The 72,089-nt window shown below is 37.0% G+C and overlaps 4 protein-coding genes and 1 pseudogene across 5 annotated transcripts; 3 read left to right on the forward strand and 2 right to left on the reverse strand.

Moving 5' to 3' along the window:
- Nucleotides 1–3,618: 3,618 nt before the first annotated feature.
- LOC148920892 (uncharacterized) lies at nucleotides 3,619–4,325 on the reverse strand (annotated as a pseudogene).
- A 23,764-nt stretch (nucleotides 4,326–28,089) lies between these two features.
- On the reverse strand, nucleotides 28,090–30,322 carry LOC103343840 (DNA-directed RNA polymerases II and V subunit 8A-like). The gene is made up of 5 exons (XM_008247479.3): nucleotides 30,238–30,322; nucleotides 29,841–29,950; nucleotides 29,068–29,225; nucleotides 28,637–28,746; nucleotides 28,090–28,302 (listed from the first exon to the last, which is right to left on the reverse strand). Exons 2-5 carry the CDS (start codon nucleotides 29,911–29,913, stop codon nucleotides 28,188–28,190), a joined length of 456 nt encoding a protein of 151 aa, XP_008245701.2. The 5' UTR covers nucleotides 29,914–29,950; nucleotides 30,238–30,322; the 3' UTR covers nucleotides 28,090–28,187.
- Nucleotides 30,323–30,349: 27 nt separating this feature from the next.
- Nucleotides 30,350–37,082, forward strand: LOC103331756 (MICOS complex subunit). 2 transcript variants are annotated; one of them, XM_089052671.1, is made up of 12 exons: nucleotides 30,350–30,497; nucleotides 30,588–30,651; nucleotides 30,745–31,374; nucleotides 31,577–31,705; nucleotides 31,820–31,972; nucleotides 32,085–32,162; nucleotides 32,574–32,666; nucleotides 33,847–33,966; nucleotides 34,774–34,851; nucleotides 34,997–35,176; nucleotides 36,247–36,348; nucleotides 36,446–37,082. In XM_089052671.1, the coding sequence occupies exons 1-12, from the start codon at nucleotides 30,487–30,489 to the stop codon at nucleotides 36,677–36,679; spliced, it is 1,872 nt and encodes a 623-aa protein (XP_088908797.1). In that variant the 5' UTR covers nucleotides 30,350–30,486; the 3' UTR covers nucleotides 36,680–37,082. The 2 variants fall into 2 exon arrangements, with proteins under 2 accessions (XP_088908797.1, XP_088908801.1); XM_089052675.1 differs by having other exon boundaries at nucleotides 30,745–31,368.
- A 3,711-nt stretch (nucleotides 37,083–40,793) lies between these two features.
- On the forward strand, nucleotides 40,794–49,908 carry CSI1 (binding protein). The gene is given in 9 exon segments (XM_089046200.1): nucleotides 40,794–40,933; nucleotides 41,510–41,583; nucleotides 42,279–43,598; nucleotides 43,600–45,316; nucleotides 45,500–48,044; nucleotides 48,175–48,462; nucleotides 48,465–48,628; nucleotides 49,183–49,299; nucleotides 49,429–49,908. Coding segments are annotated over 8 exon segments (6,303 nt in total). The 5' UTR covers nucleotides 40,794–40,933; nucleotides 41,510–41,572; the 3' UTR covers nucleotides 49,570–49,908.
- Nucleotides 49,909–51,778: 1,870 nt separating this feature from the next.
- LOC103332651 (Eukaryotic aspartyl protease family protein) lies at nucleotides 51,779–56,369 on the forward strand. Its single transcript, XM_008235404.2, has 10 exons — nucleotides 51,779–52,223; nucleotides 52,324–52,462; nucleotides 52,864–53,105; nucleotides 53,205–53,432; nucleotides 53,552–53,690; nucleotides 53,773–53,843; nucleotides 53,951–54,050; nucleotides 55,359–55,419; nucleotides 55,511–55,582; nucleotides 55,885–56,369. Exons 1-10 carry the CDS (start codon nucleotides 51,901–51,903, stop codon nucleotides 56,118–56,120), a joined length of 1,611 nt encoding a protein of 536 aa, XP_008233626.2. The 5' UTR covers nucleotides 51,779–51,900; the 3' UTR covers nucleotides 56,121–56,369.
- The last annotated feature ends 15,720 nt before the right edge of the window (nucleotides 56,370–72,089 follow it).

A 72,089-nucleotide genomic window follows, 5' to 3' on the forward strand; every position in this document is an offset into this window, starting at 1 on the left:
ATAGACTACAACGTCGTCATTATAAATTACTGTGTCGTAATTAATGACACCATCTTTTTTCACGTCGTTTATTTTCAAAATATGACGTATAAATTCTGTAATACGGCTCTCATTTATTTGGAACCGACGTTATTTATCAAATTCAACGTCGTCTCTGTAAATATATGCTTCGAGTAATGACCCTGACATCTATTTCCACGTCATAATTCATAGAAAAATCGAAATGGAAAATTTATTTTACGACGGTTGTGGGAAATGTTGTGACGTAGTAGGTGTCAATAACGTCGTCTATTATGATTGTAAAGACGTCGTATTTATATTTGTCATATGTTTCCTTTTTAACGACGCTTTTTTGTTGGAGTTGGTCGTCTATTCTCATCCTCGATTGTTTTTTATGTCTTTTTGCAGCACAAAGACGTCGGTTTTTATTTTTGATGACGTTTTTTGTTTTAACAACGACGGTTATTCACCGTCATGGTTTTGTTATGGAAAAGATGTCGGTGGATTCCACGACCATTTGAAAACAGAATACACGACGGTGAATTCCCGTCGTGGTTTTCCTTTTGTAGTAGTGAACGCTTGGTCGGTCAAGGTGTTCGACCGTGATAGAGCGTCAATCGGTATCCAGCTAACCCTAGGCTGGCTAGTGTATTTGCATGCGCGTTCTCGCCGGGTACTTGTTGGATGGTGAAGGTAGGAAACGCCTTCAACAGCCTCCGGACTTTGTCAATGTACAAGATCATCCTTGGGTGCTTCGTCATGTATTCACCGACGCTTGATTCGCGATCAGCTGGGAATCTGAGTAGATGGCTAGCTTCTTAATTGCGAAGTTCCTTCGCCAAGCACAAAGCTAGCGAGCGGTGCCTCATATTCTCGCCTCGTTGTTCGAGGTCGAAGCCAAGCGTGATAACTTGCTCCAACAAGGTTCCATCCAGGGTGATGATGACGACACCCGCTCCAGCTCCTTTTTGGTTTGATGCTCCGTCTACCCGCAATTGCCACATGTCTCTAAGTTGGCTAGGTCCAGCGGAGGTCCCGTCTGCTCTTGAACTTTCCTTATTTTTGTTGACCAATTTCTCTTCTTCGGCTAATGGGGTGAACTCTACCACGAAGTCTGCTAAAGCCTGGGCTTTTATTGCAGCTTTTGGTTGGTAGAGGAGGTCATATTGGCTTAGCTCTATAGCTCACTTCATGAGTCGCTGAGAAGCGTTAGAGCTGTGAATGATTGATCTCAAAGTAAAGTCGGTCATGATGATGACTCGATGAGCTTGGTAGTAGGGTCGTAGCTTTCTCGCGGAAACTACAAGAGCGAAAATGAGTTTCTCCAATTTTGGGTAACGAGTCTCTGCATCGATGAGAGATTTTGACGTGTAGAATACGGATGTTGGGCTGACTCTTCTCGGATGAGAGCCGAAATGACACCGAGTTGGACCTTTGCCAGGTACACGAACAAGTCCTCACCAAGGACTAGCTTTGAAAGCAGGGGAGGTGAAATGAGATAAGTCTTCGGACTCTGGAAAGCTACTTCGCACTCCTCATCCCATTTGTCTCTTTGTCCTTTCTTCAAAGCTTTGAAGAATGGTTTGCACTTGTTCGGTTGATCTCGAGAGGAATCGGTTGAGGACCGTTGCTTTACCCGTCAGACTTTGTATGTCCTTCACTGTGGAAGGCGACTTCATCTCGAGAATGGCTTTGATTTGACGTGGGTGTGCCTCGATTCCTCGTTGTGTGACTAAGTATCCCAAGAATCGACCGGAGGATACACCAAACGTGCATTTACTTGGGTTCAACTTCATGCGACATCTTGGCGAAGCGGCTGAATGCCCGGTGAGGTTTTTGAGGTGATCTGCACGTTTTGGGGTCTTGACCAGCATGTCGTCCACGTATACCTCCATAGTTTTGCCGATTTGCTTCTTGAAGATTTTATTCACTAGCCTTTGGTATGTTGCTCGGCGTTCTTCAGCCCAAAGGGCATGACCTTGTAGCAGAGGTCCCTCTCTCGATGATGAAAGAAGCTTTCGCCTTATCATCCGTGTGCATCAAGATCTGGTTATAGCCGAGTAGGCGTCCATGAAGCGAGCTGATTGCCGAAGTGGAATTCACAAGTTGGTCGATTCTCGGCAATGGGAAGTTGTCTTTTGGGCATTCCTGAGTCCTTGCCTCTGCCAGCCTCCTAATGTCTCCAGCCATGCTTCAAGGCATAATCACGCCCTCCTTGCAGCTCCCTTCATCGACTAGAAGGCACGGACCAAGCTGCCAAAAGTCAGAGACACAAAAAATTCTTTCAGACTAATTACCTTGGATGTGCGGCAGAGGCAAGGACTCAGGAAGGTCGGGAAAATTCTCCAAAGTTTTCTCTCACTCACTAATGAAATCGGAAGATTGGAGTTTTGATGTGAAGAATAAATTGGGGGAGCCCTACATTTATAAGGATCAAAATTCTTTGACCTACAAGGAATCACCAAACCTTTCCAACTTGGGAGTTCATAAAATTGGCAAGTCAAACACCTCCTCTACTCAGGAGCCCAGGTCCGCGGAGGAAGTCCAGTTACAGCTGGACAACCCAACAGATAATTCACATCTCCTACATGCCACCACGCGCCATGCATAAGCTAGGGGGCATTTGTGGTAACCAAATTAAATCAAAACCCTAGGTCAAATGATTCATTCGATTTGGGGATTATTTGACCTAATTGGGAATTAATTAACCTAATTGGGAGTTACTCAATTTAATTGGGGATTACCCAATTAAATTGAACGTTACCTAATTGAGTTGAGAATTGATTTGATTAATTACCACAAATCCCAATTAAATGAGGAGTTACCTAATTAAATTATGATTTGATTTGATATCTACCACAATTAGGGATTTGATTTACCCTAATAAATTAAATCCCTAATTAATCAAATCAATTCCAAAAAAGGAGAGGAATAATTCCTTTCCAACTACAGAATTATTTCTCTGAAACCCTAGCCTCCGAGACCGCTATAAAAGGTTAGCCACACACAAGGGTTGAGGTACGTCTGAAATCCCTACTAAAACTCTGCATAAAATTCTTCTGAAACCCTAGCCACCTCCTTTCTTTCTCTCTTTTACATAAGGCTCCAGCCACCCAGTTTACACCATAAACACATCTCATATCCTATATTAGCTATTGTTTTCTATACGATTCAATTGAACTAATTTAAGCATCATAGGGCCTTTGGCCAACACCCGCCGGGTGTGGTCTTCTTATTGGTTCTATTTTGCAGGGAGAAGGAGGCGACGAAGAAGAAAGGGGAATCTTTCCAATAGAATATTCTCGTGGGGAAATTTGTAAGCTAGCTATCCTGTAATTGTGACAGAATGTCACTGTTCAACAAAGACAATTTCGATCAATATCAATTCAAAAGGCCGTTTGGATATATGATTATGGGAGCTAGGTTGGATATGCTACTATTTAAGGTACAGTTTTGATAATTTCGATCAATATCAATTCAAAGTCATCTATATTACTAAAAAAACAAACGTAACAGTAAATTAAAACAAATTAATCCAATCATTCCAACTATTGTTGAAGGTACTTGTAATTAAAAAATAATAATTAATAAAGATAACATGAAAATGAAAAATGTGTTCTATGCCCTTGGTGAAATAAACATCAACACCATTCCTTTTTTTCTCTCAATTGGAAATGTCTTCAACATGAGAAATTGTTTCTCATTTTCTATAAACCAAGTGCATGCCTTCAATTGTTCATCTGGACTAAGTTCTGGAATTGCATTAACTTCATTATATACTTCTAATGGATCAAGCTTTTGTGTGGTAGCATTGATAAGTTGTTCGAACGATGAAGCCATTTTAGCCACTGTATTCTCAAAAAATATCGGAGGGATTCACCACATAAATCCACTATATCATCCCAATTTGCAATTACTTTATATCAAAAAGTTCTAGCATCTTCATGAGACTATCAAGAAAAAAAAAAAAAGAGGATAAATAACTCTAAATTTACGACAAAAAATATTCTAGTCATGCAAAAAGGTGTAATTACATTGTAAATTACGTTCACATACTCATTCCAAACATTCTCTTCATCTATAGTGATCATCTTTTTTGTTGCATCCCAACTGAATCCACTCTGACTTAATATGTCACTGACTACAGCATAAAACCTTTTCCATGTCTTGACACGATTTTTAATGTTATCAGCACTTACTTCAATATTATATTGGGCAGACAATATGGCTGCAGCAGTGTTATAAGCAACTGATTTCCAACCACCATCTCCTTTATAACCCATCTAGCGTTCTTCTCTAAGTATCTCTGCTAATGAACGATCCATTTGTATGTTCCAACGTAAATAACATTTGTCATCTCCTTCATGTTCATTACCTTGCTTCTCTTTCCTTTTCCTTTGTTTTAGTTTGGTTGCTCTCTCTGCCATCTTATGTAATTAAAATAATTTCAACAACATTAATACACAACATTAACAAATTCATTCAAATTGCTAAAAATGTTAAAAATTCAATACATGAAGTAAACACTTATTCAAATTAAAACATCATAAGTTCACGAAAAGTTCAAATTGAAAAATCATGAAATTGTTGTGCCTCTTGCTTGATAATCATGAAACATCTACAATGCTAACGTGTCACGGAAAGTAGTCCACTGATCAGTAACTTGAACACTTGTAATCCTATTTGCATTACCCTCTAATGTAGAATGATTTGATATCTCATGATCCACATAAGCTAAAAACCTCAAATCTTGATCTTGTAACACAAGGTCATTATGTTGCTCGAGTCGAATAAAGTTATGCAACACAAAGCATGCATTTATAATCCTAATTTGGGTTTTGATGTCGAAAAATGAAGGGGTACGCAGTATACTCCATCGCTTTTTTAACAACCCAAATGACCTTTCAATTACATTCCTTGCAATTAAATGACGCAAATTAAATAATTGTTTGTAAGTTTCAGGCTGATTGTTTCCAGTCCATTCATTTAAGTGATATCTAGTTCCTCTGTACGGTGCCAAAAAACCTTGTCCATTAGCGTATCCCGCATCCACAAGATAATACTTATCTACAATAACAAAAAAGTTTTAAACAATAGTTAGTTATTTATACCTAAGTTTGTGCTTAATTAACAACTAGTATGATAAATTACCACTTGGGACTTGAAACGGATTATCCCTGGCTAAAGCATCTGGCAAAACACGAGCGTCAGAAGCAGAACCCTCTCATCCGGATATTACATAGATGAATTTTAGATCTGGATCACAAACTCCTAAAACATTGGTGGAAATATCTCTCTTTCTATTTCGATATCTTGGTCTCTCCTCAGCAGACACTGTTACTGGAATGTGAATTCCATCTAGTGCTCCTATACAATTCAAATGAAACGAAAAAAAAAAAAAAAAAAAACAAATACTCAATGTAATTACAAGAACATACTTTTCTTTAGTTATAGAATTACCTCAAACCACTTCCACTTGTCTCTTTCTGAACCACCTATAGCACATGGATGAAGTTTCAAGTAATCTTGACTTATTCTCATCATTGCATGCAACACACTATTAAATAGTCGACTAATTGTTTCTTTAGAGCGATAATAGTCAAAACCTATGGCCTTAAACTTCAAGTTGTGTGCCAGTATATTTAAGAAAATAGCCACAGACTCTTCAATTGAAACATTTCTTGTTAGAGTTAATCCATCCTTTCCATGCAAAATAGTGCATAAACTCTTAAATGCATTCTTGCTAACTCGTAATTGTTCAATACAGTCAACCTCCCTCCCATTATACAGACGATTCAAGTAACATCGTCTTTCTTGATCCCAATCACGTGAAGGCTCTTTGACAAGATAAGTTTCATTATACCATGCTACAACTATAGCAATGACAGATGTAATGGTACCAAGAATAATTGCCATTTTGTCCCTATTTTCTTCTTCATCACTATCACGCTTGCGACTTAAACGTGTAAAAAAGTTATCTACATCATCACTAGCCATACCTGTTTATATTTCCAAATATCTTATTATGTAGTCATATCAAACACGAACAAAAATTTCATCGTAGAAGTAATTAGTCATACTTGAGATATCAGTAGAATGAATTTAAAGAAAACAAGAAAGATAAATATGATTGGTGAGGGCTTCTACATATAACAGAAACTACAAGGTAGTATAATCCCTCAACCATAACAAACTCTAACGAATTTAGCTTAACCCGGAAAGCTCCTTCACACCCCATCACCTCTCTCCCAAATCAATTTTAGCTAAGGCGGAAATCTTCTCCAAGATGAGATGGAGCAGTACCTTAGCTAAAATTGATTCAAACAGACATGAATCCTAGCTCAAACTAATAATCAAACAGACATGGTTGTCTTGGAAACATGATTCAAACTAAAATTGAGCTAAGGTACTTAAACAGACATGAATCAATTTTAAACAGACATGAATCTTGGAGAAGATTCACATTTAGAGGATAATAAAGGTGACTTTGAAGAAACATATATGAAAACCAAGATTCAAACTTGAAGAAAATGAAAATGGAAAGGAGGTATTATTATGTCTATGAAAACAGAGCAAACCATGTCTGGTTGTAACAAATTGGCTACCCAACAAAAACAAACCAAAGAGCATTGGAAGACCCGTGGAAAAATAAAGATGAATAGTGCTTTGCAATGACAAAGCTACATTGACCATGTTTAAAAGCAGATAAAACTAGTGAAGCTTAATATTTTGTCTTATGCAATAAAATCCCATTTTGCAATAATACATACCTTTTTCCACTGGTTTGACAAACCACATAAACAAATTCTTAAACCCAAAACTTAGTCAAACAAACAGAAGAAGAGACCATAACAGAAACTACAAGAAATTATGCAGACTACAAGAAACAATAATTTCACAACAATAATCTATCCTTTATTGGAACAACACAGATTGAAAAGCAAGGATAAGTTGAGAGACTATACCTTTATTGGAGCAAACATAGTCTTAGATTGGAAGATGATAGATGGCAAAATCTGAAAACCACTCACTCTGTATCAGATAAAAAAAGATGATTAACTTCTATTTTTTTGGGTCGAAAAGAAACCAGAAGAGAGAGAATACAAACAGAGCCCAATCAAACCCATTAGATAAAGAATCAGATAACCAAAACAAAGTAGAGATAGATCAAACCCATTAAATTGAATACCCATCAATAATATCAACAAAAAAAAGTTAAAAATTGCAACTAGATTGAAAGCTTACCAGCGAAACTTGGAAAGATGGCCTTCTTCTCCCACTCTTGTTAGAAAACTGATATAGGTGTCTTTGTTGGCGCGCAGCAAATGGAATTTCCCCCGCTTTTGAGATTTGCACAATTCCACCAATTATGAAAGGATTTAAACTTGGAATTTTGGATTGGGAAATCCCTCCGTATTTGCCGCAAGTGATTTGCCAAATCCCTAGTAGATTTTGCCGAACGCATGGATTTCCCTTTTCCATCGGTGAAATCCCGATTTTTTTTCAAATCCCGTCTTTTTTTCCTTTTGCCAAACACACGGTTACAGTAATTAGTTAAAGAAAATTAAACATACCATAATTTTTTAGTTATAATAAGTTTCTACATTATTTTACACTTTATACATACTAGCCCCTTGGCACATGCGTGAGCATGTGCCAATTGGTTTTCTTTTTTATTTTTATAATTAAGAAAAAATAATATGGGTAGTTATATTCCATAAAAATATGATTTATTATATGATTTTGTTTTTAATTTTAATTTTCTAAATACGAAAAAATGTGAATTTACCATACTATCATCATTTAATTAATAATTTCAATTCTTAATGTTTGAATTAACCAAGGGCATTTTCTGGTATTTTGAATGTTTCACCATTCTCTGCCTTTTGCTTTATATATATAGATGAATAAGATATATAAGCTTGACAAAAAAAGATAAGATATATAAGTAACTTAGTACCGTATAGAAAAAATTCCTATAAAGTTCAAACTTAGTATCACATATAATGAACAATATTAAAACTTAATAGTGAATAATAGTACAACTCCATAATATATGAACCCAAAAAAAAAACAACAACTCCATATTACAATAATAAATAACATTAAATTGATTAAATTTATCCTAAGGAATATTAAAATAATAAGTAATATTAAATTTTGCTTGTAGAACTTTAAAGACGTTATAAATGTTAGACATTGTAGCTTATGATCACAAACTCGTCTTCAGTGTGTTGGATAATAAGGCTCAGCAAGAGGAAGGGAATGGAAGGGGTTTGAATCCCTTTATGTGTGTAAGCGCTTTCTCAACATTTTTCATTCTCGTCTACTTGCGCGTGAAGGAAATTATCGCCTTCGATATTATCGCAAAAACATAATATCGGCAAAAATGTATCGATAATATTGATATTTAAGTGCTTAGTCGCCATACATAATGTACATTTTCATATCACTTTCATACCTCAATTAGTTTGACCGTCATTTTTTTGTTAAATAATGACATGGCAACTCACCCATATTTTGCCATGTGGACTAAAATAATGAAAATATTTTTTTTTTAAACTTATAAATCTTTTCAAAAAAAAAAAATTCTCTCTCTCTCTCTCTCTCTCTTTTCTCAAAACCCAAACATAAAATAAATAAATAAAAGTTTTTAGGTTCAATGGTCTCTAAACTTTGACCTGATTCGCATTTTAGTCCCTTAATTTCCAAAATCCTAAAGAAAAAATATATCTCGCTATATCTCCTCCCATCCCACCTGCCTCTTCCCACACCCCCACCAAGTCACCCTAACCATCAACAAAGTCACCTGAACCACCACGCATGCTCTCACTCTCATCTCCCCCACCAAATCATTACAGTAAATTCGATGGCCAAGCCAGCACAAACCAACACTCTCACTCTAAACCTTGAAATCTCTCTCTCTCTCTCTCTCTCTCTCTCTCTCTCTCAAAATTCATTCCAATATGGATGCGTTAGGTTCAATTGAATTTGTTTCTTGAAATTGATGAAGTTTTCTAGTTGTGGGTTTGATTATTTTGTTTTGAGTGTGAGTGATGTGAGCAAGATTGGGGTATGGGTTTGGGATCGCACTAGTTTGGTTGTAAGAGTGAGGGGTTGGGAAGGTGGGTTTGGGTGGCGGAGTTGTCGATTCAGTTGCGCCAAAATCAATTCAGCTGCATCCTCAACTTGTGATACTCACAAGTTTATGAGCCGTTCGGTAGTACAACATATGTAGGTGTAAGGTCGATCCCACAAGGATTGATGATAGATTGATTCAATTTGATTCCCTACAAAAACTAGAAAACAAGAAAGAAAATAACATAAAACAAGAAAGAAAGAAAAGAAACTAACTCAAGCAAATAAGTTAACAAGTTCAATTCAGATTCTCAGATTGATTCTAACTAAAGTATAATTAAGTCATGGTGTCTTGTCCTAACCTTGTATTCATAATTCTCTAATTAGATCCTTGTTGTCGAACCTAAATAAGCATTAGAAATCCATTAAGCATAGAAGAATGTTTTAAACAACCAAACATGTATCTAATCCCTGTTGTAGAATGTTCGTACATACTCTTCCTATTCATAGTTCAATTCGAATTAAAGCATATGATGTCTACTCTTAATTCCAACCAAGATAGCTAACATACAAGTTTTAATGGTGATGAATCATTCGAACAAGCATATTAACTTATAAGCATAATGAATAAAAATAAGAACCGTAATTAAAACTTGGAAACTAATCAAACTTGAAAACTTAAAATAAGAAATGACATGATAATGAAAAAGAAAGTGCAACAATGAAAAAAAAAGTGCAACTAAGAAAAGAGAAAACCTCACTATTTATAGGCCTAAGAAAAGTGTTTGAGGAAGATAAGGGAGAAGTGCTCTAGAGAAGTGTTTGAGAGCTCCCCTCTTAGGGTGTGTTTGTAAGCTTGGAGAACCTCAATATTTATAGGCATAAGGGAAGTAAAAATCTGATTTGACTATTGCCTCTATCTACACACCCACTTCACCAACTTTACCTAACTTCCCCACCAAAAATAATTAGCTCATGCATATGTCATGCATGACAATGCATTGCAGTATGTTTGTAGGCTTGTTTTGGACTTGTTCCTCTATTGATAAAATTCTTCAAAAAATGTGGGTCTTGAATCTCTTTGTCTTATCTTTCCAACCATATGTAGTCCAGCTCAAGAAAAAATCAGAAACGCCTTGAAATATCATTTTTGGCACAATAACGCAGATGCTGCCGAATTTCACCTTAAGCTGCCAAAACTTGCATAACTTCCTCTATAAGACTCAGAATCATGAACCGTAAAATGCTCCAGAAACTAGACTTCCACATCTTTCCAATGATGTATGGATTATTATCTAGTTCTTCTTGAGCACGTACAAACCAATTCGTGAAGTTGACTAATCATGTAGACACAGTTTTGAGCTAACTTGACTCCAAAATGCATTAAATGAGTCCCAAAGCTTAATACAATACAACAAATACAAAAGAGATTAAAAGCACAAGTTTAACTCAAAAACATAACAAAATCATAAGCTCGAAGGGTAAAAATTATATGTAATTATGCATTGATAAGGTGGCTTTGTTGGTTGTTAGGTTGGCTAAGTGGATGGGTTGGCAGGGGTGTGGGAGGAGGCAGGTGAGTTGGGAGGATATAGAGCGAGATATATTTTTCTCTTTATTTTCTTTTTGGGTAATTCGAAGAGAGAGATAGAAAAGAAAAGGGGGGGGGTTAGGGGGTAGTAGAGAATATTTTTACTTTTAAATTTTTTTTGAAAGATTTATAAGTTTTTATTATTATATATATTTTAAAATTTTCATTATTTTAGTCCACGTGCAAATATTGATTGCCACATCATTATTTAAAACATGGCGGTCAAGCTAACAAATATATGAAAGTGATATGAAAATAAACGTTATGTGTGCGACTAAGACGAAAAAAACTTGATGCATCGAGGGTTGAAACTCGATAAACTTTAACATAGTACAATGAAAATTACCCTATTTTTTATGTTTGTATTTTTCTATGATGGAGTCTTTTTGGGCTCTTGACATGTTAGGACAAATAGTTGGTCACGCTGATAAAAACTGTCACGCCTCGTTCTAGAAATAAAGAATATTCTAGAATCAAGGTGCGTGAATTGAAATAAATAAATAAAAGACTGAAAAATTGGTTAAAATACATTACCATTATATTTATAAAAAAAAATTATAATAATCTTACAAGTGGACAAGATATAAATAAAAGTTTATCACTCTAAACTAATCCAACTTCTCTGGTTTCAACTCTGTCTTGTCCACTAATTGATCTGAAAAACAAAAGAGGTGAGGGATGAGCAAACCACCACTCAGTAAGTAGATTATGTAATATGTCAATCAAGCAATGTCATTTTATACACTCTAAAAAAATATAATAAAAAGATACACAATCCAAATTATATCACATCATTACTTCATATCTTAGTTATCCTTCACAAATTGTACCCAGTACGTGACCCCTATCGGCCTCATTGCCCTCTATCCCCGTCTGGTACATTTATCCTTCGGATACCCGTCACTAAAGTTTTCATGTTCCATGAATAATACATACTTCTCAAAAACCCCAAATAATATATATTGTGTGAAATATTGCACAAATTAAACATGCTTGTCTTGCAATATTTCATACTTATCATGATGAGTGAATTATGTAATATGTTCTAAAAGTTCTTATTTTGTGATAAATGTGAAAACCATGGGTTTATTATATATATATATATATATATCTCTCTCTCTCTAACACTACTTCATGGTAGAAATCTATCTTAAAGGATTGAAATGAATAATTGAAGTATGGAAGCATGATACTTATAGGAGAGGCTATGGATACACCCAAATAATATTTATATATACAATATTTTAAACCACCAAAAGATAAGATAGAAAAGTAAGGGAATAATATGACTTATCCCCCTTTGGCCAATGATATCACAACACCACCTCCAAAAGATAAGATAGAAAGATAAAGAAATAATGTGAGTCATCCACCCTTGACCAATGATATCACAACATCACTTGTTACTAGCATGCAAGGTGGCACGACAATGATGATTTGATTAAAACTAATTCTAAGTCTCTACACATGGAGAACAAGAATGGTGTCATCTTTCAACTAAGGGGATAACCTCATACTAGGCTTAAGATTTAATAACATATAAATCCTCACAATAAATATTTAAATAAGAAAATTTCATATTAATAAATAATTAATATGTAGTATCAATAATTATATATATATATATATTTTATAGGTTCTCACAAAAACAGTGTTCAATCCGATCCACCTTTTATGCTAAAATTCGAATATGCATTTTTTGTATTGATACATCAGATGTGTGGATGGCTAGATTTGATTGTTCTTATCCAATGGTTGTAATTAAGTGACTTGAAAACCTGCTAATGATGTTTTCTCAATATGAATCATGAGAGAGAGAGAGAGAGACATGTCTAAGGAGAAAGAAAAAAAACCCAGCCACGTGAGGTATCCTTCTTCGTCTTAACGCATTCACGTTGGTCACGCCATACCCAACGATGGGTCTTCCGCATCTCTCTTTCTCGGCAGTGTGATAAGAACTGGTTTAAGGAGGCGTGTGTACCATTATGGTCCTAATCGTCTTTTCGAGTTAGGCGACATCTTGTTTGGAGATTTTGTGATTGGTTGCCTAGGGTAGAGGCGGTTTATCGTCGTCATCATCATCACCACCTCTATATGAAAATCCATCATCGAAATGTTCTGCTCCCTTCAATGTTTCCTATTACAAAAGAACAAGATAAATGTTTATGATTGGGAGACGATATTCCAACAAGGTTATGGAATACACAATATATAAATAAAATAAAAAAACAACTCGCATTATCCTTTCGGAGTAGTGTAATCTCACTTGATGCTTGCATACATGTTGAAAAAACCAAATCATTCAACCTAACAATGAGCTCTAGTAGGTAGATAGCATCTTCCGCGGTTACCTACAATGCCTATACAATGCATAGAGTTCGAAGTGAAAATAAACTATGATCAAAATCATATTATGTTGTAAATTAAGCTACTTACATGCGTCACTTTCTTGGGTAACGGCAGGTCAGGGCTTTCTTGTCCCCAAGGGATCCATACTAACTTGCTTTCATTAGTATTCGTGAAGCTCAGTATCTTCACTAACCAAGCTTGAAGAAGAATGGTTCCAACTGTCACACCTTGCTTCTTTTCTTGTGAGATTGAGAGAAAATGTTTGAATAAAGTTTAAGTACATCTTGGGCAACGCATATAACAAAATGAAAGGGTCAATGCGTGCACCGTATCTTTCATGTCCGGATAGTTACTATACTTCACATATTGATCTTTGTATTTGGCGTAATTCGCGATGGCTTCAACCCATTTTTTTAGCAGATGAGCGATTTAGTGCCTCGTCTAAATCGTCGTTTTCGGTAAGCTCATAATGAGAAAGCATGGTCCTTGGTGAAAGCTTTGAGACATTGGGTTTGCTTGTCCACAAGATCTGAATTGTGACTTTTTCTCCCAAGTACCAAGAACATCTAGCTGGTCCTTGAAGCAGAATTCTTTGTCGTGTGACAGTCATACTCTTTGGCTCAATCAAGGAGCTTTGATTCATCCATCCCCCATGGATGCCAGACAACCTGCGAGTTACAATCTCAATTAGCATTGATAATAACCATTAATTGATAGAAAAGATCATGCAAAATAAATTGTCATCCACATGATCATTTGTCATATGCTGCATAGTGACTTGGAATTCTTGCAAATTGTGGTGTAAATCGCGCTTTGAAGTTGAGCCTAACCACCTCAATGCTCGGGACTATGTATTAGCATTGCCATTAGGCCTCAAAAGTGCAAAGGACTTGAGGTATTCACACGCCCATACCTATAAAAGAATAACAACTCAATTGTCATTAAGTTTTAAATAAAAAAAATAAAAAATGAAAATTATGGTCGTAACATTCAATTGCACTTACCTTCCAAGCCCTCCAATAACAATCGATACTCTCATTCTTACCCATATAATAGGCATCTATGAACCTATAGATGCATGGCAACCCCGCACACCCCAATTTTACTCCTGAATTTCATCAACTTTTTCAAGAAATGGCGTGTAGTGCAGGCTAACGAATTGGTTCTTATCATTTAAGAATGTTGAGCCAATCGAGCAAATGATGAAAATCCTTGTTTAGTCAACTTCATTTTCATTTGCACGCTCTTTATACCAATATGTTGTAGACAAATTATCATACATAATACTCCTCATATCAACCATTTGAGAAACTTGTTTCTCAAACCGTTTCTCTAACTAGTTCTTCTTTTTCTACATATTCATGTCATATTTTCAGGGCTTGCCGGACACGCAAAGCTCTGTGATGGCACTGAAGTCCATTGGAGTCATAGTCATCTTCCCAATGTCATCAAAGTGGAATGTATGCATCGTGTCCCACCATCATTCAACCAAAGCACAAGCAAAATTAAAATTTTATTTATGAAATTTGAATTTTTCCTTATTGAAATAATTCTGACTAACTACATCTACATTAACGGCTGATATTTAATATATAAAATTTTAAAAAGAAAAAAATGAATCCAACTGCTGAATTTAAAATACAACGACTAAAATGATTTCATTAATTAACCTAAATAAGATACAGCCCCAAAATTCATCATAAACTCTATTATTAAACCCTTATAATGCTAAAACAAGCTAACATTCATTCGAAGTAACATATCACATTTCAATTGATTGATGACAAGAACAAATGAATTCAACCAACAACCACCTTCATTGCTTGTATAATTGAACTTCATGCCAAATGTATCACACACATCATAGGAAGCAAGCAGTTACTTAGACCATCATATTGTACAAATATTCATTAGCATGCTTAATGAAAAAAGAATTAAATTAACCAATTATCTTCATGAAATGGTATGAAACTACCAACTAGCACATTTATAACTTATACAATTCAACTTCATTTTTGTAATGAGTGAGATGTCATATTATATAGGAGGTAATATATTATACTCCCTCTACATCACAACATGGTTCACAACAAATTGAATTGGTGTATGACAAAAAAAAAAAATTCAACCAAGCACCTGCTTCATCACTTGGTCAATTGTTTCAACCACCCTCACTCAAGTCCACAACATGTTGCTTAATCACCCTAGAAATATTTAATTGGAATTGTACAACATTAGATATTTGGTTTTGTTTATGAGAATTGAAATTAATTCAACCAACCACTACATAGAGCTTGTACAATTGCATCAACCAACATGGTGCTATTAAATTACCCCCTCACATGCACAAGTGATGCATGCAATTCCATCACACTTTCATCCTCACTTCAATTCTCTATCCACAAATCCATGCAAAAAAAGAATAAGATTGTTGTGAAGAAAATGTTTGGGGGCAAGGTACCTCGTGGTGTCGCACTCCTTATAATCAGTGAACCTAAGTGATAATGCTAAAACTATTATGCGTGGTTCGTCAAGTGATAAGATGAAAGTCATTAGACATGGGTTATCAAGTGAAAATTGCCTGAAATTGGTTCTCATGGTGTGTTCTATGTCGGAATTCACGTGATCCAGTTGAACTACCTCTACCAATGTCTGAACCGTACTTGTACTAGTTCCACAAGCCGATTACACAGAACAGCTATGAGGATCGAAATTCATTACATTGAATTTCAAGTGTAAGAAACCTACCACCAAACAAGTCATGTACATTAAATTCATTCACAAATGGAATGTTATGTAACTACAAACAAGTCATCTACATTGAATTCATTACCACAAATGGAATGTTATGCAATTACACTTCAACTACTTGTCATAAATAAAATGTCAACTGAAGGTTGATCATGTAATAAAAATTTCAACTACCAACTACTCCCACACTACAACACACACTACTTCATCAAATAATAAATAGGTACTTCAACACAGTACCCGTTCATCTCATCTTATTTGCTTCCCTCTATTTCCAATATAGCAATTGCAACACTTGGAGTTCTAGCAACCCCAACATTCCATCTTTCAATATATATCTTTGAACACTACAACATACATTTCAATGTCAAATTCTCAGTGTTGTAGCTCTAGAGGCTCTACTGCAACAAGAAAAAAGAAGATGGTTGATGATCCCAATGATCCTATGAATTACATCATCCAAAAAGCTTGTTGAGTCTATGATGTTACACCACCCACTAAGGCGTGTAAAAAGAATAATATTGATACGATTTCAACTTTGAATTTGAAACTCTTGAAAGCCATGCTGATCTAGCGGTCACGCGGCACAAAAAAATCGAGGGATTATTTTTCATGTACTACGATTGTATTTTATATGCACAAATATCATATGTCGTTGATCAATTTTACCTCATATAGTCCATGATTTGTTGTTGATGTTCTTTAGCCAAAATTGATAAGTTGTGACAATTTACAATGCTAATGTATGTGATATGTAGTTTGGGTTTCGAAATAAATTACATAAGTATATTTTTTGTTTCGAAATAAATTACATTAAAAAGAACTCAAGAAATTGGTGAAGCTGTCGATTATGGGGATTTGAATACGGGGGTCCTTTTCACTTGCAAGGAGTGTCATGATTGTCACAACCATTTTTCTCTATTTTTTACTTCCCTCTTGAGCCTAAATTCGTACCACATCAAAAAACTTGAAAATTGGAAAAAAAAAAAAGCACCGAAAAAGTGGAAGCAACTGAAAGCGAGTAATATTTTACAAGGTGCAAACTGAAAGAACTGCTACTAGAACATGATGAGGCCGAAGTTTTTGGGTCGTTTTTTTATTTTTCTTTTCACTTGATAGGCATTTTTTGCGGGTTGTTTTTTATTTTATTGCGTAATGACTAAAATACCCATCCAAAGTTTGAATATAGAATTTTGCGAAGTTTTTTTGTTTTTTTTTTGTTTTTTTTGTTTTAAGGGTGTTTATGTCTAATTGTTTTTTTGGTGAAGCTTCTAACCCCAACTATTTTCAGCCTCCCTTTATAATAGTAGGAACTAACTGCTTCATTAAGCTCGATTTTGTCCCACTTAGTTAACCCAATGTCAACATGATGGGCATATTTTCTAAATAGTTCAAAGCCGATCTCCATCCCGCCTTAGTACATGTCGTGCGGGATTTGTTGTTGATGTTAAATTAATCCCGACATATGGTATTTGGTAACACAATTGTCAAAACATCTCATAGCGGATACTTGCCAAGATGCATGATAAAAAGTCTTGAGTCCCTGACAGTTCGTTATGACCATACTGTCCGTGATGCTGATGGTTCCATTGTTCAATTTTATTATGGAGAAGATGGGATTGATGCCCATATGACGAGCTTTATTCAAAAGTTTGAATCCCTGATAGCCTTAAGAACTTCTTTCTTGTTTCCTGAGTATGAATTCCTTGCAAAACCATTTTTCAATAATTTATTTACTTCCAGTTTATATTTCTCGTAATAAAGAAATGTTTCACAAGAAAGGTCTTAGATTGGAGACTTGCCTTTAGCCCTTAAAGAAAAAGCAGAGAAGTTTGTATATAATTTGTCCTTAAAAGAGAAAGATGATAACTTCCAAGATGATTTCTTGAAGTTAATGGAGCACAAATACCTCTGCAGTCTTGCAAAGGCAATGGCAAGTTACTTAGATACGTATGATTATTGGAAGTTTTGGCTATACTGCCTAGATTCGTCATTGTCATTAAAAATGTAACTAAACAAGTCCATGTTAGCATCATTTAAGTTCCCAACTTTAAGCTTGAAATGACTAATTTTGATTTTCGCCCTGGTTTTCTCCATCATTAATTGCTTTCCAATCGATGGGTTAACACTTGCTTTTATATATCCATGGCTTGGCTCCCATGACTCCTTTTGATTCTTACTTGGACGTTTCTTTGATATATGATGTGTTTTCTTACGACTAGTGTGAGGTGGGCTTAAAAACCAAACAACCAAACAACCAAACCGAAAAAGAGGATTGTTTGCCCAAAAAAAGTCAAAGCTAGACCTTACCCAAATTGATTATGGTCGGTTCAGGCTTCGGGTAAAAAAATAAAAAAAGGGAAGCGGTGGACTTGACCCGAAATGCCTATTATTTAATTATATATGTATTTGACACATGTTGTTGTCTGATTGGTCCAAAGAAGAGTGTATGGTGAGTCTAGTTGTACTATATTAGAAGCTCTCTTGCCAACTGCACCAACTCTTGTTAATGGTGGTGTAGTTTTTTATTGGGCCTCAAAATCACATTAGACCCAAAGATGGGACCATGGACAAAGCTAAACATACCACTCCTTTTAATTCACCTTGGCAAAAAAAAAAAAAAAAACATTTATTCACCTCATATTATTTTCTTTTCTATTAACAAAAACAATAAGAAATAAAGCACTTGTAGCAAACATAAACATGTATAACCAAGTAGCTAACATACAATTTTTCATCACTTGTCAAAAAGTACAATATTTTGTGAAGGAAAATACTTCCCTCCTTCCCTTGTAAGTAAGAGTTCCTACATTATTGCCAATGTTAATGTGACATGTGTGCATAAATTTTTCTTAATGTAATTCGCAGGAAGTAGGAGTATCTCCTTACAGGGAAGGAAGCAAGTGCTATCCTTTTATGAAAAGAAGATTACAAGTGTAAGTAAATATGTTTTAGATGTAAAGCTTTAAAAATATATTTTATTATGTATATTTGTAGATATAAAAGTGAAAGTATTTTACTTCGTACGCTTAGATGAGAATATATAGATTCAACTAATTTTAAATATACTCTTGATTTTTATTTTTCCTTCGGGTTATGTGCTTCTCTTTGAATGCGATTTTTTTTTAAATTTTTATACATCATCTACATGCTTCTGTTTTTACCGTTTTGGGTATACATTTCTCATCTTGTTCTTTTTTCCTTTTTCCTTCTTTGGGTCTTTTTGTTTCTTTTAAAAGTTTTGATTTTGCTAATTTTGACATTTGGGACTTCTTTTTTCTTCATTTTTTGAGCATATTTTTCCATTATGTTTTGGGTTGGGTTCTGTTTGTTTGTGTTAACTCCTAGTCTTTGTTTCATTTTGAATGCATATGTAGGTGCTTCAAACCCAGGGGTGGGGGCCAACCCTCAGACTTGGATGAAACACCTCGCACCATTTTGGAACAAGGATGAGAGAAGTCTGAATTTCATCAATTTGACCTAAATCACCTGTCACTAGTGATTACCCAGTTTCATTTACTAGTGTTGAAAAGTGGTAATCACCACGATTGAAATAAGTGGAAGAGCCATATGGAGCATGATGAGCAAAAGATTGAGTGGTGAAAAGGACAATAGAAGCAAGAGTGGAAGAATCTATAGTGGAGCGAGGCACTTGAGCGTTAAAGGAGATAACGTAAGTCTGTGAAGTTCGGGAGAGGGGGAAAATTGAGGATGACAGTGATTAACATCTAATAGTCTAAACTAAGACCCATGAGAATGGTAGTAACAAGGTTGGTACTCGAAACGATTTTGTCAATGGAGGCAAGTGCATCGGCCAAGGATTTGGCATAGTGACGTATTCATGCATAGTTTTGAAACCTTTTGACTTGTCCATCAACTGAAAAAACTGAGATACATAAGACATAACGAAGAAAAAAAAACTGAGAAAAGACTAGGGTTTTAGGCTGATACCTATGTGGAAATATGATTTTGATACTCATTGAGGTAAACAAGGTATAATTATATACTATACATATTGGTATACAAATGGAACATATATCTAGGAAATCAATGACATGAGTTGACTATCGTATACACTTGATTACATATAAGGAGGTTATGGAAAATCAATGAAGAGATTGTTGGGATTCGATAGCTATGCTAACACATACTTTAAAGTATCTAGAGGATAGTAAAAATAAGCATCGTTATCAGTTAAATAATTTATAACTAATAATATATTTTAGAAAAAATAATAACTATTGATATTATATATTGTTGGAATTTTTTCAGAGAAAGAAGCTAAGAAGTTATGGATCCTAGCATTAAAAGGCAGTATGCCTCTGCAACGGGTTTTCAAATAACCAACATGATACTTAAATGTCTCGCAAACGACCCTAAAGAGCCCCCCCACTGCGGATGAAGTTTGGAAGCGATCTTAAGTCATTAAGAACATAAGAACCCTTAAAGATAATAATCACCAACCCCCTCTTACCCAAACAAAAAAACAAAAAAAAAAAAAACCAAGCACAAGCTCGTAGTGGCCTTTTGTTTGCATTTTATATTTTGAGTTATTTTATGTTTGGTTTACTTTTGCCTTTTGTTTACTTTTGAAACTATGACTTAATTTCTAAATTGTCAAATGTGGTTCCACCGCATGTGAGTAGGCCAAGAGGGAGGAGTAGATTGACCAGAGTTGTGTGAGCATGAGTTTTCGCGACGATAATAGCCGCGATAATTGGCACGGCTAGAACCACAATCACCCTAGTGACTTTCATGATTGAAAGAAGAGGAAGAGACAAATGGAGCACAAGGAGCATACGATTGAGTGGTGAGGAGGGCAATGGCCGCCTAAGTGGAAGAACCAACAATGGAGCGAGGCACTTGTGCTTCAATGCATAGAAGGCGAGAACGTAAGTCTGTGAAGTTCGGGAGAAGTGAAAAATTGAGGATGACAATGATTAACATCTGATAGTCTGAACCAAGACCCATAAGAACGGCAGTAACGAGGTCGGTACTAGAAACGACTTTGTCAATGGAGGCAAGTGCATCGGCCAAGGATTTGGCATGAGTGAGGTATTCATCAATAATTTTGGAACCTTTTGACTTATTCATCAAAAGAAAAAACTGAGATACATAGGACATATCGAAAAAAAAAAAATGAGGAGAAAGGACTAGGGTTTTAGGCTGATACATATAGAAATATGATTCTTGATACTCATTGAGATAAACAATGTACAATTATATATTATGCATATTGGTATACAAATGGGACATATATTTAGGAAATCAATGACATGAATGTATCGTATACACTTGATTACATATGAGGAGGTTAAGGAAAATCAATGGAGAGATTGTTGGGATTCGATAGTTATGTTAGCATGTACTTTAAAGTATCTAGAAGATAGTAAAAATAAGCGTCGTTATCGGGTAAATACGTTATAACTTGTAATATATTTAAGAAAAAAAAGTAATTATTGATATTATATATTGTTGGAAACGTTTTAGAGAAAGAAGCTTATGGATCCTACCGTTAAGAGGGTAATATGCCTCTGTAGCGGGTTTTTAGATGACCAGCATGATACTTTAATGTCTTGCAAACGACCATGAAGAGCGCCCCACAGATGATGTTTGGAAGAGATCTTAATTCATTAAAAATATATGAAACCCCCTCTTACCAGGAAAAAAAAGAAGCACAAGCCCCTAGTAGCCTTTTGTTTACGTTTTATATTTTACATTATTTTATGTTCGGTTTACTTTTGTGTTTTGTTTACTTTTCAAAATATGTATATTTTTTGTTCTTTTTCTTTTGTCCTTCTGGCCCTCCATGTCTTTGAGGTAGTTGGTGTCATGTTTGTTGTTATAGTTTTTTTGCTTCTTTCCTTTCCTTTTGGCTGTTAATGAAGTATATTTTGCCTTTTGGGGCTAGATGGCTATAACTAATAGCTACTATCAAAAAACGTTTTGCATTTTGAGCTTGATTTTGCCTTTTTGGGCTAGATAGTTATAGCTAATAGCTACTATAAAAAAACATTTTGCTTTCTGGGCTTGATTTTGCCATTTTGATTTTGTCAAAGAGAGCATTTAGGTTACATATAAAGACTATGAGAAGCAAGTAGCGAGTAGCAAAAGCCCTAAAAATCTTGATTTTTTATTTCTATTTTTTTTTATTTCTATTTCTTCTTCCTTCGAGTTCTGTGCTTCTCTTTGAATGCTTATCAAACAGAGCATCTTTCACTTCACCACTTGATTTTTTTTTTCCTTGGGTTTCTTTCCTTCTCGTTTCCTTTTAAAAATCCCGATTTTGACATGTTGGGCTAAAGAGCTACTAGCTAGCTCCAAATCTTTGATATTTGGGCTTGTGGCTATTAGCAAAAGCCCTTAAAATCTTGATTTTTATTCTTTATTCTTTTTCTTCTTCCTTCGGGTTATGTGCTTCTCTTTGTTTTTTTTTTTGTTACAAGGTTCTAAGCTTATCAAAGAAAGTTGTTGCTTCAGCTTCAGCCACTCGAATTTTCTTTTTCTATGTTTTTTTCTTTTTCTTTTTCCTTCGAGTTCTGTGCTTCTCTTTGAATGCTTATCAAAGAGAGCATGCTGCTGAAGAAAATTTCCAAAAACGGGTGGTAAGTCTTTTTTTTAATATGCATTGCATTGACATATCACCTTTTTATTATGGTCGTTTTTTGCATTATATTGAATACAAGCAGAGACAAAATGCTTAAGGAAGATGTTTTTGAAGAACTCAAAAGTGAAATTGTTAGGCTTTGGCCTAACAGATCCTGAATATCATCTTACTCAAATATAGTTCTATGACAAGTATTTTGCTCGCGAGTATTCTGGTAAGTAACTAATCGTTATTTTCAATTTAATATATATAGTTAATTATTAAATATTATTAACTAACTAAATGGAGCATATCACATGTATTATGTTAGTAGCAGATTATTGTCCGAAATCGAGGATTTGTCTCCTCCCAAGTATTCTGGTAATGAAAAAAATTATTCAAATTCCCAAATTAATAGCTTAAGGAGAGAAAATGCTAAAGGAGGATGTTGTGTCATCCAAATCTCCTCCCTCCTTTTGCTATGGATGAAAATTCTCTACTTGTCGTTCACCCATCATTTGAAAGGAGAACTTTGAGAAATATCCTTGCAACAAAAACAGGGGCAACTTATCGTGCAACAACTGTATCACTATAGCTGTTCAAGCGGCTAGGGGATTGGCTATTTTGCATGGTGGCCATGCTTCAAGGACATGAACATCCACCTCGATGAGGTATTTAAATCCATTTTTTCTTAATCCAATATTATTGTTGTTATCCTTAATTATATTAGCTAACTATGTTTTATTTGTTTTTTAAGAACTCAAAAGTGAAATTGTTAGGCTTTGGCCAGACAGATCCTGGATATCATCTTACTCAAATATCGTTCTATGACCAGTATTTTGCTCGCGAGTATTCTGGTAAGTAACTAATTGTTATTTTGTGACAAGACCCGCCCCGAAATTTCTCGGAATCTGGGACGGACCCCGCCTAATTACCGACATCAACCCGATACCAGGCCCACTTACTAAAGAGACTTTCTACCAAAAATTTGGCAGAGTCTCCCCTGTAAATTGAACATTTCCAAATTTCAATATGTTCAAAATTTACAGTTAATTACAACCAACTGGCAGCATGCTTACAAGCAATAAAATAATTTATAAACAAGGCCTCCAGGCCTCACAAAATTTAAACCCTCAGCGGGCGATATAGAGCATATCTACGGAATTCAAAATACAACCAAGTACCGTTTAAGCGAAGGAAAGTACCAAGAGTCTCTACGAAGACTCGAGTTCCAAGATGCACCCGTCCGCTCAATCTGCAGAGCTCGATCGGGTCAGCGCAAAACAGAAAGTTGTGAGTGGACAAAAATCAAGTTCAGTTCAAGTGAAATCAAAGTAGTATAACCCCCACCTTTATTAAAACATGCAATGAAACCATAAGCATAACGAAACCATCAGAAACAGTATATAAACATGTACTAACGTATATATATATATATACATACCGGATCTCAAATCCGTAATCCGTGAATCATGCTTCACGAAACCCACCACTCAACTTAAGAGTCCCGAGAGGTTAGACTCTCATAAACGTACTCAAAGGTACGACCGGCGAGGAAGTATCCTTACCGAGAAATAGAACAAAAGAACAATGCATATATATATATAAATACATACATACTAATCATATGAAGTAACATAATAATAATAATAATAGTAATAGTATATAGATATAACCAATATTTCATTGTACCAGGGAAACAATCCAACCGGGGGACTGTTTGACTAGTCCACATGGCAGAGTCATTCCTCAATTCATCGTGTGTCTAGGGAACGAGCCGTCCAACTGGGACTAACTCTCACCAGCACGCATAGCCGACACAGTCAAAGCTTGTGCGCTGAAATACCAGTCCTACGCGCGTAAACTACCCCAAATCCAGGGTCCACAGCAACATCCCCTCAAGGATGTTCTGAGTTCTAGTAATTTCAAAAGTATCCAGTATCCGTAACCAAATTCAGATCAGGGGAGGTACATAAATGAGTGCTTAACGCACTCCAATTAATAGATCAAACATTACCTTTTCATAGCTCATATTAACCACCAAGTACCCCATGCATAGCCGCATGTAAATATAGCTTCTCAAAGTTCAAATATCATAATAAGTTTTATGAAAACCTCGAATTCCCATTCGAGCGTATATAAATCATTGATAGACATAATAAAACTATATGCCATATTTCCATGAATGAAATCATACTGAGTTTCAAAAGAAAAGTCCACTCACAAGTAGTCCCACACAACTTGACCCTTAGAAGGTCCCGCCTGCTGCGTATCTTTGGGTGAGTACCGATTCGAATCTGAAAATATAATGAACATCCAGCGCTTCAAAACAGAACTTTAAAATAAAACCCTAGCTTCCCGGGTTTCCGGTGAGTACGAGGAAAGACGTGTTCTACGGTCTAACTACCCAATTCGCACGATGAAACAGCTTCGGAAGACACTCGGTCAACCGATGGTCACAGTTCCCAATTCGGGTCAACCGGGCCCACGGGACCCACGACCTCCGTTTTTTGATCTGTCAAATCCTACACGATCCTAAGGTTGTCTAGAGTAACATACTTCAATTTGAAAATGATCTAACGGTCAGAACATATCGAACCTGGATAACGTACAATATGCGATAATCCATTCGATAGTCAAACGACCTAAGAATCGAGATTTGCGAAATCCTACACGCTCATGACAACCTAAGGATCACACTGGAACAATTTGCAGCTCCAACACACTTGTCCACGCGCCGCCACACTCGCTGGCAGCTAGCGGGTGTGCGGAGAAATTCCGACGACGGAAAAACTTCACACCATAGCTCACCCTTCCTACCCTAGATACTACTCAAGGCAAGGATCATTTCATTCAACTACGGGGAGGTCCAATTTGGACGGCAACTGGCCGGAATTTCACTTTGAAATCCGGCCAAAAACCTAGATTTTCAAATAGGTTTCTACGCATCAAATCGATCCAAACCTACTCAAAGGCCAGCTAGAACAAACAAATAGAGGAAAAAACCTCACCTCAATCACCGGAAATGGACGGCTGGAGTGGCGGCGCAACGATCGGAGAAATCCCGATTCGAACCATCGCAACCGTCGTCGATTCTTGAGTTTTCCCAACTTCAACTGTTGAGCTTCAGCTGTAAATCGATACCAAAGTTCGAGTTTGGCAAAGCTTTAATTCATTTCGAGCCTTGTGATATCACATCTCGGGATCGGCTCGCCGTAACACGATATTGTTCGTTTTGGGCCCCCTCTCTGCCCTCACGGTTTTGTTTCTGGGAACTCACGAGAAATTTCCCAGTGAGTCACCTATCCTGGGATTGCTCTAGCTCCAACTCGCTTAACTTTGGAGTTCCCATTACTCCGAAACTAGTGAGCTCCCAAAAGGCCTCGTGCTAGATTGAGGCGGGCATGTACATATAAGGCACATCACCCCCTCTCCGTTGGTCCATGTGGGATGTTACAATCCACCCCCTTAGGAGCCTGGACGTCCTCGTCAAGACACTCGCACCACACGGTAGAACGACTCGATACCAAGTTGTCACATCCCAGATCGGCCCGCCGTAGCACGATGTTGTCCGCTTTGAGCCCCCTCTCTGCCCTCACGGTTTTGTTTCGGGAACTCACAAGCAACTTTCCAGTGGGTCACCCATCCAGGATTGCTATAGCCCCAACTCGCTTAACTTTGGAGTTCCTATGACTTGAAGCCTGAGCTCCCAAAAGGCCGATGCTAGATGGAGGCGGGTATGTAATTATAAGGCACATCACCCCTTTCTGGTCAATGTGGGATCTTACATGTGAGGCTTTTTGAATGGCGGTGCGACTCCTTGTTTGAAAGGGAGAAGTGGTGGACTTGAGGATTCGAGCCGAACTGCATCTTGTGGTACCCGTTCGCTTGGTCGGGCTCTTCATATATTTGTTGAGGTTTTCATATTTGTAAAAACTCAAACTCTGCTTGTTTTGGTTTTTTGATGAACCAAATTTGTAACGAGAGAAATCTTGCTTTGAATGACTTACTTCTCTTAAGTCCGAATTGGAAGTTCTGATTTATAACTGACTTCTTCTGGGGCTCGAATGAGTTTTTTGGTTGCTTCAGTATGTTTGAAGGTTTCTCAGAGATTAAGTGATCATTTTGAGTTTTTGTCTTTGGTTGATTTTCGGTTGTTTGATTGATTGTCTTTCTGCTCTGTTCACCCTCTCCTATATTTATAAAAAAATGCTTTTGAGTGGGGCTTCTTTCTCTTAATAATGGGCAGCAAAATTTCCTAAAAGATCTTTCTTTTTTAAATGTAAAAAAATGGGTTTATCGTTCTGCAGATAAGCCATCAATGGTCGATTCTTAAGACAATCATTTCCTGTTTAAAAAAAAAAAAAAAACTAACCCTCTTTAATTCCAACTACCCCCGTGAGAGCTCAAATTGTGATAGTTAGTTTGATTTTCCAGTTTGAACAACTCCCTATTTCCGCTTATCTTTTTAGAAAACACAATCTACATATCCCTTGAAAGATGGTGCATTCTTTGGAGCAAGCAATATCTCTGAATATATAAAAGGGTTTTGATCTTGGTGGCAGAGTTTCGAGATGTCCTCCTTATTGCCTGCCTTTGTCAACTCTTTATCACTAAGTTGAAATTGCTGACTTTTCTAAGTCAGAAAAAATCATGTGGGTCTGTTTTCCTTTTGGGCTTCTTCTTCTTCACTTTGACCATGCCAAGCCCAATTTGGGTTTCTTCGAAGCCCAAGTCTTTCTCATGGTTTGGTAGGTCCTGGGCTGGGCTTTTTGACTTGGGCTCTTGATTTCGATTTTAGTCCATATTGTCTAGGTCTGATTTTGCCTCGTCCTTCTGGGCCTCCGGTGTTGGGCTGAGTGTGTAATCTTGACCTAATTACAAGGGAACGCTGGTGGGTGTGCTAAATTAGGCCCAAACACCAAAATAACCCTCAAATGGACGGATTAATGGATGAAATGTTCAAATTTTGACGGTGGGGGGAACATTTGATAATAAAATTTAATTTGAGCCCTTAATTCACTAAAAATAAAGGTCAGGGGATAAATTGAAAGTTATGTACAAGTTCAAGAGGTAAGTCGATAGTTTACCTTAAATAAAAAGTAAAAGCAGTTGTGTGGACGATAAACCCTCACCACACTTTTAAATAAATACTGCCGTATGAGTAATAAACCTACACTATACAGTAAATTTTGTATACCAATGGCATTTGGTTGGCATTTTATATTTTATATTTTGTTCAATTTACTTTTGCTTTCTGTTTACTGTTCGAACTGTCTTAATTTCCATATTGGCAGCTGTTTTGTCATTCTCTTATTCTCCAGAGAGATTTACAACCAGAGCCTCTTAATATAACAAAGAAGATGCATGGAAGAGCAAATATCAACACAATCAAATTATACGCAATTCCCAGTCTACAATTCTTTTTTTCCCCTTCAAATATGAAAAGAAATTCAGACAAAAAAAGTTTGCACCATGGCCATCCCCTAATAAGGGATAAACCAATTGATAGGAGGATTAATAATAATTTCATAAAAAAGGAGATTAATTGAGAATTTATTGAGTTCAAAATAATCCAAGATTTTTGCCTGCTGAAGTCTGGGAATAATACATCTTTTGTTTTACCTTATACACTATAAATTATTAGCCTGCTGCCTAATCTCAGAAAACGGTTCACCAAGTAAAAAAAGAAACAAGGAATATCAGAACATTGAAAATCTGCAACATATCACCGTTAATGAAACGCAAAAGTAGAATTAGACGTATCTAAAGGCGTATACAGAAAATTTGTGAGTTTAACAAGCCACACTGTTCAATTATATGACAAAAGTTTCACATCAATTTCCTGATAAGCAAAAACATGTTCTGATCAATCTTAAACTTAGTACAACTGGTTGGATCTCCTTTCAGCATCATCTGAAGCCCACCAAATGAAGCATATACCTCCCTGAAGCCAATTAGAAAACCCAGTAAATTAGATAACCACAAAGCCACTAAATTCAGATTAACAGAAATGGATTTCTTTCACTCAGACAATTTAAATTCAAGATATTATAAGACGAAAGCAATATAAAAGAGACCAAATGGATATCAACCCTTTTATGATTTCTACAACATAAATTCTAGTTGCATTCACAAGCAATCCCTAAATAATTGCCAGAAAAATGAACCCCATCTAGCCAGAAACCACTGTACCTCAACACACTATTTCGACATGGAAGTAATGATCACTCTGTGAATAATTTGCAAGAAAAATACAGTTTGAGCAGTATGTCACTTACACTTCGACACCTTCTTTTGAATACTCTGATTTCCCTTTTGCTGTTGACATTTTATACAGCAATCCATGCATTATATAATCAAACTTGTCTGCAAGAGATTTCTGCTCAACCTGCCCAAAGGTAATCATCTTCAGTAAATGGGCAATTAGAGAATTCCAAAAAATTCAGAAAGCACAACATACAGGCACTAGTCCATAGAAAATGTCAAAATACAAACTACAACAGAATGTTATTCTTATTTTTCATCACTGTTCAATTACACAATCCACACCATCATGATTATCAGCACTGAGTGATCATGGGATATTGGCCATGCAAGGAAGATGCTAATCTTAGACATGAATCTGTGGATGGAATTTTCTCCCATTTAAAATTGACATAATTTTGATACGCCTGCTCTCCAAGTTCACCTCAAAAGTATAGTACAGTACCTGTCCCTGTTTTCCAGCAACAGGTGCTCCACTCCAGTTAAGTGTGGGAGATAGCACCATCAAGAATTTCTCCTTCTCATGCATCGGATATATCTCCGTATTCACATCTAGGATCAGCGACACACCACGCTTCTCACTTTGTGCTACAATTCGGGAAACTACAGAAAATTTAAACAAAAGCACCCATTTGTGAAAAGCATTAGAGTATTTTCCAGAAAAATTCAAAAGTTTTATCGATCATGCCAAGCTAATAGAATGTAAAAGGCCTTTTATAACTATATGGGGTGGGTGACAATGAACTCCTCTACACAATTTATCACATCAAAGCAATGTCTCATAACACGAAAGAAACCATTAAAAAGAGTCTAGAAGAATTTCTCCATATTTTTAAATTGAAAAATTCAATCTGGCATAAATCAAAATAAACCTCAACCCTACACCACTTCAAAGAAAAAAAAAAAGGAACACAATATCCACAGACCACCAGTGAGAGGACAACTTGTTTGCATATCATGACCATAATTAATCTAAAAAGGAGGTGATGGAAAAGCTTGAAAGACAGATAGTTCCATCTGGTGAAGCTTGAAAAACAAAAAGACTATTTAGGACAAGGAAAATTTGCTTCACTTCTTATCAGTACAAACTGTAATCTTCTGTCCCCCTTTTTTTTTTTTTTTTTTTTTTTCCGGTTACGTGAATAAGTCCCTTCAATAAATCAAGATTAAGTCAAGTTTTCTGGCAATCATAAGAGGGCAACTAGTATTCAGACAAACCTTTATCAAATTTTTTGCCATCTGGATCCACTTTCTCAATGGTAAAAATATCATCAAAGAGGAAATCAACCATTCTTACAGAAAGTTTGTCCTCAACAGCAAAGCTATACCTACATAATAGAGAAAGAAAAAGTCTCATAAACAGAAAGGAACTTCAGGATTTAAAATCAAATAATTATTAAAAGAAACTCTCAATAAGATTATGACCAAAGTCTAGGGTTTAGGGTTTAAATAATGACATTTCCTTAGAAAAAAATAATATTTCGTTTTTTATTTTATTTTGGGTTTTCTAGGATTTCTATTTTTCTGCTGTAGTTTTGTTAAGCCATGGATGAGACTGAGAGAGCTTCATAAACAGTGAAAACGAGAAGGAGAAGAAGCAGAAGCAGGGACTTACTGTGGAGTTGGCTTGGGGCAGCTGGGCTCTTCCTTGGTCAGACAATAAAACCTTTTTATTTTGAAAGTCTAGGGCTTATTATTATATGCGCGGCCCAAGACAATAACCCAAAACGATTCGTTTTAGCCATTCTAAGCGAGCCCTCTTTTCCGTCGCTCACCGACTCACTCCGTCATTTCATCAAACACCTCCTCCGCCCTTTCGCGCCTCACTCTTTTCCACTCTCTCTCTCTCTCTCACCACAAAACCATGTTTCGAAGGTACTGGAAATCCTCAGGAATCTCTCTATCAAATTACTTTCAGCGACGCCAATGCCTCTATTGACACTTTGTTTCTTCTTTGTTCCACAGATCAATTTTGCAAATTTCGTCTCGTCGTGGACTTAGGAATATTCCGAGGTCGATTTCAAGTCAGGCATGTAAATTTCCACTTGATTTAGAACTAGTTAGTGTATGAATTTGGTGATGCTTTTGTTGATAATAACACATAGGGACTTCAAATTTGCAGCACGTTTCAAGATTTCTGAGAAGGGAATTCTCCGCCGCAGCGTCCAAAACTGCGCCGCAGCAACCTGGTGGTGCAGGCAGTTTGCCGCCGCCGCCGCCTGAGAACGGCGGTTCGAGCGCCAAAATTTTCCTTGGAAGTGCTGTTGTTGGTGCTGGGCTTGTGGGAGCTTACAAAACTGGGTATCTAGACCCGATTTTTGGTGCAAAAGAGAAGAGTGATTTGCATAAGGAAGCTGGGATTGGTGTGGAGGAAAAACTTGTGGAAGAAGAAAAGCATGATGAAGAAAAAGCTGGCAATGTTGAGGAGAAGATTGAAACTCATTCAGATGTTGCTCATGTTGAGGGTTTGAGTGGAAGAGATGGTGAAGAACATTCTCAGGTGGATGATAATAAATCTGAGAGTGACATAACAAGTGAGAAACCTTTGCCTGAGTTTTCCCAAAATGCAAATCTTGGGTTATCATCTGAAGGGAATGTAGATGTGAAGAGTACAGAGGAAAAAACTAGTGTGGAGATAAATGAGGAGGTACAAACATCGCCAATAGTTTCGCAGACTAATGCAGATCAGCGGCAAGAAAATGAGGTGAAAACATTGCCGCATCAACAGGATATCACAGAAGACAAGGTACAGGTAGTTCTCATTTAGGTTCCATTTAACAAGCTGAATACTTGTGGATACACTTGTGAAGGCTAGAATTTTAGGCTGCACTTATCAATGAAACTTCATACATCACAATAATTATGTTAACGTTGTCATTTAGACTTTAACATCAAAGGGAGCTTATTATGAATGGTATTTATATGAAGTTGCTTTTGGTGGAACTTTGTTACAGGTTGCATTAGGTAATAATGAAGAACCATCAGGTTCTCTCCTCAAGACATATAATCTGAGTGATGAGGCTGATGAAAGCACCGCAACCAACTCTAACAATGAAAACGATCAAGTTTCTAAAGAAAAAGAGGTAGTTATCAGCATTTTTTTATTTTACTTTTTTCTCTTCTATGCATAGTGCTGTTGCAATGCCAAAAGAGAATGTCCAATGGAACTCACTAAATTCTGGTTCTCTGAATAACAGGCTCTCGTTGATGCAATTGAAGGGTTGAATGATGCTTACATATCCAAAGATGGAAAGCTAGTTCTTGACTTCTTACAAACCATTCATGCTGCTGAAAAAAGGCAAGCTGAGTTAGACGCTCGTGTTTTTTCTGAAGAAAAGAGAACGTTAAAGGTTTCTAATATTACTTACAAGAATTTATTATTCCCTTGCTTTAAAATGATAGACTAAAGTGTTGTTGAGAGCTCTGTACTATCCATGAATTTGACCACCTACCTCATCACAGGAGAAGTATGAAAAGAAACTAAAGGATGCTGGGGCCAGGGAACTCATGCTTGCAGAAAAGGCAGCAATGCTAGACAAGGTTAAAGAGCTCTCTTATTATCTTCTCTTTGTTTTATTTTCAAAGACTATCTTCTTGTTAGAGAGAGGGAGAGGGAGGGGTGGATTTTTGCAATCATGTCAGAAGTCTGAACCTGAATTGGGTTGTGAATAAATCTTTGGTTCTATTATTGAAGAACTTTGTGATTTAGAACATAGCGTCACTTATCTGCATGAAGGTCTATACGAGGACACAGATTGTGTTGGAACTTGGAAGACACTAGTAATGTAACGCATGAGGAGTGGAGATAACCTGCATGTGCACAGAGTCACATGAGATTCTTCCCCACCCTCAGATCCAGTTTGTTTTGACTACTCAGGACCTACAAATAGTTTCTATTTACTTAAGATGTAGCTGTTGTTCTTACATTTTTTTTCTTTTTTGGTTTTTCAGGAATTAAAGAGGGAAAGAGCAAAAGCAGCTGCTGCACTCAAGTCACTTCAAGAAAAGCTTGAAGAGGAGTTTAAGACAGAACTTGAGCACAAGGTGCAGAATTACTTTGGTGCTGTCGGTTTCTTTTTAAATTTTTTTCGCTTAATTATCCATGCGCCCCCTGTGCTTTATCGAAAATCTCATTTTGCCCCCTACATTTCAAACTGGGTCAATATGCCCCCTGTGCTTTAATTCTGCGTCCCCCGTTACCTCATTCCATCAATTCGATTAGTAAAACCGTTAACTTGCTGATTTGGAATTGCTAATTTAGTATTTTAGCTATTAAAAAATTTCAAAATCTAAATTAAATATAAAAACTAGTTTTAAAACATTTTAATAATAAATAAGATTAGACAGACTTTTAAAAAAGGAGGCCTCAGCACCACCACACCTCCCACCACCCCTACTCTCGCCCCCACCCGTGGCCAGCACTCCGCCATGGTTCAAACATGATCTCCCCACCCGGGTGATTATCCACACCAAAACATTGATAACACTCCCTCCAATCCACCTAGCCACCTTCACCCCCCTGTCATACTCACCCCTAGCCGCCACCCCAAATTCACACCCAACCTCAATAATCCAATCTGCCCCAAGCCTTAGCCACCCCAACACCAAAACCCCAAGCCATAGCTGCTCTTTTCTTTTCCAACCAGGTTTGATTTCATGCTTGTCCTTTTCCCATATTCTCTGTGCAGTCATGAAGAACTTTATTTTGATTTTCAATAGTTTTTTACCATGTCGGAGGAGAAACCAGGGTGGCGAGATGGGGAGGGAATGGTGGCTGTGGGTTGGGGGCGGTAGTTGGCCACGGTGAAGGGTTGGGTTATGGTGGGAGGTGTGGTGGTGTGGTGGTGGGGCTATTCGGGTGCTGGGTTTTTTCTAAAAAAATTTATCTTTCTAATCTTATTATTATTAAAATATTATTAAATTGTTTTTTAAATTTAATTTAGATTTCGAAATTTTGTAATTGCTAAAATTACTAAAATACCTATGCCACATCAGCAAGTTAACGATTTTACTAACCAAATTGACGGAATGGGGGAACGGGGAACAAGGGACACGGAAATAAAGCACAGGGGGCATATTGACCCAGTTTGAAATGTAGGGGGTAAAGTGGGATTTTCGGTGAAGCACAAGGGGCACATCGATGATTAAGCCTTTTTTCTTTCTTTATGGTGCATCAGCAGATGATGACTGGTAAATTGAAGTTGATAATTTTAAGTAAATGCAGGAAAATGAAGAAGAAATGAAGTTGAAAAAGGTTGAGGAATTAGCAAAAGCAGAACTGGCAGCAGCCATTGCAAGTGAAAAGACAACCCAGATTGAGAAAATGGCAGAAGCAAATCTTCATGTAAGATGACTGCTCAAATCACCTAAGAATGGATACACACACCAAAATGTGGATTTATGGTCCTAATTTGCCGTTGCTTTATATTTGAACTGTCTGGAAAAAAAAAGGTTTTAGTGAAAATAGTGACACTAAGATTTTGAGGGGATTATTTAAAACCAGAAAAATAGAGGTGGGGATGCTTCGTAGTGTTGCTTATAACAGTTGCTTAATAGAGTATTGCTCAGAAAATGAACTCATTTCACCCATATGTGATGTAAATTCCCACTCCATTCAAGCAGTCAAATACAATCAGTCGTAGTTATGTTAGTGTTTACTTGAACTTTGTAGTTTAGGAAAGGAACAAAACAATAAGGAGGAGGGTGATGGATGTTGGGATGCAAATTTTTTATTTTTTTATTTTTTTATTTTGTAGATCCATTTTGCCCATGTCCAACATGAAGGAAATGTAACTCCCGTTTTGCAGACCACATTAAATGGTGTAAACTGCTCTAGATATATAAATGTGCTTGTAGTTTTGCTCGCTTTTTCTAGATTATAAGCCTCTGTATGTCAAAAAGTGAATTAACTGTATATCTGTATGTCAAAGTTTAGTAAATGAAGTCATACTTAATGGTCCACTTATGACCTGTTCAGAGGGTTAAGGCATGTAGACTTCAATTTTATACAGCTTTGTGATAATAACTGATGAATCTTGCTTAAATAGTTCTATGTTGGGTGGTGCATGGTACGTTTGTCTGTATTAATGTCTCTAATAATGATTGTCTAATTGGTCCATTATGAAATCTGATGTTTAAGTTATTTTTGTAGATAAATGCTTTGTGTGTGGCATTCTATGCAAGATCTGAAGAAGCTCGTCAGACTCACTCTGCTCACAAGCTTGCTTTGGTGAATATTATTATTCTTTTCATTCTTTTCATTGACTTCCAACTTTTTATTTAGAAGAGAACTTAATGTGTTAATACCCTCATCAGTGATTTTCTAAGCCTGTAAGTTACTTCTTAACAATGATATGTTTTGTTGTTCTTTGCAGGGAGCACTTGCACTAGAAGATGCACTTTCAAAAGGATTACCAATCCAGACAGAAATAGAGGCTTTGCACACTTATCTTGAAGGCATTGATAAAGATTCAATTTTAGATTTGGTCCTATCATCTCTTCCTGAGGAAACACGAAGGAATGGCACAGATACCTTACTGCAATTGAATCAGAAGGTTAGTTATTTTCTTACTTCTTCATTAAATATTTGCTAATGGACTCACCCTTCTTATGCCGTCAACTATTAACATCCTTCTTTAACTTTTTACTTTTACGATTGAACTATGCTTTGGTCCGCTCTAATTAATGGCCAAGACGTTAACCTTACTGCTTTATATAGTTGACGGGAGGAATAATATTCCTCCTAGATAGTTTGAATGCCCAACGTTGACCTGCTAGTAATTCATGCATGTCTAAGTTTTTCGACATAAAGTTGTTAAAATTGTGCTCAAGAGTTGCCTCAGAAGTCATACATAGAGCAACAGGTTATGGATACATAACATATTCTATGTTACTACTACATGAAAGATGTCTGATTAGATTTTTGGGTTGAATTGTTCTGTATATAAGCATTCAGAACTGTTGATGAGATTCTGTCTACTCATTTGTTCATTTATTAGCAAGGGTGGCAATTGCCCCATTTGTCATTTTTAAGACATGCCTTTAGGACTTACTTGGGGCTGATATTCTAAAATAGTTATTGTTGACTAGGATCTCTTTAGTATTTTGCCTTAAATTGTTTTATCATGCTGACAGAAATGCACCGCTTCATATGCTTGAAATTTGGAAACCTTTTTACTCCTTTTCCCTTTGTCCTGGACAAACTGAAGCCTTGGTTCTAATTTCCCTCTCTCTATCTCGTGCTTACTTTTTGGTTGTAAAAACATGTAAGATTAAATTTAATATGCTTCATTAAGGACATATTGACTAACGTTTCAAGTATTCTCAAATGTTTGTTTGATCACTAGTCTTCTGTTTGGTTGAGATATTCAAAATTTTGGTTTAGCAACTTCCTAATAAATGCATAAAGGATACAGGTTCAGTGTGAGCCATTTCGTGAGTTAATGAGTATCCATATGAAAAATATATGAGGTATTAATTCAACTTGCTGCAGATACAAGAATTACGGAAATCCTTAGTATGAAATGAGAATAGTTGAGTGCTTCAAGTTCTGAATTGTTAATTCTTGAAATCCTAGCAAGTAGGGTAATACTTCAGTGCTGTACTAACTTCATTCTTCTTGCAGTTTGATGCCTTGAAAGGGACAGTACGGCACCTCAGCTTAATCCCTCTTGGTGGTGGCGGCATTTTGGCACATTCCTTGGCACATATAGCATCCTGGTTGAAGGTAAGTAGATATGCGGCCTGTGTTTTCCATTCTAAATCACTAGTATAAATTAACTTATTGGAATGTTCGTTGTATTTGTTTTTGGGATTTTGTCTAGGTAAAGGAAGTTGATCAATCTGGGGATGGAATTGAATCCATCATCAACATGGTGGAGTCCTGCCTTGCTGACGGGAAAATAGCCGAAGCAGCAGAGGCACTTGAAGAAGGTGTGAAAGGCACCCAAGCAACAGAAGTAGTGCGCGAATGGGTGAAGCGTGCTAGGAATAGGGCTATCACAGACCAAGCTCTTACACTTCTCCAATCATATGCTACTTCTATCAGTGTCACATAAAATCCACTTCTTGAGTACGCATACTGAGGCTGCATAATTGATCTACATAAAGGTTCTTTGGTCTAGTGTTGTAGCTCCCGATAATTGCCTGGTTCTGATGTAAACAAACAAATCATAATGTGTTACCGACATTATGATTGAAAATGTCACTTAATTTTTTTTGGGGGGTTTAATGTCATGGGAAGTTTCTGAGCAATTGTATTTTTCGTCTTCAGCTTGAGTAGATTATCTATTACCCTCTTGAGTGGCATATTGTTTCAAATGCTGCAAAAGAATTTTGCATGCTATAATGGCATTATAGGCTGTAGCACTGCTTCAGAACACAGTGACTAAATTGGCCACCATGATGTAACACAGGGACTATTTTTGCATTTAAGCCTTATTGTTACCATTATTATTTCAAGTCAGGCATATGCATGACACATTACTTTTAATACATATTTCGACAAAGTCTAGCCTAGTGGATAAGGGCATTGACTCGCAGACTAGTGATATCAGGTTCGAACTTCAATGACACTCTGATAGTGTGTGTGTATGTGTGAGAAAATCCCCTCTACTTGTAGTTTAAAATATCGTTTATATTAAATATGTATATATATATTAACGGAATTGGTGTTAGGTGGACATAATGATTTTTTTTTTGGTGAAAAATTGAAGCTCGTGTATAAGTTAAGGTGACATTCTTATAGTTTACCCATTAAAGGAATAGATTCATTACTCAAGACAACGACAAGCCTTCGTGCCACAAGATAAAAATTAGCATGCACATTGCACATCTCGCCCAAGCTTCATCTCAACACTCTTCCTTCTCTAAGTCGAGAAAAACTTGTATATCACAGGAATAACACTGTTTTGCCATCTCTAACCAATCATGCTTTGCCATAAGTGATAAGGATTCTACATGACGGAACATAATTATATGGGAATAGCAAAACAATATTATCCCCATGACATACAAGTCTCCTTTGAGCCTCCTCTCAAGATTTACTTTTCTATTTAGCCCATCAATAAATCGACCAGCACTAAACCGTTTGTTAGGTAGACTGCATGTGGTCGAAGTCAAAATCAAAATTTCCTCCACTAATTTTGGTAAATTCGATGGGCGATTCCGGTCTCTCAATTCAATTATCTAAACTAAGTCCATTCCTAATTCGTATGGTACTACCAAGCCTCTGACAATTGATGGCCAATTGACTTTTGGCCATAGTTGTGTGTTATTGTAATGGCGATTTTAGAGGTACTATTGACATTTAATTTTCTCGTAACTTTTATATTTAATTTCTACACATTGATTCTCTTACCAAGTAAGAAATTTTGAGTTCCTTTTTCGGTCGAAAACTTTATGTTCTTAAAAATGATATTAATTTTCTGCAACTTTTTTTATTTGAAAAAATTGTCAAAATTCAAGAAACACGCATGTGCCTGAAAATTATTAATTAATAAATAAACTTAGTGCAAATGTCACATTCCTAACTTACCCGCAGCATTACACATGAAGAAACATCCGCGTCCGACAATCGGAAACTTGCTGATTGCAAATTATGTATCACTTGACAGCGAAGATGACGTGGTTGCAAATTACAATCTATAAATCATTGATTCGTTTGTTAGTCTGAGAGTTATCAATCTTAATCATGATTGGTGAGAAATCAACTCATGAAAACCTTTTTACATTTAAAAAATGACAAGAACATGGCCCTCACCCATGGGCTCCACTGCCACTCACAAAAATATTTATCAACATACTCAACAACTAGTTGCTCCTCTGGTTTCTTTTTTTTGGCAATGAAGGAAATTGTTACTACTCACTTCTAATTAGGGTGGCTTGTTCCGGTACTAATAACATCGAGGCATGCTGTGACTTGAATATTATTAAATTACGACATCCATATAGCGAGCCATTAGTCAAGTAGCGGAAATGAAATTCTTCCATTTCAGCTTTTACCACAAGACTGCCCATGTATTGCAATTGCAGCCTGTTTTGGTTTTCATCTTTTCCACAAATTTGGCAGCTGGTAATGGTACTGGGTCTCAATCATTATCCCAGGTCCTACAAGAAAATGCTAACAGACAAGAGGAATTATTTGATTTAGAATTTTTTTTAAGAAGACTTCCATGCTTTCACTTTGGATTTAAACAAGGTCCTGCTGTCTACTCAATTAATTGATTGCTACAATCAATACCCAACTAGTTTTCAAGTCCTGACTTACCAGATTCTGGCTGGAATGATGAAGGTTGTGAAAAAGCTTAGTAAATGGGGTATTTGTAGGGTTCAAATTGTTGGGTAAATTGGCAGATAAAAATAAAACTGGATTTTTCTAATTTTTTATTGTTTATTTTTTACCATGAGGTAGGCTGTGGATAATTTATGCTAATAGAGTCTAGCTCAATGGAAATGGGTCTTGACTTGCAGATTATTGATCTCTTGTTCGAACCTCACGACACCGTAGTAGTATGTGTGTGAGAAATCCCCTCTTCCTCTAATTTTAGACTAACGCTTGCACAAGGCATGTGGTACGTAAGGAAAGTCCAGCCAGTATGCCAAAATGCTGAGTTTTCAGTTAGCTTAGCACAGAAAATAAGCATGGTTGAATATTAATTAGTTATAGTTGTATCCTTATTAGGTGTATGTCACTTGGCTATGCCAATGCCACTAATTGCCTTTTATTGATAAAATAATAAATTGCACACATAATTTCCAGCCAACTAAGAAAGAGAAAAGAGTATCAACAAGAGAGGGAGCTAGGATGAATCTCTTGATTTTCCATCTGGCTTGGCTCGGCTTAAGATATTGAGCCGACCTTCTAGCTTTTTTTATTATTTTACATATGGTATGAATCTCTTGATATTCCATGTGCTATTATATTCTCCAAAAAGTATTATTTTCGAAAATTAATATTTAGAATTATTGCCAAAAAAATTATGCATTTACGACAAATTGCATAAATCTCATGTGGTAATTTCATTAATTCCTTTCTAACATTTTCTTCTGCACAATTTCACAAAACTTATATATCATTTTTCATAATAGCTTAAATTTAAATTGTCGAAAATTTTGTTCCTAAAATATTTATATGAAATTTAGAGGTAATTTTTTGAGAAGTTGTTATTGCAGTTCAAAAATTCCTTTTTTTCGGACTATCAATAAAATTATTATTTTTGTATTTATTGTGTTTTAAAAATTTCTTTTCACTTTGTAGATGAAATGGTGAAAATAAAAAGAAAAAAAATGTTAAAATCTTAGTTGGAGCTCCAAAAAAAGCCGAAGCCAAGCCATGAAAGCCTTTTACGCTGCAAATTGTCGGTGGTATTAGGCTGTGACGGTGCGGCTGTCTCTCTCTCTCTCTCTCTCTCTCTCTCTGTGGCTTGAGAGAGTATCTATGGAAACGTAAAACTCGTCCAACAAACAAAAAAGAAATAAAATTTATTTTTAAAAAAAACACCAAAAGAAGAAAAAAGAAAAGAGAAAAATAAAAAAGGGAAAATTATATCAATCTGTGTCTGATTGTGAGTGCTTTTTCATTTTATTTTAGCTTCTTTGTTGCTTGTAGCTGTTGGTTGTTGTAGTTGTGGTGTTCTTGCTCTTGATGCTCTCTTCCCTTGTCTTTTACGAAACCCAATTGAATTGATGCACCAAACAGCTTCCCCATCTCTCACTCTCTCAAGGTGAGCTCACCCATCTCTCTCTCTCTCTCTCTCTCTCATTTGCATTGGTTCTTCTTCTGACCCAATTGATTGTAATTTCTTCCAAATCTGAGGTCAACACTTTTGTTGCATTCTTCAGATTCTGCACTACAATTTCACACACAAATACAAAAATATGAATTGGGTTGCATTTTTTAGTTTCACATTTTGACTACCCACTGACAAGCTCGGGACTTGATTCGATCTTGTCCAATTTCTGTGAGTTGTCTTTGATCTGTTCCTTTGTTCTGTGCCCAAATAGCCCACTTTGTAGAAATGCAAGTGAGGAACAAGTGTTATCTGAATTGAATTGAGCTTCAGTAGCTCACTTAAGTCAATGCTTCAGTTTTTCTTTTTTCTTTTCCGGGAAAGATTTGTAGATTGGAAAGTGGTTTGTGTGTAATCTGGTCTGCAATTGTGTTTGACAGGAGGCTGTGAGTTAGATCTGGAGAAGGGCAAGGTCTCTCCATTGATTTGTTCTTTGAATCTTGAAGAGTAGCAAAGCTGGCAACCACACTGGGTTGGAGGTTTGCTGCCAGCAATGGCAGCACCCTTGCCACTAATGATCTGGTATTTTCCTTTGTCATTTTTGTTTCATTTCTTATATGGTTCTCTTTTTTTTTTTTTTTTTTTTTTTCTTCTTCTTCTTCTTCTTCTTTTCTCTTCCTTTTTTTGTTCTTGAATCGTAATTTGAGATTGTAGATTATAAATCCAGTTGAAAGAGTATAATTAAGATACTGAAAGTTTCATGTGCCTCTTATGAATACTGGGGGGGACGCACTAGATCACATTTATCCTGTTCTTGTTTCAATTTCCAATCTATAAGCCTCATTGTGCAGTAGGTTCGGTGTAAATTATTAGTGTAGATAGACAATCTATGTTACGCTGAAATTAAGTGTTTCAGGGATGCATTTCTGGAGTTTGGGAAAATTTAAATGTGTAATCGAATTGGTAAATGATATTCTGAAAATTGTGTTATTCCCCCTTAAATATTTGTTCAGGCTTTGATGTTAAAATGCAACTCACAATGGACCAAGTGATGAAAAAATTAAGAATAATATTAAGAAAAAGGAGAGGAGATGGATTCATTTTTTAGATAATATGAAAACTGATAATGGATTTTTGCTTTCATTCTTATGATTACAGGAAAGAAATGGTGATGCAAAAGTTCAAGATTCAGAGCCTCCAACACCACATTCTATTATAAAAATGGGTTCAAGGTGAGTTAAAATTTGTTTCTACAAATTCTTTGTGCTGTTTGGTAGAATTATTTTTGTCTGCATCTTGGAACTTGTTTGCCACTTGGTAATCATTAAGGCTCTTGTAGATTATGCTGGTGGGCATTTTTCTTTCTGTGAGCAAGTGTCTGCTTGTCTACTCTCATGGAATTATGTTCTTATTTGGTGGTAATATCCTTGCATACTTTAATGCCTCTACTTGCTGTCTCACTCATACTGATACTCTTCATTCTGCCTTCAGCTTGAAACTAGACATTGTCTTAATCCCAGGGTATCTTTATTTTCTTTTTCCTTAATCTAAAAAAACAAATATTTGATAGAGAACTTACTGAGCATATGCATTGTCAATGTTGACTAGAAACCATATTAAGTTTCACCAAAATCAAGTTGGGCTAAAGATTGTCATTTTGAAATATTAAGTTTTACCATCACTTATTTCCTCTGAGGTTAGGGGTTTGCCTTTTCATGCTACGATTCGTATTAGGATGATGTTGCCTTGTAATTCTGTTTTGTTGTTTTTTCTTGTTTTAGATGTAGACTAATTGATGTTTGTAGGGGACACCTTGTCCCCTGTGTTGTATTTTCTTTTAGTTATATAAGCTATGTTTCTTATAATAATAATATAAAAAAAAGGATAATTCTGCCTAAATTATCTGTTGTTCTAAATTTTCTGACAGGGATCGTAGTAGCATGGAGGATGCAGATGGGACATTGGCAAGTGTTGCTCAATGCATTGAGCAGCTGCGTCAAAGTTCCTCATCTGTACAAGAGAAGGAATATTCGTTGAAGCAGTTGCTTGAGCTTATTGATACTCGTGAAAATGCTTTCAGTGCTGTTGGATCTCACTCTCAAGCAGTTCCAGTACTTGTTTCTCTTCTTCGATCAGGTTCAGTTGGAGTTAAGATACAAGCTGCTACTGTTTTAGGCTCTCTCTGCAAGGAGAATGAACTAAGGGTGAAGGTCTTGCTTGGAGGATGCATTCCACCATTGCTTGGTCTACTCAGGTCCAGCTCGGCAGAAGGGCAAATTGCAGCTGCAAAAACAATTTATGCTGTTTCTCAAGGTGGTGCTAGGGATCATGTTGGATCAAAAATATTTTCAACTGAAGGAGTTGTGCCAGTGCTTTGGGAGCAGCTGCAAAAAGGGATCAAGACTGGTAGCTTGGTTGATAGCTTGTTGACTGGAGCATTAAAGAACCTATCCAGCAGCACGGAGGGATTCTGGACTGCAACCTTTCAAGCTGGAGGAGTGGATGCACTTGTGAAGTTGCTTTCGACTGGACAGCCAAACACTCAAGCTAACGTGTGCTTTCTTCTTGCATGTATGATGATGGAAGATGCTTCTGTTTGTTCTAAGGTGCTGGCTTCAGAGGCTACAAAGCAACTTCTCAAGCTTTTGGGGTCTGGCAATGAAGCTTGTGTTAGAGCAGAAGCAGCAGGTGCTCTAAAATCTCTTTCTTCCCAGTGCAAAGAAGCAAGGCGGGAAATAGCTAATTTCAATGGTATTCCTGTGTTGATAAATGCTACAATAGCCCCTTCAAAAGAATTCATGCAGGGCGAGTATGCCCAAGCGTTGCAGGAGAATGCTATGTGTGCTTTAGCAAATATTTCTGGTGGTTTGTCATATGTGATCTCAAGCCTTGGTCAAAGCCTTGAATCTTGCTCTTCACCTGCCCAAATTGCTGATACATTAGGGGCTTTAGCTTCAGCTCTTATGATATATGATAGTACAGCAGAATCTAATAGAGCATCAGATCCTGTGGTGATTGAGCAGACTTTGGTTTCACAATTCAAACCTCGTTTACCATTTCTTGTTCAGGAAAGAACCATAGAGGCCCTTGCAAGTTTGTATGGGAATTCCGTACTCTCAACTAAACTCTCTAATTCAGAAGCAAAACGTTTGCTTGTTGGTTTGATCACAATGGCTACAAATGAAGTTCAGGATGAGCTTATGAGAGCTCTTCTTACACTTTGCAATAGTGAAGAAAGTCTCTGGCGCGCTTCAAGGCCGTGAAGGGGTTCAGCTGTTGATATCACTTCTTGGGCTTTCATCAGAACAGCAGCAAGAATGTGCAGTTGCACTGCTTTGCCTGCTTTCTAATGAGAATGACGAAAGTAAATGGGCTATTACTGCTGCTGGTGGCATACCTCCACTGGTTCAGATTCTAGAGACGGGATCTGCAAAAGCCAAGGAAGATTCAGCATCAATCCTTAGGAACCTATGCAATCACAGTGAAGATATACGTGCGTGTGTCGAAAGTGCTGATGCTGTTCCTGCATTATTATGGCTTCTGAAGAATGGAAGCCCAAACGGAAAAGAAATTGCAGCGAAGACTTTAAATCATTTAATCCATAAATCTGATACAGCAACGATCAGCCAACTTACTGCATTATTAACCAGTGATCTACCTGAATCTAAAGTGTATGTCTTGGATGCTCTGAAAAGTATGCTGTCAGTGGTCCCCCTCAATGATATATCACGTGAAGGCAGTGCTGCTAACGATGCAATTGAGACAATGATAAAAATTTTGAGCTCAACTAAAGAAGAGACTCAAGCCAAGTCTGCATCAGCTTTAGCTGGAATCTTTGAATATAGGAAGGACTTGCGTGAAAGTAGCATTGCTGTTAAAACTCTTTGGTCAGCCATTAAGTTGATTAGTGTTGAATCTGTAAGTATCCTTGCAGAGGCCTCGCGTTGCCTCGCGGCAATATTTCTTTCGATTAAAGAGAACCGGGATGTGGCTGCTGTTGCTCGAGATGTATTATCTCCGTTAGTTGTGCTTGCTAACTCTTCAGTTCTGGAAGTTGCAGAACTAGCAACATGTGCTTTGGCTAATCTTATTTTGGATAGTGAAGTTTCAGAGAAAGCAGTTGCTGAAGAAATCATTTTCCCAGCTACTAGAGTTTTGCGTGAAGGCTCGGTATCTGGAAAGACCCATGCAGCAGCAGCAATTGCTCGCCTGCTCCATTCTCGTCAAATTGATTATGCTTTAACCGATTGTGTCAATCGTGCTGGAACCGTTCTTGCACTAGTTTCTTTTCTAGAATCTGTTCATGCATCTGTTGCCACGTCAGAGGCACTCGAGGCACTTGCTATTCTGTCCAGGTCAGAAGGAGCTACTGGAGAAACAAAACCTGCATGGGCAGTTTTGGCTGAATTCCCGAAAAGCATAACCCCAATAGTTTTATCCATTGCTGATGCAGCACCCTTGTTGCAGGATAAAGCTATTGAAATATTATCCCGACTTTGCAGAGATCAGCCTGATGTATTGGGGGACACAGTTGCTACTGCCTCTGGATGTATATCATCAATCACTAAAAGGGTGATCAATTCAACTAAATCAAAGGTTAAAATTGGAGGAGCTGCACTCCTTATTTGTGCTGCAAAAGTTAGTCATCAGAGGGTTACGGAAGATCTTAGCGAATCAAACTTATGTACCCATCTCATTCAATCTCTTGTTGCAATGCTTACTTCTTTGGGAAACCCAGGGGATGATGACAATGACTCCATTAGCATTTATAGGCGTAGTAAAGAAGAAACAAAGAATGATGAATCTAATTCATGCACAGGAGTTATTTATGGTGTTAATTTAGTTATGTGGCTTCTGTCTGTTCTCGCCTGTCATGATGAAAGGTGCAAAATTGTGATTATGGAGGCTGGGGCAGTGGAAGTTCTCACAGACAGGATCTCAAATTGTTTTTCACACTACTCTCAGGTAGCTCTCTTATTCCGCTTTATGTTTTCATTCAATAAGGAAGAAGATCGAGATACATTTGACCAATTCTGAATTTCTATATACACTGATTCATAATATAAATTTATTGTTCTCTATCCATCAAATATTGGGTTTATAGTCTAATCATCTAACCTGGAATGGTCCTTGGTGTAATTTATGCAGATTGAGTTTAAAGAAGATAGTAGCATATGGATTTATACTTTGCTGCTGGCAATCTTATTTCAAAATAGAGATATCATACGAGCACACGCAACCATGAAATCTATACCAGTACTTGCAAACTGGTTGAGGTCAGAGGAGTTGACCACCAGATATTTTGCGGCACAGGCAATGGCCAGCCTAGTCTGTAATGGTAGCAGGGGTACTCTTTTATCTGTTGCAAATTCTGGAGCAGCAGGCGGGCTCATTTCCCTACTTGGCTGTGCCGATGTTGATATAAGTGATCTTTTGCAGTTGTCAGAAGAGTTTGGTTTAGTGCGTTATCCTGAGCAAGTTGCTCTTGAGAGGTTGTTCAGAGTTGAAGACATAAGAGTTGGTGCTACTTCTAGAAAAGCAATACCTGCACTTGTTGATCTTCTCAAACCAATACCAGATCGTCCTGGAGCACCATTTTTAGCACTTGGTCTTCTGACTCAACTTGCAAAGGACTGTCCGTCAAATAAGATTGTAATGGTAGAATCAGGAGCTTTGGAAGCGCTGACTAGGTATCTCTCACTTGGTCCTCAAGACGCAACTGAGGAAGCTGCTACAGATCTGTTAGGTATACTATTTGGCAGTGCTGAGATAAGGAGACATGACTCTTCATTTGGTGCTGTCAGTCAACTTGTGGCAGTTTTACGGTTAGGCGGAAGAGCTTCCAGGTATAGTGCTGCTAAAGCATTGGAAAGCTTATTTTCTGCTGATCATATAAGGAATGCAGAAAGTGCTCGGCAAGCCGTTCAACCCTTGGTGGAGATTCTTAATACTGGTTCTGAGAGGGAGCAGCATGCTGCAATTGCTGCGTTGGTGAGGTTGCTGAGTGAAAATCCATCAAGAGCCTTAGCAGTTGCAGATGTTGAAATGAATGCAGTAGATGTTCTTTGCAAGATTCTTTCATCAAATTGCTCAATGGAGCTGAAAGGCGATGCTGCCGAGTTGTGTTGTGTTCTGTTTGGAAATACAAGAATCAGATCGACAATGGCTGCAGCTCGATGTGTGGAGCCTCTGGTGTCTCTTCTTGTTACTGAGTTCAGTCCTGCACAGCATTCAGTTGTCCGAGCGTTGGATAAACTTGTTGATGATGAGCAACTTGCAGAGCTTGTTGCTGCTCATGGTGCAGTTGTTCCTCTTGTTGGCCTCCTCTATGGTAAGAATTACTTGCTCCACGAAGCTATTTCCAGAGCCCTTGTGAAGTTAGGGAAAGACAGGCCTGCTTGTAAGATGGAAATGGTGAAAGCTGGAGTGATTGAGAGCATACTTGACATCCTCCATGAGGCACCCGATTTTCTCTGTGCTGCTTTTGCAGAACTGCTCCGAATATTGACCAACAATGCAAGCATTGCTAAGGGACCGTCTGCTTCAAAAGTTGTTGAGCCCCTTTTTATGCTGCTAACAAGACCAGAATTTGGACCTGACGGGCAGCATAGTGCACTACAGGTTCTTGTCAACATTTTGGAGCATCCACAGTGTCGTTCTGACTATAGGTTGACATCCCACCAAGCTATTGAACCAATTATCCCCCTGCTTGATTCTCCTGCTCCTGCAGTACAACAGTTGGCTGCTGAGCTTCTATCACATTTACTCTTTGAAGAACAACTTCAAAAGGATTCAGTGACTCAGCAAGTGATCGGTCCTCTCATACGGGTTCTTGGCTCTGGTATACACATATTGCAGCAGAGAGCTGTGAAGGCCCTTGTTAGTATTGCGCTAATATGGCCAAATGAAATTGCTAAAGAGGGTGGTGTCACTGAACTGTCCAAGGTGATATTGCAATCAGATCCATCTCTTCCTCATGCTTTGTGGGAATCGGCTGCTTCTGTTTTATCAAGTATTCTGCAGTTTAGTTCTGAATTTTATTTGGAAGTGCCTGTTGCTGTGTTGGTAAGGTTGCTTCGTTCTGGCTCAGAAAGCACAGTAGTTGGTGCATTGAATGCTCTTCTGGTACTGGAAAGTGATGATGCAACCAGCGCAGAAGCAATGGCTGAAAGTGGTGCTTTAGAGGCTCTTTTGGAACTTCTCAGATCTCATCAGTGTGAGGAAACTGCTGCAAGGCTGTTGGAAGTATTGTTGAACAATGTGAAGATCAGAGAAACTAAGGCTACCAAGTCTGCCATAGTACCATTGTCTCAGTACCTCTTGGATCCGCAAACCCAAGCTCAGCAAGCGAGGTTGCTAGCAACTCTAGCTCTTGGTGATCTCTTCCAGAATGAAGGCCTTGCTCGAAGTGCTGACGCTGTGTCTGCTTGTCGTGCACTAGTAAATGTGCTTGAAGACCAACCTACTGAAGAAATGAAAGTTGTAGCGATATGTGCTTTGCAAAACCTTGTGATGTACAGTCGGTCCAATAAAAGAGCCGTTGCTGAGGCTGGTGGTGTTCAGGTTGTGTTGGATCTGATTGGTTCAAGTGATCCAGAAACGTCCATTCAGGCTGCAATGTTTGTTAAACTTCTCTTTTCAAATAATACCATTCAAGAGTATGCTTCTAGTGAGACAGTAAGGGCCATTACTGGTAAGTTCTCTTTTTAAATGGTGATATACAATGTCTGAGATAGTAGAACCCCTAGGTCGATCATCACTGAAGCCGATTTCTTTTTCCATTTTTAAAAAAAGAATCTAATAAGATTTTTGTCTTGTCATAGCTGCTATCGAAAAGGATTTATGGGCAAGTGGAACTGTGAATGACGAGTATCTGAAAGCTCTGAATTCTCTTTTTAGCAATTTCCCACGTCTTAGAGCCACGGAACCTGCAACGCTAAGCATTCCTCATCTTGTTACATCCCTCAAGACAGGGTCAGAGGCAACTCAAGAAGCTGCCTTGGATGCACTCTTTCTTCTTAGGCAAGCCTGGTCAGCATGCCCCGCGGAAGTTTCTAGGGCTCAGTCAATTGCTGCAGCCGATGCGATTCCCTTGCTGCAATACTTAATTCAGTCGGCCCACCTCGGTTTCAGGAGAAGACAGAATTTTTGTTACAATGTTTGCCAGGGACACTGGTGGTCATAATCAAACGTGGAAATAATATGAAGCAGTCAGTGGGAAACCCTAGTGTTTATTGCAAGATTACACTCGGCAACACTCCACCAAAGCAAACTAAGGTAAAATGCCTTAAATGTGCTTTCTGCTACCTTTTCTTTCCTATTCTTAGGAGATTTGAATCTTCTTTTGGATAATCTTCTTCTGAATAATCTTCTTCTGAATTCATCATTCATTTGAGTGCCACATAGAACGCTTGATTATGTCATCATGAATGCAAGACTGCAGCCAGTCTTTACAATGCGTATTCAAGAAGAAATTAAGTTTATTTTATTTATTCTTAGAATTAGAACTTGGGGATTTAATAAGATAATTTGTTTTCGATCATCAATTTTTCCCGGTTGTTAATTTGAATAGTCTTCCGATTGGTTGAGGATTAGGATTAGGATCTTGGTTGAATTTGTGGGTCATGTACTGTATATTAAACATAGTATCTTCTGCAATTATTGCAAGAACAACAGAATTATTGAAATTATGTGGATAGGTTATGTTTACTGGAAACACATTGATTGTATTTTTTTTGGAGATAATGCACATTGTGTCTCTTCTGTGTCTGCAGTGATATTTGGCGTGATATCGGTATTAACTTCTCACCATGAATTTCTGTACTTCTCAGGTTGTTTCAACTGGCCCTAATCCAGAATGGGATGAAACCTTTTCATGGTCCTTTGAGAGTCCCCCGAAAGGCCAGAAGCTCCACATATCTTGCAAGAACAAGAGCAAAATGGGAAAGGTAAGTGAACAAAGAAATGGCCAACATAGACACTTTTCTTTATAATAACAGGACATATTTTCTCAGCTGATCCTTTATTCTTGTTCTACCTAGTAACTGGTAACCAATTATCTTTTGATATATTGACAGAGTTCATTCGGAAAAGTTACCATCCAGATTGATCGGGTAGTAATGCTGGGAGCCGTTGCCGGTGAGTACACTCTGTTGCCAGAAAGCAAAAGTGGGCCCTCACGGAATTTAGAAATAGAGTTCCAGTGGTCTAACAAGTAACAACCCCATATGGAGTTTTTGTTATTCTTCTGAAAATTGAATTATTAGAGGAAAACTTTTTCAAAAAGGGATTCATTTTTTTCTTCTTTCTTTTCATTCTGGATTATTTGTCATGTCAATGTACATAATATCCCAAAGATTTTGATTTTTGCCAACAGTCCAGTAAGTAGTCATTTGTGAATGTATTCTTTTATGACCTGTGGGAAAGATGTAACTTTCTTGTGTGCTTTGTCAATGTTAGAGGAATAATGAAGTTGTTTATGGGTTTTGGGCTAGTTCATATGTTGATGTATTATTTGATGGATAATAAATAGTAATGATTAATGATTTGTTCCTTTATCTTCTTGTATTTTCCTCCATCTCGACAAAGGACTAAGGTCCAAGTATTATATGTGTTAAAAAGATTATTTCTCTTTGTGGATCCACATGGAATGTGGTCTTGTAAAGTCATGGCATGTGGTCTCCATTGTTTCATCAATCAAAGTTTCATTAGGAAAGATTATGATAAGGGAATGGTTCGATTTCTTTCTTTCAATGTAATAATAATAAATAATAAAAATAAAAATGGGCTGAAGGCTAAACACAGGACCGGCAAGCCTAACAAAAAATATCATCTAAGCTGCTTCCTTCTCTAGAATAGTTTAAATTAGATTAAAGTAGAATATCATTTTTTGTTTAAATTAGATTAAAGTTAAAGTAGAATATCGTTTGTATAAAAAAAAATAAAAACGTATATCATATTATCATCTAAACTGGCTACTCACAGTCACAAGAAGGAGGAAGCTTTAAAAACCCGGAGCCCCAAATCTAAGAAATGACCAAAATTTGGCAGCTCCATTGATATAAAGAAGAGTCAGTATTTCAAAATTATTATTCTACCTTATGACATACAAGTTATTTATGGAGAGTTTCAAATAACCATGAGAGCCATTAAGTTTTAAATGAGTCTGAGACTTGATGGCTTACCATGTGAGCCATATTAGCTACAATTTCAGCTTGCAAAGGTCATCTTCGTAACTCTTTATACTTGTACATTTTTGCGAAGTGATTAAAACTTGAGTTCTGAAGTAGATTGATTCAAGAATTGAATCTTTGCAAGGGAGAAAAACTTAGTTACAAATGAGATATTACTGTTTTGCTATCTCCGACCAATAATATTATTTCATGTGAAAGTGTTATCAAGCTATTAGAGCGTTATTGGTTAGGAATAGCAAATACAATATTATCATTTTTTCATGGAAGTCTTTCTCCTTGCAAAGGGCTTATAAACAAGTTAAAAACATTTGTCCCTATATCTAACGTCCTAAGTTCGTTCCCCTTAGGGCTGGCAATGAGTCATGTCATGTTGGGTTCGTGTCGTGTCAAAATTATATACGTGTTAAGAATGCTCAATCCAAATCTGACCCGTTTAATAAATGTGTCATGCACGGATTGACCCATTAAGTTCTTGTGCGGGTTTCAGGTTGACTCACTAAGTGGTAGCAACTAAAATATATTTAAAAAAGAAAAATGAAAAATGAAGAATAAACAACTTAGAAAAATGAAGAATAACAAATAAATGGGTTGGTGGGTTATACGAGTATTTTAGCGGATTGGAGAGTTACATAGGTATTTTAGCTAGTCGACGGGTTAACCCGAAACCCACTTGTTTATTAAACGAATCATGATTGGTTGACCGAAAATAACCCAAATTTTAATCGTGCGACTTGAACCCACTAAATTCTAATGCGGATTTCGAGTCGTGCAACAAATCGTGCCCCGAAATTGCCATCCCTCTTCTCATCATATAACTACTCTGAGCATCCTAAGCCACCTAAACTACAAATCTCTTGCAAAAGTATGTATTGTAATAATATAAGTAGTCACATCTTTCCCTTCTGACCAAAAAAAAAAAAAAGTCACATCTTTCCTATATTTTCTGAATCTTAGAGGAAAACAAACTCCAAATAAATAAGTACATATTAAATTGTAAAATTAAAAAAAAAAACAAAAAAGAGCATGGAGGAGGAGCCAGCGGTCCCATCCCAGGTGACAGACACACAGCGTCACCTCCAATCAAAGCACGTCGTTTTCTGTGACACTGCGAGTCTGCGACACGTAAAGACCTCCTCACCTCTCACTTTAATTAACAAATTAACAAATTAATTAATTAACTAAATAATCATAATTAATTATCCTTTTTAAATTTATTAATTAGCTTCGCATTCCCATAGGCCATAGCTGTGCGTCTTCCTCGTCCTCTTCCCCTCTCACTTTACCTTTCACTCCATTTCAGTCTCTCTTTCTCTCTTCCTTCAGATCTCAAGCTGAGGTTTCTCTCTTGGAGTCGCCATGGCGGCTCGATCTCTACTCTCTGTGCTTCTTCTACTGGCGTGCGTGCTTCTGGAGCCTCAGAATGCTCACTCGCTTACGCTGTCCGCGAGGCTCATACACCGCTTCTCAGATGAGGCGAAGGCGCTTCGGATTTCGAGAAGCGGAGAAGACCCCAAGGACTTAGGTCGGTGGCCGCAGAGGAACTCCATGGACTACTATCACCTACTTGCAAGCACCGACTTCCAGAAACAGAAGATGAAGCTCGGCTCTCGTCGCCACTTTCAGTTCCTCTTCCCCTCTGAAGGTAGCAACACGGTGTCGTTTGGCAACGACTTCGGCTGGTGCGTCTCTTTCTTACCTCATTTCACTTCGTTTCAAATTTCTTGTTTTCAAGCATAATGCCATAATGTAGAAAGATGATGTATTTTGTGTGTATTTTAGGTTACATTATACGTGGATTGATATAGGGACGCCTAATGTTTCGTTTCTGGTTGCTTTGGATACTGGGAGTGATCTATTTTGGGTTCCATGTGATTGCATACAGTGCGCTCCCTTATCTGCCTCTTACTATAGTACACTGGTAGGCCACCTTTCTATGTAATTATGATTCTTTTGCCTTTAATTTTATGTTCATCGTTTTATTTTTATGCCATGAACTACTGGAAACTTAATGTGCATCCAAGATTGTTAGAAAGATGTTAGAAAAAAAGAAAAAGAAGAATTTTTTGCATTTTCTTAAGGAATTGAGCCCACTCTCTCCCAACCCGCAAAAGGAAAGAACGGGAAATCTGAGGAATTCAATATAGAAGGTCCAGACTCATCAATTGTTGTTGGTTAATGGTCAATGTTTCGTTAAGTAGACTCTGGGTGCCTATGTTTGAGTGAAGTTAGTCTCTTCTAAGGCTCGGTAACAGGTTTAGCACTTATTTCCAATAATTGATTGGCAGGTGCTCCCTCGTATTTGGGGCATCTATTATGCAGGATAGAGATTTGAATGAGTACAACCCATCGGATTCAAACACCAGCAAGCATGTATCTTGCAGCCATGAGTTATGTGAATCTGGTACAAACTGCAAGAGTCCCAGGCAGTCATGCCCTTACACTATTGACTACTACACAGAAAATACATCGAGTTCTGGACTTCTTGTGGAGGACATAGTACACTTTGCAGCTGGCGGTGATGATGGGCCAAACACTTCTATTGAAGCCCCTGTTATCATAGGGTGCGTTTGGTTGATATTTCTTGCCTCATTAATATTTTGAACTAAATGTCGGAAATCGTTCCAGCAAAGATTTAGAAATTTGCTTCTGGCATAATGCAGATGTGGTATGAAGCAAAGTGGTGGTTACCTGGATGGGATTGCTCCCGATGGTCTTTTGGGTTTAGGACTTGGAGAGATTTCAGTTCCTACTTTCCTTGCTAAGGCAGGATTGACCAAGAACTCTTTCTCAATGTGCTTTGATGAGGATGATTCTGGGAGACTATTTTTTGGGGACCAGGGACCAGCTACACAACAATCTACATCTTTTCTGCCTTCAAATGGAAACTAGTAAAAACTATATATGCACTTCTGTTCAATTTACAACTTTAAGTGACAGTTACTAAATGCTTGCTAAGCTAACATTCTTGTAGATGCTGAAATCTCCATTGTGTAATTGTTTGTTCCAGTGAAACGTATATTGTTGGAGTGGAAGCATGTTGTATTGGAAATTCTTGTCTTAAGCAGACAAACTTCAAAGCACTGGTTGACAGCGGGACATCATTTACATTTCTTCCAGAAGCAGTGTATGATAAAATTTCAAAGGAGGTACATCTTTTCATTAGATTCCAATATTTGATTTTGTTATCTGCATACCTGGTAGGCTGATATCTCTTCCGTTCATTGATAGTTTGACAGACAGGTAAATGCGACAATCACCAACTATGCAGGATCTCCTTGGAAGTACTGTTACAATACAAGGTGAATTTTCATGAAATTATAAGCTTTGAGAATCTCCCGGCCCCACTTCCCTCAGTTGTGTGTGTCTGTATCTTATGCCATTGTTCTGGTGGTTTTTCCTTGAACAGTTCTCAAGATCTTCCCAAAGTGCCTTCTGTGACGCTTATGTTCGTGGCAAACAACAGCTTTGTGGTACATGATCCTGTCTTTCCGATAAACGGTAATCAGGTAGGTAAACTAGCTCTGCAGATTTTTTGAGTGGATGTGAAATAACTGAAGTTTCTTTATTTCTGTCAATATACGTATAGCTCACTGAGTTCATAGGGCTATATTACAACTTAGTAAGACAAATGGTTCAAGCATTTTCATGATGAAAATAATAATATGATATCTGGGCCAGATTGTCGTTAAGTCATGATACACTTTTAATTCAAAATGGTATAGCTGTCATTTTTGTTCAATGTGGTAAAAATTTGTATCTTGATTGTAGTATGACAATTCAAGCTAGCTTGATAGTAGACCTGATGCAGCTAAATGATTTTATTTAATAATAAACTAGTTCTACATCAAGACCATGTATTATCTTTATAATAAACTAGATGATTAATTTGCTTCTAAAGTGATTTTATTTACATACAATAAGTGATGACATTGAAGTCAACTTATGATGTAATTGCTGTTGTCATAGTCGAGAGGCTTTTTCCAATACACTCTATTTTAATTTGAATGAGAATGAACTCTATAAATGTGCTCACTTGTCTAGACATGTCATATCTATCAGTCAAACAAACCTGAACCTAATTTGTAAATCTTCTCATTAGCAGTTCGCTGGTGGTACAATTTATGTTAAATTCATTTGTTTGATACTTCACTTTCCCATCTTTGGTTGAAGAAGTAACGCTGTTGCGCTTTAATATCATGGTTATTATACAGTTCTTTTTCCTGCTTATTAATGTTAAACTTTCTGGCTTTGATAATGAGATGGTATTCTCTTTGTACTTTAATAAAGTTTGTTGGTTTACCACTATTTCCCAAAGCTTAAGCTTTCGGATGTGGGGCAACAATTTCTGTCTATTATAACACTTTCCTTCACATGTGGCCTTCTCTCCCCAATTGACCCTGACATGGAATTGCAAGGATTTAACCATACATTGTACAAGGAATTAGAGTTAGTTCAACAATTGCTAGTTAAAAAGCTCTTATGGAACATATATTTCGTGTTCTATATTGTCATTGACTATTCATGACTTTGTCTTGCCTTAAAATTTGTACTTGTGATGCCTTGACTTTGTAATTGAGTATTCATGACATTATTCTGTTCTGTACAATACAATGTGTAACTGATTTTAATGTGTTGATTTTCATCCGTACTGATATACTCTGAACTCTTAATATACGTATAGAAAAGATCATACAGGTTACTTTTCATATGTATTTTGTGCCATAAACATATTTTTATTGATGTTTAGAAAAGTAATATATACCAGTGAGAGATCACTCAGATAAAATCTTACAGTTTAGGCCTTCCTGGTGCAGGGAGTTGTTGGGTTTTGCTTAGCCATACAGCCGACAGATGGTGATATTGGAACAATTGGACGTAAGCATGAGTCTTCTCTGTAGCAAGAATGCTGCTTAGCTTTTGTTTTTGTTTTTTTCCTGGTAAATGGTTTGTTACTTTTCTTTTGCAGAGAACTTCATGACGGGATACCGGACAGTATTTGATAGAGAGAACTTAAAGTTCGGCTGGTCTCGCTCAAATTGTGAGTTCTCTGGTTTTCTTGAAACATTAGGGATGTTTCCTACTGACTATGTTGTTGTTTGCAATTGGTTGTCCTTATACCATATGATGGGTGAAATATCATCTGTTTGACCTGCAAATGATATGCCACTAGCTAATTTCATTTTATTCATCCTAACTGTAAGTTTGTCTGACACTGCTTTAGGCCTAGTTCAAGTCACTGTATTAGGATGAACTAGAAAGTGAAAAGCGCAGGTCTTTGCTGTTGCTGTTTAATTATTGAGGTAGAGCTCTTTTGTCAATAATTACCAATAAACTTTGCAGGCCAAGATTTTAGTGATGCTAAGAGTATGCCCCTAACTCCCTCTAAAGGCACACCACCAAATCCCTTGCCAACAAATGAGCAGCAGAGCACACCAGGTGGCTTTGCTCCTGCTGTAGCTGGAAGAGCTCCCTCAAAACCATCAGCTGCATCAAGTCGGCTCATCTCATCCCAGTTTTGTTCGTTGAGATTGCTGCCTTTATTGCTTGTATTATTTCTGATCGTCCTTGTCTTCTAGGAGGATGTGACCGTATATCGCAGATCATTTATGTAGTCTTACATGTAAATGCAGGGTTTTCTTCTCTTCCTTTTCCTGCCCTGAAATACATACATATATAGAGCAGGTCTGTAATCCATTGGCGTCAGTTTTTTTTCTCTATCATGTGTCATTGTATTGGTTGGGGCTTGTAGGGACATGCATTGTAGCTAACTTTTGTTGTATTAATATAATATAATATATATATATATATAATTTTTTTTTCTTTTTCCTCGATTTTACCCATCAATCTCAACATTTTGCTACCTTTGCCCTATTTTCTCACGAATTTTACATGCTGTTCTTAGGTATTTACTGTCACTGCTAAACCATTCTTCGGTCTTCTATGCCATGGCATAAGAATGGTTTACCAGCAAATCACAATTTGACATATACAAAAATAATTTATCAAAAACACGAGAAAAAATCTCTATATGCATAGCAAACTGTGATTGGTAGGAAAGTAGGATTTACTCATTACAGGGAAGAAGGCAAGTATTTTCTTGTCCAGACTCCCAGTTTTATTGTAATGATTTTTCTGTTGCTTATAGCTTTGAACTAGACTCTAATGATGAAGCATGCAGACCATGAAAAGGACTTGAGCAATCTTGCAACAGATTGCATTAATCTATTCATGCTGTCTTCTTTTTTCCTTTGCCAGCAGAAATGATTTTAAATGGATACAAAGCGAAGACAACCTGGAATCTGTTGAAAACACAAAAAGATATTCAGTTTTGTTATTTGCAGTTTTCTGCGTAAAACAATCGTTCATAATACCAAACCAACCAAACTTGGCTAAGTAAAAAAATAAGATCCACCAAATTGGCCATCAATATGATTTCGAGTCTTGACCTGTTATGATGATTATCTTCAAGAGTCCGACTAAGTGGTTGTGCGATTATTCTCACAAATTATCCTTAATGAAGAAGCAATCTCACCTATGTAGTTCAATTAAATTGATCTAGTTTTTGGACTCGACTTTTATTGATTTTCGATTGGATTTAAAGTTTTTGTTTTGTTTGTTTTTCTTTGACAGAGTGATATTCTAAACTATTCTAACATACAAGAATGAGTTCAAACTTGAATGCGAGGTGGCAGACACACTATCTTATCCAACTTGCCTAACCAACAGTTGCATTGGATTTAAAGCTTTTAAAACCAATTAGATGTTTTTTCTTCTTTTTGGGATCAAGAAGTGATTATATATTTTAATAGGTGCCATAAGTTTGGTGGGATGACATAAGTTTTCTCTTGGCCACTTGATTATTTCTTTCATATCCTAATCTCAAACCCAAATTTTCCGCTCAAACTTGGTGATGTTTATCTAAGTTGCATTATATGTAGGTTAAAATTAAAAAAGAAACTTCTGTTCTTCTGATTAGTTTAAGGGCATGCTAAGTTTTTTTTAGTACAAGGATAGTCGAAACTAAAAGGGAAGGGGAATTTCTCACACAAACACAACTAAAATGTCATGGGAGTTCGAACTTGAAACCTCGTATACAAATCAATATCATTTTTAACTGGACTACACCTCATCGGTGGCAACACTTATTTTTTTAATTAGCAAACCAATCATCTAAACTGATCAAAGTTTTAGAACTATAATGAAGTGGAAAGGCCATTAAAATATTAAAGTAGATAGAAAGCATTCAATTGCCAAAAATGGTGCCATCATAGTCTAATCCAATTTTAATCAATGTACTTTAACCATACCATCAAGCAACCCAATACCATCTCCTTCTTGGCCTTTACGTATACACCGTTCACGTGTGGATGTTCACTTTCGTACTGTTGTGATTTCTGTCGAGGGCCCTTTATTTTATTTTAGTTCAATTATTTTAGCTTTTTCAGTGGGGCATTTAGGAAGGTTTTGGACTGTATCATGTCTTGAATGAAGACAAAGCAGAAGGGGGTACTTGTGAGGCAACCATTTGCAAATTGGCCTACGGCTTTGGTACCACGCTCATTAGAAAGTTTTTCCCTTACAAACAAAAAAGGTTGAGAGCAACCCAAAAGGAAGGAAAGGAAAGCACAAAATGCATAGATTCTGCATGCTTTGCTTTAATATCTTTAAGTCTCTTGAGAAATGAGGTTGAATAAAAATTTAAATAAAATAAATCCTCTTTGCTTTGTCCACCATACTGGACATGCATTGCTTTGTCCACCAAAACATGCATGCATCAATGCAGGTAAAGTTTATGCTTTCTTTCAGACTTTATTTTCTCTAAAAACTGTGTGCAAGGGGATTTACAGTAAAGCCCGGCCTTATGAGCGTGGTAATGCTTTGCACAATCAAAGACGAACCCAAACATGCTCAAGCATGTACAAGGATGCTTAAATATATCTAGAAGACCCGTTTGGTATTCAACTTGAATCCAACTTTTTAAACTCAAAAACAGAATTTGAGTCCAAAATAAAGAAAACCTATTTGTTAGCCCTATTTTCAAAAACTTAAACTCAAGAATAATTAGAAAACACCCCCCAATGATTAAAAACAAAAAATATCTGTTTTTTCAGTTTTTTTCTAACAACCCACAAGTTCTCAAATTGTTAAGATTTGAAAACAGTTTTCAAGTTGCATACCAAACAAGTTTTTGAATCTTAAAAATAGATTTAAGAACTCCTTGTTTAAAAAAAAAAATCAAAGTTTTTGAGTTCCCTATTTGAATAGGATACCAAACTTCCCTGTAGCTCATAGGGCTAGCACGTTATGCCGTGGGATTAAATCATGTTGTTTCGATGGCGGAACAGCCTGATTTGCTTGGAACTTTTGATCCAAGATCAGGGACGGACCCAGGAATATGAACTCGTAGGGTCATAGTGTAAAAATTCAAATTTTTTTTTTAAAGATTAAAATAACATTGAAAATGAAACAATAGTACATTCATTCATAATTCATGTTAAAAACAACATTACAAATTACAATTGGCCACGACGAGCTTTCATATTTTGAAAACGTAGCATTATAGCTTCATTTTCAATACAATCAAAAACATGTCAAACAAATAAGCAACTCAGTGTTTACCCCATTAAAACGAGCATCTAACTCCGTAAGTTGCTCATTAATGACATAAATAAAGAGCTTCACACAATAATGATGACGAAAACGGTTCACTGATCATGTAGGCGAAAACGGTACATCAATCAAAGCCCTAGAACTAAAGTAATGAACTTCATAAGATTTTGAAAAAATTTCTACTTGTCCTTAACTCAAGAGCGAAGATTGGTTGAGCAAGTTATAAGTAAGCAATGGGATTATAACAAGAACATGAAAGCAGCTTAGCAGGAGGAGGTATTTGGTTGGTACTTGGTAGTGCATCTTAGGAGTTGTTATTGATCAATTATTTATTTCAAGTAGGTAGATTGCTACTTGGCTGGCAATGGTGGTGGTAATTTTCAACAGGTAGATCCCTTAGGCTTTGGTTTTCACTCCTTGTTAGGTCGTTTAAAGAAATTTTATGTAATCAAAGGGTCTATTATCACTACAATCTGTTTTATTTATTTTTTTCAAAGGCCTGGACCAAAACGACGTCGTTTTGGCCGGTCTTTAAAAAATTTGGTCCAAAACGACGCCGTTTGGTGCCAGCGATTAAAAAAATTTGGGTTCAAAACGACGCCGTTTTGGATCCATTTTGAAAAAACAGACTGCAGCTCCTGTTCATCTTCTTCTTCCTCAGATTTGCAGCTCCTCCTTCAGCCATTCATGGGGTCACACACAGGTTCAAAGGGACCTTCTACCTTACGTTCATGGAGTCCATAGGGTCGTTTGACCCCATTGACTGTGGGTCCGTCCCTGTCCAAGATTATAATAACCTTAGTGTTTCCTTCTAATACAATTTTGTTTCTTCTCACCTTATGTATTTGAACTTGGATCTTCTATCATTGAAGAAAAAAACATACCACTTCCGCGAAAAACTAGTTGTTTAATAAATATCACCTTATATATAAAGAAAAATGAGTAAAGGAAACATGAAGCCTTTGACATTGCTAAAATCCAACGATGTTACCTTCGAACGAAAAAAATAAAAAATTGGTACACACATATTAATATGTACTTTTTTGTTTTCTTTTTTGTTGTTTTCTTATGTTAAGCACTAAATCAATTGGTCCTTGTTTGAGAACAACTTTAGATGGATCTTAGTAAAGAAAATATTTAATCCTTCTTATCATAGCACCATCTTAAATGTGAGCAGGTTCGACTTCTTTTTTTAACTTACACAGATTTGTTCATTTTACAAAGCAATCTAAAGTTGGAACTTAGCACGAATATTTAGGGCCTATTTGGCATTTAACTTGAATTCAACTTTTTAAACTCAAAACAGAATTTGAGTCCAAAACAAAGAAAACATGTTTGGTAGCCATATTTTTAAAAACTCAAACTCAAGAACAACTAAAAAAAACACCCCAATTATTAAAAACAAAAAAAAACAAAAACAAAAAATCCTTTTTCTTTTTTTTTTTTTTTTTTCAGTTTTTTCCTAACAACCCACAAGTTCTCAAATTTTTAAGATTTAAAAATAGTTTTCAAGTTGCATACCAAACAAGTTTTTGAATCTTAAAAATAGATTTAAGAACTCCTTATTTTTAAAAAAAATCAAAGTTTTTGAATTCCCTATTTAAATAGGATACCAAACGCCCCCTTAACTTTTGATAAGCATAATGAAATTAGAAGATTTTCGCAATTTGACTGCCAATCATATTCCCTATTATGATATAGAAACCAGGTGGAATCAAAATTAAAAAAAGTAGGGTTCAACATTACATGATTATTAGCAAAAAGTAGGGTCCATTCTAAACATTTAAGTAAATTTCTTATTTTTTATTTTAATTTATTTTTGTATTAGTCCATTTACTTAAAATTCCAATGTAAATAAGGAAGTACCCCCTATTTGATTCAATTAAAAATACTAGAAAATCAAATTCCCAATAAATCAAAATAAGAAAAATCAATCTTATCTCTTCTCACCATAATAAGTAGGAAAACTCACCAGATAAGATAAACCTCACCATTTGATACCGTTGTTGTCATTAACATAAGTAGCATGCCAAATGAGGAAGAAAAAAAAAAAAAAAAAAGCTCGGCTCGGTCCCAAGGCCTCCTGCCAAATTTCTTGGCTACAGACCCGATCTAGCCAAGCTGGTCTCTTCACTACAAACCAAACCTCGCCACCATCACCAATCTGATCCCTCAGTTGTTTAGTAGACCAGGCCATTTCCACCAACCCAACCTCATCGCCACCTCTCATTGGTCCACTCTCTTCCATGCTAATTTGTCATGTGCCATGGTAAAGGTCAGAGAAGGTGATGAAGCAAGGGCCGATCATCTCTATAAAAAAAGAGCATTAGAAAGATAAAGGTAAAAATAGCTCGGCTCTGCCAACCACCCAATAAGACAACCAAATAATGGAGAAACAAATCGATCCCGCATGCTCTTTATTGGAGACCAGCGAAATGAGTGAGATCGGCTGGGTATCGTACCATGCGTGGATAAACAAGCACCACTTTGCATGGTCAATCTTCACGTCGCGTGCCAACCTGCCCACCTTGTGTGCGTGACCTAACAGACCACCTCAAGTAAAATGATCTACCCGACTACTTGCATGGTCGACCACAACCTTGCATGCTCAACTTCTACGTTACATGCTGAGCCAAACACCTTGTATGGGTGGCTTTTCGCCTTAATGGGTAGACCACCACATCGCATGCTTGACCGTACGTTGCATGCCGAGCCGAGCACCTTGCATGCTTAATCTCCATGTCGTTGCCCACATGAGCACATTACATGGTAGACCACGACCTTGCATGCTCAACCTCTAAGTTGCATGTCGAGCCAAGCACCTTGCGTGGGTGGCTCTTCGCCTTAATGGATCGACCACCACCTTGCATGATTGACCGTACCTCCCATGCAGAGTCGAGCACCTCGCATGCTCAACCTCCATGTCGCATGATTGACTCGAGCACTTCTTTGTTGCATGCCGATCCAAACACATTGTATGGGTGGCTCTTCGCCTTAATGGGTCGACCACTACCTCGCATGCTCAATCTCCACGTCGCATGATAGGTCAACCACCACCTCGTATGCCTGATCGTATGTCGCAAGACCGACTTGCCCACCTTGCACTCGTGGCGCTTGACTCATAAAGATAAGCCAGATGGCCACCTTGCATGCGTGACTGAGCTGGCCACATTGCACGTGTAAACGAGCTGACCATCTTGCATACATGATCGAGCTGATCACATTGCACGCATAATCAACCTGACCACCTTGCATGTGTGACAGAACTAACCACATTGCACACGTAATCGAGCTGACCATCTTGCATGCTTGATCAAGTTAACCATATTGCACGCCTAACCGAATTTACCACCTTGCATGTGTGATATATTACTCGGAAGGATGAGTTGGATGATCACCTTCCATGCGTTACCTTCATGTTGTAGTCGACCACTAGTATATGATCAACCTCCAGGTCGAACCCAAGCACTTTGCATGCTAGCTCTCTGCCTTGATAGATTGACTTACCTCTAGGTCGGATCTTACCTCCGGGTCGGAATTCCTCCAAGATAGACCTGAGCACTTTGCATGCTTGCACTCCACCTTGATAGATCGACCTACCTCCAGGTCGGATCCTATCTCCGGGTAGGACATTCCCCATGACCGACCCAAACACTTTGCATGCTTGTTCCCCACCTTGTCCCACCATAGTTCGACTTCACCATCTTCACTTGTATGCTCAGCTCGACTTGGCCTCACCATCGCCACCTCAAATTACAGACTTGACCACTTGTATAGTCAACCTCCAAGTTGTGGAACTCCTACTACTACTTGCATAGGCAAGGTACGAATGAGTCAAACACGAATTCGCTCGGTATGAAGACTGATGCAACTCCCCACCTAGTGTGATCCTTGAATAGAGAGTGGATATACGTTTGAGTCGACCTGATCCAAAAGGTTCTAAAGGTGCTTATTATCCAAAAGGTTCTACCTAAGTCAACAGGTCCTATTTGATCCAAATGGTCCTACCCAAATCAATATGTCCTACCCGACATGAGTAGCTCTATATCTACCTGGCACGAGTAGTTCTCCGAGCACTATGGATAGGTAGCTCATTCGCCTTCATGCTCAACTCCACGTCACATGCCTACATGCGCAATTTGCTTAGCCAAGTCCACGTTGCATGTGGACCTAATCACTTTCCGTGGTTGATTAACAAAAACTCTCAACTCCAAGATACTGGTTGATCACCTCCGCCAACAATTACTTAAAGTTCCTAGTCAATAACTAGTTCTCAACTAAGAACTTGGAGGCTTGGGTGACACCATGTATGTCGGCTTCACTACCACTCGAACCTGTCCAACCATGGTTAAATAGAGACGACGAAGTCCCGCCATGGTTAAAGTGAGACGGAAAAAGGTATATTTCTGGTAAATTAGCAGGTAGTGTGTCACATTACATACATATTCATCATTTCATTATCACATACATCCTCATTATGTCATCATCACATACATCCTTATCATGTCATCATTACATACATCTTCATCATGTTATAATCTGATATCATATGCGTGAACTCCATTAATGCTCTCTTTGCCACCGAGACCTACCAAGGCTCGACTCTCCATGATTTAGCTCACCACAAGGCCTATATGAGCTCACCAATTAAGACCAACATAACTCAGCTTGCCACTGAAACTTACTAAGGCTCAGCTTTTCATGACTCAACTCGCCATTGAAGGGTGTATAGCTTGTCTGATCTCCAACCATTTGTAGCTAAAGCTCATTACTCATAACAGGCTCATCGGCTTAGCCAACATGATTGCCTTGTAGTTCCCAGTCAAGAATTCCTTCTCAACTAAGAACTTGGGGGCTTGATAGTGTAGGTACCTGGTCGGCACCAAGTGGCCTCACCTGCCTAGCTGAGCTATTGTACCTGATCAGGACCAAGTGACCTCATCTACCTAGTCTAGCTGAAGTACCTGATCGTCACTAGCTTACCTGACCTAGCCAAGTAGGTTTTAGAGGCACCTGATTGGCACCAAGCTGAGTTGACCTACCCAAGCTGGTATTAAAGGCACTTAGTTGATCCTCTCTTAGGAATGTCCCTCATGCCTGCCACTTGCCTATTAAACAAAGGCATGCATGACCCCCTTATTCCAGCTATAAGCACCCGGCTCGTCGCGACTGCCAACCATTTGTATTAAGGGGTCATGACTCACAACAGGTTGTTTGGCTTGGCCAACATGATTGACTTGAAAGTTCCTAGTCGAGAACTCGTTCTCAACTAAGAACTTGGGGGCTTGTTATTGTATGTACCTGGTTGGCACCAAATGGCCTTACATATACCTAAAATATGGCCTAGCCAATACGGCCTTGCCAAAATGTCCAACCCGAAGTATTCTACTTGTTTCAATATAGCCTAGCTAGTCAACATGACTTGCCAAAATGTCATGTCCAAGCTATATGTCTTACCCGACCAATATGGCCTAGCCGATTCATTATGTCCTAGTTGACTAGAAGGCACCACCCAAACACATGTGCTTTTCCAGGTTGACCTCACTCCCCAAACACAAGGAGCACTCAGTCTGGTCCCCCACGTGCCACGATAAGGAAGCCGCTGTAAGTGATGTTGGGCAATGTTTTGGTCTTTAAAAGGAGTTAGGAAATTATGTTCGAAATGCTGCATTAACGGACTACTTATATTTGCCAACTGTTTTCATTTCTAGGTTGGAAATGTTGTTTTAACGAACAACATATTTGTTCACCTTAATGACAATATTCACAAATTCCTACTTCTCATGTTAGCTTTGTTTGGTGCTTCCCAATTTCCTCTCTTTTTCACAAAATATATATTTCTTGTGTGGTAGTTTTGTACATCATTTCTTACATTTAGTGTGTCTTTAGATTTATGATGCATAAACTTTTTTCACTTGTTCGTGAGAAATCTAGAAAAGACAACCCGGATGCCTTGAAAATCCAACTAGTGTGTTTTTTCATTTCTTTTAAATCCAGTTATTCTTTAATTATTGTTGTTGCCCCTCTCTCTTTTAGTAGTTTGTGTTACACAAACTCACACTACTCAAGTTTTTTATTTTGCCAAAATTTTCTATACATTAATATTTCGCATTCCCTCTCTCTCTTGAATTGACACTTCTGTCCTGATAATGCAATAGTTATTGTAAACAAGGTTATGAATAAAAACGTTGCAAAGAACATCAGTTTGTCAATAGAAACTATGTTGAAAACTAGAAGACTTGATAGTCGACTAGGTCTGGATTTACAGCAGGTATGACTTCTTTGGATATACTTCAGTTTGTCCTTAATTTTGTACTAAATGCAATTCTTCTTTTCTCGTATTAATTAAAGTTACTTGAGTTGGGACTAATTCTATTCTAGGTGGAATAACTAATTGTTCATATTAATTAAGGTTAATCATCTTACTTTCACATTCTTGTTGGGAGAATTAAAAGAAGAATTGACTATAAGTTGTGAAACATGACACGGAAAAAGTGTCAAGGAAAATGGTACCCTTTATTGATACCGACACTCTTAACGACTCCTTAGCAGTTAAGTATTATGTTTCCTGACACTTTTTAGTTGTCACTAAACACTGTTTTTCTTGTAGCTATGATTCTACATTGCTTTTTGTTGATATCACATATTCCACTCCTCAAAGCTTATTATACACAGCTGAAGTCTAAACTCACAAACATTATCAAACCATACTTTGTACATTGCAAGTACACCTCCTGCTTCCTGTTCTTTACAAAGTCATGGGTTTCTATTTCCGACAAGATTAGCCTCTACACCGTCAAATAGTGTACCGGATTCACCAAAAAACAAACCCGGTAAGCCTTTTAAGCTCGTGTGAGTAAACTACAACAACAATATATCTATGTCATATCCACATAATATACATCAACATGAACTTTCATTAGCATCACACAATCCTTGTATAATCAAGGTAATCATAATCAATCTTAACATCACAATCACAATTCTTTCCTTTTAAAAGAACTGTTTGGACATTAGTTGACTCAAAACTTGTTCAAATCCATTAAAACCACAATCATAAATGTCACTTTTGGACAATATAAGTGAGAATACTCTAGACTCTCCCAACCTACAAACACTAATCCAGCCTCAAAGCACAATGCATAATCTTAAACTTATTCACACTAATACAGCCTCGGGGCATAATATGAACTCCTAAACTTATAAACACTGATACAACCCCGAGGAACAATGTGAACTCAAACTTGTACAAACATTGTTATAGCCTCGGGGCACAATGCATACTCAAACTTACAAACACTAATACAGCCTCAGACACAATGTGAACTCAAACATGTACAAACACTGATACAGCTGTAGGGCACAGTGTGTACTCTACTATCCCTCCAAGCTCTACGGCCCTCTCTCATAGGTGTAGACATTTACCCCATCCCAACAATATATAAAATTATATTTACTTGTAATTATGTACGTGGTCATTCAGTTATGAACACCACCATGTCATCATGACATCCCAATCAAATATACATGACCACTCACAAATAATTTCAACTATGAACATCAAATGCACATAACCACAATCATAAAGCCACATAGCAGTAAATATCACAACATGTGTTTTAAGTCACAATCCAAATCTTTCAATCACAAACCAAATAGATTTACTCACCTCTCATCCAACTTGCAAATCTTTGTAAACTCAATGAATCCTCAACAAGCCACTCAGATCCAGCAGTACCTAAGAGAAGTACGTAACTCAACTTAGCACAAAACTCCAAAATCTAAGATTTCAAGCCCAAATGATGAAAATGCCATTTGGACCAATCAGGGGTCCAAAGTGATCAAATAGTCCCAAATGATGAAAATGCCCTTTCGCATCTTGTTGCATCAATGGATTCTAAATAGTCCCAACATCACCTTGCATCAATTTGGGCCCGAATCAACGGCCAGATCATTCTAGATCGCACGATCACGCACGATTGAACGATGATCACTCGCTTAACTTCAAAACAATAACTTAAGACCAGTATGAATCTACAAACTCCTCTCAACACCAGCTACAATATATATAAAATTGGAGAGGATCCAACGTTCCGATCATCGTTAAACGACAGGATCTTGACCACCTGAGAACACCACCGCACTCAACCAGTGGTGGATCTAGAAATTTTCTCTTTGGGGTAAGTATAAAAGCTCACAAATTTTTTAAATAACTCTACAATGCATCATATTATTATTAACCAATCTACAAAGACTGAACCCCTAAACTAAGCAACGTTAAACTTATCACCTTACAATCAACCATTAATGTAGTGTATTGTGAAAGAAAATTATGTAAAAACCCAATAATTACTTAAAGAAAATAGTTAAGAAAATAAACACAAAAACAAAAACCAACACAAAAACTCAACTAATTAACCAAGAAACAACCATCTTTAATATTTAGTTAAAGCATACAAAATGTATTCAAACTAACCAAAATAAAAGCTCAAGAATATAACCAATGAAGAAAACTTTGCACATATAATAATCATTATTAATTAATGAAAGTATAAAGAAAGTAGGATAAGATTTATGCTCCAAAGGGTGTTCGAACCTTTTACCTCCTTACTATAAGCAAACCCTTAAACCATTGAAGTACAAACTTTCGTTGTTCGTTTTTTTGGTGAAATAAAGGGGACACTCCTAGAAAACAACAATTAAACACTGCACATGAGTCAAGGCCTAGTAAGACTAAGCAAGTCATCCACCAACAGAAAGCTAACCCAGATAAGACCCCATCAAATAAGCAAATTCCCTGGTCCATATTATAACTCCAATTTGCCAAACAATCCGCAACATAATTCTTTTCCTTGTAAATGTGGACAAGGTGACAATTTCCAATTTGTCTCATGAGATCACAACAACTATGCACCAAAGCAGCAAGATGATGGCATTGCAATGAATTGATTTGTTGAACAAGTGAGACAACAAAAACAACAACAACATCTATTTAAATAGCAAGGTTAGTGATACCTTTTTCAACAGTAAGCTTTAGACCAAAATATAGACCCCAAACCTCCGCCTCCAAGAGATGACCTTGGCCCAAATTCAAGGAAAAACCGGCAATCCAGTCACCTGAGGAGTCCCAAATAACACCTCCTGCTCCAATAATATTAGTGGCAACCCTTCTAGAACCATCCACATTCAGAATAAGGTGGCCAACTGTAGGAGGTTCCCAAGCTAATAAAAACATGTATTCTATCAGGTTTCATGCCAAAGCCATTAGCAAATTTAGCCCACTCAACAACTGCAGTAAAAATGTTTTTCCTGGGATTAAAAGACATATTCACTTCAACATTAAAAATCTGCTTGTTACGCCAATTCCAGATATACCAACATGTAATGGCAACCATAGCTAAAATTCTCCCTCGTAAGGCATGACTATATAAATTAATGCAATAAAGCTTATCCTATATGACTCATCAATAGAAAATAAAAGATATACAAGTAAAAATTCATAATAAATATGCAACTGATCACCTGTAAGACAACACCCACATCAAGAAAGCACTTTTTCCTTTGTATCTTGTAAAATTGAAATATAAATGTTTTAGATGCATATCAAAATAGCAAACCCAAATTCTTTCATAGTATCAAACCTAGATCAATTACCGAAATCCAAGTTTTGCTTTTCCATTCTTAAGATAGTACAATTTGACTGTTACTGCAGAATGATCTTTTCTTACACATCTGGAATGACCCTAAAAGGAGAATCAAAATCTTTGTAACAAACCATAAATCTATTCACAATGAAGCTGAATAATAATTTTCATCCCATTTACACGCAAGGGGTTATGATCACAATGTAAGTTTGATTACATATTTGTTATAATAACTTGTTATGAGTGGGATAAAGAACCAAACCTTATTTCAATTGCTTTATCAGTAAATCCTATTCCTTAATCACGAAATGATTTTTTCACCAAACTCATTGGCTGGAAGACAAGAAGAAAATCAAGTTGAGCTAGTCATTATGATTCCCCCAAAACAATTTTTTATGCATCAAAATCCATCAAATTTGTTGCCTTGCACATAGTTCCGCTTTGGTACTATATGGAGACGAGCAACTCTCTCAATCCCATTTACAAATTACCTATAACAGATTAACAAAAATTACAATAAAAGAAAATTCAGAAAATAAATAGGAAAAACTAAAATGAAAAAGGATAGCGCAGCTAGCAAATACAGGGCATATGATAACATGATAAGCAAAAGAGAAATAAAAAATATTCACCCTCCCATTTCTAATGACTCTTCTTTTAAGGAAATTAGCTTCTTGAGATTAGCGCCTCCTAAGTTGCAACACTTTGACTGCATTGTCAAACAAATCAGAAGAGGATTCAACACCCCAAAACACACACCTTCCATGCTTATTCTTATGGGGTGTACCCAGTAGGCCTCAGGACTATTCACATAATGATGCAAATATAAACTCTTCAACATGTCCAAAAAACTAAACGCCCTGTTTGGTAACCATTTCATCCTTAGTTTTTAGTGTTCACACCCTAAATTTCTAACAAAAAATGAAAAAAAAAATTGTTTGACATGGATTCAGCCGGAAAAAAATGACAATGATTTATCATGGCATCTATTTGAAATACACTCAAATGTTTGAAGTCAACATATGATTTGTCAACCTCGAATCAATCGTATGATCCTAGATTCCGAGAACCCACCTAAAGGAAATATGAAAATAGACTTGATAAGGTTAAGGATAAAAGGAAAAGATTGCCAACCATTAGCATGACCACCATGTAATCAAATGACTCTATATGAGGCTTAAAGAGCTCCCGCAAGTGGTCCAACTCGATAGCGGATTGCTTTTTAGACATCTATTTCACCTTCCGCTCCGCCTTCATGCTATGCTTTTCGGACATCTTTTCCACCTTCCCCTCTCGCTCCATCTTCATGCTATGCTTTTCGGACATCTTTTTCACCTTCCTATGCTTGTCGGTGAAATGAATGAATATGTTTCAGTGCAGAAGCGAAGAAAGAAGTAAGAAAGAAAAGAAAGGTTTTAAGGGAGATTTACTATTATACCCAATATAGGAGCCCAAATTATAAAAAAACACTATATGAAATGGACTTTAGAAACATATCCAAAGCCCATTTACAATGTAGCAAAAATGCTTTTAACTTCTTTTAAATTACAAAACTGCCATTAATTTCTTAAAACAAACTCAACCCCAAAACCTCATAAAAAAATCCAAAACACTCAATAGGGCATCGAAGTAATTTAATAACCAAAATTAAATTCAATAGGTCCAGCTGTCATTTTTTGGGTATGTTTATAAAAATTAAATGGTGTAGGTTTATTTATAGTTTTAGTGCTAAGAATGGGTATATGACTAAATATCTCTTTGTTTAATGGCTTGTCGGGGAGACGAAGTTCTAATGGCGGTGCAACGTAGGCCATCCGATCACGACAAAAATATGAAAGAACGGTTCAAATTGCATAAAACGAGAACAAAAAATGACATGTCGTTTGACACAAACGACATATCGTTTGACACAAACGACCTGCAACATGAGATGGACTCAACTCAACTAATCCAGATCACGCGTCGACACGTCAGCCCATCTCATCCGTTCAATCCGCTCCTTCAGCACCATGTGAATGATGAGGATTGCTCCACGCGCACTTATTTTGAAAAATTATATTTTTAATTTACATAATTTCTAAATTTGGCATTGTTCTAGCATGATATGTTTGAAACCTTCTTTACAATTGCCATTTGTTTCATAATTTTCCAATTAAAGGATTCGCATGATCCAAAGAATTGTATCAAGCATAAATTAGACTTATATAACCAACCATATAAAGTGAGTTTTTGAGCCTTATCCTTTAATTCATGAGTATTATGCACAAACTCTTATTTTCTAGTCACCTAAGTTGGTGTTTGATCTCATTATTCATTGATTTGGTTGAGCACTTAAAAGTCATTCATTCTTATGCAATTTAATTACATGACATTTAAGAAATGATATTAAGGCTCTCTTTGGATCGTTTGTGCCTTTCAAACTAACAATATGCATGCTTAAACATAATTTTCCACTGTTAACCAGTTTGAGCCTACATGTAAACCTTTTCTTTCATTTAACCAATTATATTTCCTCGCCTTAGCCTGAAAAACAAGTATTTACCTTTCTAAGGAACTCATGATCTTTAATTGGGATATGTTTTTCATACTAAGTTTGGGAAGGGGTGTTACGTTTCGGAAAAAAAAAATTCACACATTTGGTGAAAGAAAAGAGAAAAGTTGTGATTAAGTGGTGGTTGAATGAAATTTCATTTTTGGGTTCTTTATTGGCCTCAAAATAAATTGGCGTTTGATCAATTAAAAGAATGGAGGTATAAGGAGTTTTGATCATGTAAAAAAATAAAAATAAAAAATCTAATCGTGATGCCTTGAAGTCTTGAAAACAATTGTTTTATGCTCTTACATTGTGAGTTCCTTGGACTTTGTATTATCCATACCTTTCATTTCATACTTACCTTACACCCTTGGCCCCATCACAACCTATGCTAAAGACCTAAATTGATCTTAAATGTGATGTGGTTGAATTGCATTCATTTTCCTACTTTTAAGTGTTTGGCATCATTCTTAAGATCATATTAATGCAAGTTCTTCATCCTTCTATTACGAGTTAAGTCATGTATAGTTTAACTCTAATCTCATGTTTATAACTGAGTGATGCATTGTAGCCCTCCCCTAAGTAATTCATTTGTAAGAGGACAACTTTGGTGAGATTTAAAGTTGAATTTGTGCTTTGTATGATTTTTGAAATTATGTGTAAACCAAGATTGGGGAATTTGTTGCATTTGGCTATCACACTACTACACCTTGAGCATGTTATGTTTTGAACTTCGCCGCTTTGTGAATGATGTCTAA

This window comes from Prunus mume, linkage group LG1, assembly GCF_029339155.1.
Source record: "Prunus mume cultivar Tortuosa linkage group LG1, ASM2933915v1, whole genome shotgun sequence".
In the NCBI taxonomy this organism is placed as follows: Eukaryota; Viridiplantae; Streptophyta; class Magnoliopsida; order Rosales; family Rosaceae; genus Prunus; species Prunus mume.

Coding starts and splice junctions, on each gene's coding strand:
- LOC103343840 (XM_008247479.3), bottom strand. CDS start 29,913: ATGGTTGATTTCCTCTTTGATGATATTTTTACCATTGAGAAAGTGGAT. Junction 29,226..29,840: donor TGGCAAAAAATTTGATAAAG/GTTTGTCTGAAT, acceptor AATTTTCTGTAG/TTTCCCGAATTGTAGCACAA. Junction 28,303..28,636: donor TCAAAAGAAGGTGTCGAAGT/GTAAGTGACATA, acceptor AATTGGCTTCAG/GGAGGTATATGCTTCATTTG.
- LOC103331756 (XM_089052671.1), top strand. Junction 32,163..32,573: donor AGGCAGCAATGCTAGACAAG/GTTAAAGAGCTC, acceptor TTGGTTTTTCAG/GAATTAAAGAGGGAAAGAGC. Junction 35,177..36,246: donor TACTGCAATTGAATCAGAAG/GTTAGTTATTTT, acceptor TTCTTCTTGCAG/TTTGATGCCTTGAAAGGGAC.
- LOC103332651 (XM_008235404.2), top strand. CDS start 51,901: ATGGCGGCTCGATCTCTACTCTCTGTGCTTCTTCTACTGGCGTGCGTG. Junction 53,106..53,204: donor GAAGCCCCTGTTATCATAGG/GTGCGTTTGGTT, acceptor GGCATAATGCAG/ATGTGGTATGAAGCAAAGTG. Junction 54,051..55,358: donor TTCCGATAAACGGTAATCAG/GTAGGTAAACTA, acceptor TTCCTGGTGCAG/GGAGTTGTTGGGTTTTGCTT.